Source organism: Typha angustifolia, chromosome 7, assembly GCF_048772165.1.
Source record: "Typha angustifolia cultivar Huaian chromosome 7, ASM4877216v1, whole genome shotgun sequence".
NCBI lineage: Eukaryota > Viridiplantae > Streptophyta > Magnoliopsida > Poales > Typhaceae > Typha > Typha angustifolia.
The window spans coordinates 9,076,134-9,148,222 of record NC_133245.1 but is presented as its reverse complement, the minus strand read 5'-3'; the positions used below and the strand labels follow the sequence as shown (position 1 = coordinate 9,148,222).

The following is a 72,089-nucleotide window of genomic DNA, read 5'->3' as shown; positions in this document are numbered from 1 at the left end:
TAACTTAAAAGAGAGATAATTGGCGAACCATTTCGCAGTGATGACATGCTCTGGGTTGCTCTGGCACAGTGAAAAGTAAAATGGGAAAACAGAGGGCTGTGGGGTGAGGGAGGGAAGCAAAGAGAGAAAAGAAGAAGGAAAAATAGATAAGGCAATGCATGTGCCTAGCATATTCGCTTGATTTTAAATTTCTTTTTTCCAAGATGTTAAGTAACTAAAACCTGCATCCAAGACTAGAGAAGGGAACCAAAAATAGTTCTTGATGGAGAAAGAAGAGATTATGCTTCTTACCTTCACCTCACTATATTTGGTTTTGGCATAGAAGATTATTTTGCCTCTAGTGTTGTGGAGGAAGCTAGCGAGATTTTAGACTATCAAGGAACCTTCACATCTTCGATGGTTCCAAGACAAGATTTTTATTGGAGCCTACATTATGCATTTGGCTTAGCTATTGCAAACGTCGAAGAGGAGTGAACATCCTTAGACTTTGAGGAACCAAATGGGGGAGTAAGGCATTTTGGTATTGGAGTAAGTGTATTGGTGGCCTTTCTTTTGCCTGGCGAGATGATGTCAGAAAGGAGAGGATTAGGGGAAGCTTTAAGAGCTAGACTATCAAACAAGGAGAGGGAGCTCAAGGAGGGGGGATCTAGGTGACTGGGAAAGATAAGAGAGTGATTGGGAAAGATGGGAGGGATGTAGCTTCTTGCATGGGAAGTGTTTAGGGACGTTGGTACATGGAGGGGGTTATTCTCATGCAAAGTGGAGGGGGTAAGGAGGTAATTTAGAATTTTTTACTTTGGTGTGTGAGATGTCAAAAGTTATCCTTAGAGGACAATTGGGTGGAACATTGACAAGGCTATTGGTTAGCGCCATACTTTTTGTTAGATTTAGAGTTCGAGAGAAATAAACATAAGAAGTGAAGGATGGCATGTTAGGTTTACGGACTGATAGGACTTTTGACCCATTGAAGTTTGAGTGATTGACAATGGGAGGGGTTGCATTAATGACATTGAATGAAACAATATGGGTGAAATACACAAGGATAACTAAGGGCGACACATTTAGGGCCACGATAGGGATGGTACAGTTGAGTGTGACATGTATAGAGGCTATTGTAAAGAAAAATCTATCGAGGGCAATACGTGGCAGAAGTTGGGCTATAACAGGGAAAGATCTACCAATTGCGTCAACTATCTTCTAGCTACCAAGAGGCTCCCTTCTTTATCTCATGATGACTGCTCTAACAAGGAGTGGATGGCTACTACATTTAAGTACCTTAGTTGGAGTTCTCCTACTTTGTGACAGATGTGAAGGGGAAACTTACTTTTAATCTTAGTTTCTAATTCGCTCTTCATCGCACACTTCGTAAAGTTATAGCCTATTTTGCTAAAGAAGCATATGTGAGAACCTTATTATTCTTGATAGAGACATCAACCATAGCTCCATTAATAAAGGACATTAAGAGTGAACCAACGAGCAGTTTAAAGAGGTTGACTTTGACCCTAACACACATGAATCTAGTCCATTTGGCCACCTCATGATCGTCAAACATTATCAGTTCACCAATATGAGTAGCCAGCTAAAGGGCTATTCTTTGAAATAGGTATTCCAATAGCAAGCCATGGATTTACACCCAAAACTCACAAATGTTGAAGGGACGATTTATCAAATGGTGCTTTCAGTTGGAAGTGGACAAGCCCAAAATGATAGTTGAAAGACCATGGAGAGCTAAACTACACCCTATTCTTATTGCTCTCCTTCTCAAAGGAGAGGAGAAAAACATACTTGCTTTCTTCAACGATGTCAAGAGAACTCGCAGGACTCCATGCTTTTAAAAGGTTAGATTTGAGACTAGCACAGCTAAAGGGCTTTTCAGTGACAAACTTTCCATCCAATCAGAGCTTAGGTTTAATCTATTTTCCTCTAGCAAAGGAATGACCACCTCCATGCTATTCTCTGAGAGGAGGGAGGAGAAGCACTTAACCAGCACATCGTCTAATCCTGTGAGTAAGAATGAGAGGAGTGGTGATAGATTTATTAAGGTAATATGAGCAAGGAGGAAAGATGTAGAAAACGAGGACAGAATAAGGGCCACAAAGAAATCCTAATGGAGGGGAGAGAGATGGTTCACATGAGAAAAAAAGGCTTTCCCTCTTTTCCTTAGTAAATATAAACAATGAAGGTTTGTGTTGGGAATTTGAAAATTTTAATTTAAATTAGGAGGTTTAGGTAGAAGAGTTGACATGGATTTGTTAAGTATTAAGATGTATTAGGTGAGTTTACTAAGTTAGTTAAACCTAGTTAGTTAGTCGTCAAACCCAAAATAGTTATAACAAACTCTCAAAGTTATATATATAGCTCATCTATTGCTGCAAGATGAGTTCAATAAATGCACACAAAACTAAATTCCAACCTCGAGCTAAAGTTTGTGTATTCGTTGGTTATCAACCTAGTATGAAAGTATATAAATTATATGATGTGGTTTCTAAATAAGTATTCGTCTCTCGAGATGTTATCTTTCATGAAGAAGTTTTTTCCTTTTACATAGTGCCAACTTCATATCAACTTATTGATCCTTTTTCGCATTTAGTATTGCCACATTCCTCTTTGCATTCTCATGATACTAAAAATATGTAGTGGCTCATGATTCTGCTACTGTACATCTTTCTAATTTTTCAAATCCTTCTCCAATTGATGATCCTTCTCTAAATGATCAACATCATAATCTCATTGATCTGGAACCTCTTGTCCAAAAATTAGAGTTGCTAAGCCATCTTCTTATTTAAGAGATTACTATTATAATCTTCTTACTAGTTCAGCAACTTCTACTTCTAGTATCAAATATCCACTCTCTAACTATATCTCGTATAATGGCTTTCCAACTCTCATCGAAATTTGGTTATGAATATGTCATCTCAATTTGAACCATAGTTTAATCATCAGGCAGTGAAATATCCTCAATGGAGATCTTCTATGAAGACTGCATTGGACACTATGGAGGATAATTAGACTTGGACTGTATTTTCTTTACCTATTGGGAAACATACTATTGGTTGCAAATGGATTTACAAACTAAAATACAAATCTAATTAATCACTTGAAAGGCATAAGGCTCGATTAGTGGCTAAAGGCTATTCACAATGAGAAGGATTGGATTTTGTTGAGAATTTTTCTCGAGTTGCAAAACTAGTAACTATTCAAGTTTTACTTGTTGCTGCTTCTCAAAATTTATAGCTTGCTCAACTCCATATCAATAATACTTTCTCAATGGTGATCTCTTTAAGAAAGTTTATATGGATCTTCCTCTTAGTTATACTAGTAGGGGGAGTCTTCTAAATAGAGGGAGAAGCTAGTTTGCAAGCTTTATAAAATTATATATGGTCTTAAACAAGCTTCAAGACAATGGTACTCTAAATTTTCTCAAGTTTTGCTAACTTTTGGTTTTGTGCAATTCAAGTCAAACTATTCTCTATTTACCAAAGATAATGGTTTTTCATTTATTGCTCTCCTTGTATATGTGTATGATATAATCATCACTAGTCCTAATACTCATGCTATTTTTTGCTCTAAAGTAATTTCTTCACACTAAGCTCATGCTGAAGGACTTAGGTTGTCTTAAGAACTTTCTAGGTCTTGGAATTGCAGCATCTCAGCAAGGCACTGTGCTATCTTAGCACCACTACACTTTGCAATTACTTGAAAATACTAAGTACTTAGCTTGTAAACCTACTGTTGTTCCTATAGATTCTAAAGTGCAGCTAAGTGCCACTGATGGAGATCCACTCACTGACATATCTCACTACAGAAGACAAGTTGGTCGTTTTCTCTATTTGACCTTGTCCAGAACAAATATAAATTTTGTTGTTCACAAATTGACTCAATTCATATTTTAGCCTAGATTACATCATCTTCAAGTTGTTCATCATCTCCTCCGATACTTGAAGAACAATCCTAGTCAAGGGCTTTTCTTCTCATCTTCCTCGTCATCACAACTTCGAGCATTTTATGATACTAATTAGGGCTCCTATCTTGATACTTGAAGATTTGTCACCGGTTTTGTTATATTCATTAGAGATTCTTTAATTTCCTAGAAGGCTAAGTAGCAAACAGTGTTATCTTGCTCTTCAACAAAAGTTGAGTATAGATCTTTGTCTTCCACTGCTAGTGAAATATTTGGCTTCAACAGTTAATTAACGATTTTGAAGTGAAAGTGCCTTCCCCAACTTTTTTATTTTGTGATAATCAGGCTGCCATTCATATTGCTTCTAATCCCATATTCCATGAGACGACAAAGAGAATAGAGATTGATTGTCATTTTATTTGTGATAAAGTTTCTTCTAGTTTCATAAAACTCTTGCCAATTCGGTCTCAAAATCAACTTAATGATATCTTTACTAAACCTCTTCCCCTAATATGTTCTTTCCTTTCTTGTCCAAGATGATTGTTAAAGATATTTACAAGCCACCTTGAGGGGGAGTATTAAAATGTATTAAGTGAGTTTTCAATTAATTAAGCTTAGTTAGTTAGACGTCAGATCCAAGTTAGTTGTAACAAACTCTCGAAGCTGTATATCTACTCATTTGTTGTTGCAAGATGAGCTCGATAAAATAAAAAGTTAATTTCCACTCTCTCTCTCTCTCTCTCTCTATATATATATATGTATATATATCTTCATCTCTTTTGAGCTCAATAGTAAGTTACAAGAACCGAAAGTGAAAAGCAGTTCAACTTGCATATTAGTGGTGTAGGCAAAGTGTTGAGGGGAGGCTCTACGAAAGTCTAAGTTTAAATTTGAGTAGAAAGTTAGTTACTGGTTCACTGCAAATGCACTTGAAGCATTTCTATAAGCAGCAAAAAAGGCTTAATTAAAAGCCACAAGACAATAAGAATCAATAAGTATTTAGTTTATCCTTGTCATATTAGCTTTGAATAGTCCAAGGATGAGTACTACGTCTTACCATTATTGTCCTTATTTTGAATTTAGATGTACTCATACACGTGACGATAATGTTTTCTTGGATCAAATCACACTAGCATAGAGTCCGATTATTCCGATTATACTAAGAGTAACCTTGACAACACTTAAAAATAAAAAATAAAAATATCTCGACTTAATTTGTTGATGATAACTAGATAAACAAATTGAGGCAAATTTGCTGCCCTGAGGAAGTCGGTAACAATCTCGGAATCGGAAAAAGAAAGATAAACTAAACCTTTAAGAAGGTAATGAAGATTGATTGCATTATAACCCTTAAATGAGATGAATGACATTTTCTGTCCAGCATAAGAACATGTGAAGTGGCATATAAACTAATTTAATTAATGGTTCCATATTTACTTCTCTACAATTAATTTAGCTCTAGCATGGCCTTCTTCTATCCTGTATTGCTCCCCTATTCCAAGATGAGCCATCAGGAACCATACCAATGTAAGTAGCTCTCCTCCAGCAGTGAGTTGTTTTGCATGGTAGTATCCTCTGCAATGAGTTGCAGCATAACATAACATCTCTACCCAAACAGCACTCATTACCTTCCATCTCTTCTCTACCTTTAACTCTAGCAAATCTTTTGCAAGTATGCATGCATCAAATAACACTGATTTGCTTCTATCCCCTTTAACTTGAATTGGTGGAACTTTAGTCTCAACCCAGAGAAGCATCTCACATGCCTGCGTCTCATCTGGATTTGTTTCCACACGTTGAAAGAAGTTCTTAGTCTCTGCGCAGGTGTCTCCGTATCGAATCTGTCCAATCCCAGCAGTAAGCATAAATGGGTGAACTACAAGAAGATACAACATGTAATTTGACACTACTTTGCTAATCCTACGATCCAAAGTGTTGCTCTCCGGATGATTTGTGCAATCATAGTAGTAACACAGATCGGATGCGATATGCCAGAGAAGAATGCTTTCATCAAACTCCACCTCGACACTCCAGCCAAGTTCCTTAAGGTATCCCTTCTTCTGAAGAGACCACTTCCCTCTGCAAGAGCTAAAACGCTTATAACCTTTGGAATCGTCTGCACTGCTAGACTTGCCCTTGAGGTCCTCAAAGATGAATTCTTTCAGCTCATCAGTGACAGGAGAACTCTTGGTGTGCCAAAATTTATCCCAGAGATCTTTGATAGAAATTAAGTCCATGAAACTTTTGTACGCAGACGGTTGATCTTCAAGGCAAAAGGTTATCAAATTGTATTGTGCCATGGAATTAGACCATCTTGGTCTATTCTGTGGATGGAAGAAAGACATTATTGAGAATATCATGTTCGATAGCCGGAATGTTTTGAGATCTTTAAGCCGGAGAAAGGTCCAGTCAGAGAAGACAAGTAGACCAACAGAGTAGGCCTCAAGAGAAAGAGCCCCTCCCAACAACAGATACGTAATGACTACATCGAGCTCCACGTAGCTATGTTTCCTGGTGATCCAGAAGAGAATGAGGGAAGACAGGGTCGAAGAGAAAGTGATGCAGCGAAGAAAAGGTCCTAGAGTGGTGTGAATAGCGGTCGATTTAGTGTAAAGCATTTCATAAACAAAAGAAAGTTCTATCTCGATAACCTTGAAAGCTTGGAAAGCAGAGCACTTGAGGAAGAAGGACTGGCTCTCGTTGCGGTCGTGGAAGCTAAGGATGAGATCCACGATAAGGCGCTTGAAGGTCTGAAAGAATTGATGAGATTTCGTCAGGACTGTCACCATACTAACATCCTCCACGACTGTGTCCAGAGAGCGTGGTTGGGATTCAGGTTCCTTCTCCACTTCTATCTCTGCTTGTAGTCCTGCAGTCGACATCGACGCATACTCCTCCATGAATTTGGCATAGTTGGGACCAGGGTCGGGAGGAGTGACCATGGAGTTTCTCAAGAAGTCCATGCTTGCAGACATGAGAGCCCAAGACTTTTCAGCATACTTAGTAATGCCAGCGACAAACATCAGAAGTGCAGGGGCCAGGAGCTTAGTGTTGGGCAAAGATCCAACGAAGACATAGAAGGCTACTGCAACCTGAAAAACTAGCCCAAGTAGGTGCCTCATCCATAGCTCATTGTCCTCTAGAGAGAAGGCAGTGATGGTGTCGGGGCCGCCGAGATGTAAGAGAAGAAACGGTGCCCAAAAAGCTTGGAGATCGCCATTTTCTTTGTGAGGACCAGAGGAAGTATTGTCTTGGTTATTTGAGAGGATGCCGAGCGCAAATGTGGCGACCCAGTCGGCGAGTAAGTAGGCCGACCAAAGTGTCAGGCTAACCCACCGAGAAGTGTTGCGCTTCCTAAGGTTCCCGGAGAAGATGAGGATGATCTGCAAGAATAAGCTGCACAAAATGAATGCTCGGATATCCCAATCACTCCATACTTTCCTTATTCTATAAGGAAAGAGTTCCATTTTTCTCTTTTGCGCTTTTTGTTGCGTCTTTCTTCTGCAGTACTACACATGGCATAAGAACTTAAATCAGGTTGGTCATCATCCATCATCTTATTGAAGGAACGACGAAGGAGCATTTGTCGAATTGATGGACAGAGGGACTTTGTCGCATGCAGATTCTTGGCATTTGAAACTTCAGCGGAATTTGACTGGGATGGCAATAACACATAATTAGTTTGATTGCTTCATAGAAGAGGGAAAAAAAATAAAGAGAAAAAGACGAAAGGAGAAGGAAGAGAAGAGGAAAGTTGCTGAGAAACAGAGTCAGAGTGTGAACGCCACCAAGAAAGCGGCTTCAATAGGAAGACGAAAGATCAATTGGACGACTTGGAGTCTTCTACGCCACGTAGACTACGCGCTCCCTGAGTGATCAGTGAGCCCAAAAAAGTAAACCGAAAGTGACTTCCTTGACGTTAGTGAACAAGCCATTTAAGATATGGTGTATTTTGTCCTCAAAATTAAGACTGACGGTGATTACCTTCCAAAAGCTGTCTTGCTAAAAACAAATGGCTGCCTTTCTAGGAGATTTCCAGCACAACAAAGGCAACTTGCTAAAACAGAACACCAAAACTTGTCCTACATATTCTACTGGGAATCTAGCCATTCTCCAGCTAAATCATTGCATCCTCGATCTCGTTACCGGAGTCAGCGTACCAACGAGAATGGCAGAGGAAGGCATAGCTGACGTTGTTTCTCCATTCATGAAGCAGTTAACAAAAGCAAAGGACCTGGCTCTCCATTTCAAGGACGATGCTGCCTTCTGTGAGATCAATCCATTGTTTCAGGCAATTGAGAAAAACGTCCGGGTTGTTGAAGACGTCTTACTAAGAGCAACGAGATGGGAGAAGGGTGTGATCAATGATTTCGGCATTCTCGCTCGAAACGTGGAAGACATCCTGGAGGAAAACTGCAATCTTCAAACTATCAATTTACAACTTCAAACCATCGACAAGGAGATTACAAGCTTAAAAGATTGCATGACTTTGCCACTCAATCTGCCACGTATTGAACCGGTCATGCCAATATCATTATCTATTCCTCCATCGTCTGTGGTGTTACAGCCATCGGATGAGTGGAGGAAGCTTGAGATCGAGAATGTTAGGTTTTTTATTTGTTGGCAATTTTGTACAAAATATTCTAAGTGTATTTTTTCATATATATAAGCTTTACACAAGTCTAGAATATCACTGGTGTGAAGAATTGCAAGATCATTGGAGAAAAGCCGTCGAGTTCTCACCGCGTTCGCAAACGCGTTCGAACGCGAAATCTGCGTTCACACAGACAGAGAACCGCGTTCACAAGCACGTTCGAATGCGGGCACTGCGTTCACACAGACAGAGAGCCACGTTCACAAACGCGTTCGAACGCGGGTACTGCGTTCACACAGACCGAGAGTAGCGTTCACAAACGCGTTCGAACGCAACCTGAAGAATTCAAGATGTCGCGTTCGAACGCACTTGGGCCCGTTCGAACGCACCTGAGATTAAGTTAGGCCGTTCGAACGCACTCGGGCTGTGTTCGAACGCACCTATGAAGTTTGCAATTTATTAGATTTTCGTGAGTACGAATATGACTTGGATTTGACTCTATCTTGGAGATCATATATAAGGATAGTGTTGCCCTAACCTATCCTTATGTTGAAGAAGATTATTCAAAGAGACTTTTTGGAGGCTATATCGGTTCTTCAACAAACAAGGCCCTTCGCATATACAAATCTTAATCTTTCGTCTTAAGGGCTATCTAGACGAAAAATCAATCTCGAGGGTTACTGAGATTGGACTTCAATCACAAGAAGCAGTGAATTGTGGGTTCTAGCGATCAAGACTGAGAGGAACAAAGTCGTTTGGATCGATGGGTTGTTTTGTGAGTCAGTCTTGTAACTGCTACTATCATAGTGATTGGTTTTGATCCGAGTTTGGATCCGTGGTTTTTTTCCGTTTGGATTTTCCACGTTAAAATCTTGGCGTTCATCTCTACTTTCGTTTTTAATATTTCTTCCGACTTGTACTTAAGTGAACGAACGATATCATTGCCTAAAGGTTAGATACATACGTGTGTCTAGGGGTTTTTTCAATTGGTATCAGAGTAGGTTCTCTCACCCTTTGAGAGAGATCAAATAGGCATGGAATTTTATAGAGATGGACCCTCATCTATTAGACCTCCTATTCTAGATGGATCAAATTATGGATATTGGAAAGCTAGGATGAGAGCTTATTTTAAGTCTATAGATGAGAAAGTATGGATGGCCATTATGAACAATTGGAGTCCACCAATGTACATGGTGAATGATGAGTTAGTTGAGAAACCGATTGAGTCATGGGATAAAACAGATTATGAAAAAGTTGGCTGGAATAGCAAAGCAATAAATGCAATTTTTAGTTGTGTTTCCTCAGAAGAATTTAGAAGAATATCTACTTGTGAAATAGCAAAAGAAGCTTGGATGATCTTAGAAACAACTCATGAAGGTACTATGGCTGTAAAACTTTCGAAACTTCAGAGGTTGACTACTAATTTTGAAACCCTACGTATGGAGGAGAATGAAACATTTGATGAGTTCTATGCAAAGTTGAGTGATATAGTCAACTTCAGTTTCAACTTAGGAGAGAAAATTCCTAAAAATAGAATTGTCCGTAAGATCCTTAAGTCTCTTCCAGAAAGGTTTCAGGCGAAAGTTACAGCTATTGAGGAAAGTAAGGACATCGACTCTATGAAAGTTGAACAATTGGTAGGAAATCTACAAACATTTGAGTCCAGTCTTTCAAAACCGAGGAAGTCCAAAGGGATAGCTCTATCCACTGTTAAACAAAATTTAGAAGAGTATGGAGATGAAGGTGATTTAGATGTTGAGATGTTGGCTATGTTTGTCAAAAAGTTCAATAAATTCTTTCGAAAGCCAAACAAATTGAATACTGAAAAGTTTGAAAAAAGCAAAGCTTTTGTGAAAAAGAAAAATACTGTGACTTCGAATACAGGTGGTAGCAACAACAATGTCAAACAGAAAAATAATAATTCTGAGAATAAAGTTCAATGTTTTGAATGTTCTGGTTTTGGACACATCGCACAAGAATGCCCTAATCGTCTTAAGAGAAAGAGCAAAGCTATGAAAGTTACTTGGGATGATTCAGATGAATCTAATGATGATTCTGAAAAAGATGAAGAAAACTTTGTAGCCTTTGCCTCTTCTCTGCTTAATACTGACTCTGTTGATGATACTGATAGTACAGATGATCTTGATATGCTACCAGCTGACGAAGATTAATATGAAATTCAAAAGGCATATAATGACTTGTATCTGGAGTCGTTTAAACTCAAGAAAATCAATCTTAGACTACTTCAACGACTCAAGGAAATTGAACCAGAAAGAATTCAATTTGAGGAGAAGTACAAATTGGAGCTTGAACGTGTTAAAGACCTTTCTGAAACAACTTGACAATGCGAAAAATAAAATGAAGGCTGATGAAATTGAACTAGAGCGATTGCATAAGGAACTTACATTTCTAAAAGGAAAGAACAAACTGGACGAGATTCTAAAAGGTCAGATCTCTAGAAAAGACAGGTATGGTGTTGGATATACTGGTAATTCAAATAATAATAAAACTATTTTTGTTTCTGCAGGTATACAAAATGTAGAATACCTGAAGCCATCAATCGTATTTTCAAAGCAATCCTGGATGTATCCTTCAAAATTGAAGTTGAATCTACAAACTGGTGAATCTTTGACGGCACCAAAGGTAAACTTTAGTCACACTCCTGGACAAAAGGTGAGTAGAAAAGGGTTTGTTCCGACATGCTATCATTGCGGCATTCTAGGGCATATTCGACCTCATTGTAAATTTTTACAAAAACCTAGAACTGCTTTCATTTATGGGATGAAAACAAAAACCATATGGGTCAAGAAAAGTGATTTGAAATGTTATGTTGTGCATACAGCCTTGAAAGCTTTAAATTCTGATTTATGGTATTTAGACAGTGGCTGTTCAAGACATATGTCGGGTGACAAGTCGTTATTTTCTAATCTTGAAAAACATGAAGGGGGAGTTGTGACATTCGGAGATGGTAATTCATCAAAGGTAATAGGTAAAGGAAAGGCAAGTACTCTAGGGATTCCTAGTCTCGAAAATGTTCTTTATGTTAAGGGCTTGAAAGCTAATCTACTGAGCATCAGTCAATTTTGTGATGAAGATTATAAGGTAAAATTCTCCAAAAATAATTGTACTATTGTAGATCATGATAGTAATGTTATATGTTATAGATCTAGAACATCTAATAATTGCTATATCGTTGGAACTTCACATAAACTGAAATGTAACAGTGCGTTTTTCGACATTGCAGATCTTTGGCATCAACGTCTTGGACATGTGAATCACAAGGAATTATTTACTCTGTCCAAATATGAAGTGGTAAGAGGAATACCTAAGATAAAAGAAATGTCAAAAAGAGTGTGCGGTTCGTGTCAAATTGGAAAACAAATTCGTATCTCACACAAGAAGGTAAATACAGCTACCACTGACCGTGTGCTACAATTAGTTCACATAGACTTGATGGGTCCAACAAAAACCGAAAGTCTTGGAGGTAAATGCTATATATTCTTAATGGTCGATGATTACTCCAGATATACCTGGGTTGCCTTTCTACGTGAGAAGTCTGAAACCTTTGAAGTTTTTAAATCACTATGCTTAAAATTGCAGAATGAAAAATCTACAACCCTAGTTAGGATTCGTTCTGATCATGGTAGAGAATTTGAAATATGAAAATTTTTCTATATTTTGCGATTCTCTTGGTATTCAACATGAGTTTTCAGCTCCTATAACTCCACAACAGAACGGGATTGTTGAAAGAAAAAATCGAGTTGTGCAGGAAATGGCTAGGGTTATGCTTCATGCTAAAAAGGTTACTCAAAGGTTTTGGGCAGAGGCGGTCAATACAGCGGTACATGTGATAAATCGTATTTATCTAAGACCAGGTACAAATATGACTTCTTATGAAATCTGAAAAGGTAAGAAACCTAGTGTTAAATATTTTCGAGTTTTTGGTAGTAAATGTTATATCTTGCGTGATCGAGAATATTTGACTAAATTTGACACTAGAAGTAGCGAAGGCATCTTCTTGGGGTACTCGAATAATAGTAGAGCCTATAGAGTATTTAATCTTGAAACTTCTACTGTTATGGAATCTGCTAATGTTATGATAGATGAATCCTCGATTGACTTAACTAAAGCTACTTCTATTTCTGTTTCGGTAGATACATATTACAAAGAAATAGGAAAGGAGCTTAATCTGGAAATTGAGAATCAGGACGAGGACAAAGTTGAAATGAACAAAATTGACTGCAACGTACCGGAACCATCTGCTAGAGTGAAATCAAATCATCCACTATCACAAGTGATCGGAGACATGAATGGACCAATTAAGACAAGACGACAAATCCAAAGTGAGGTATCATTTACTTGTTATACATCTTCTTTTGAATCTAAAAATGTGAAGGAAGCATTGTTAGACGATTCTTGGGTTAATGCTATGCATAAGAAATTAGAGTAATTTTCTAGGAATGATGTTTGGTATTTAGTTCCTAGACCTAAGAATGTGAACGTTATTGGAACAAAATGGATTTACAAGAATAAAAGTGATGAACATGGCAATATAGTTCGAAATAAAGCCAGACTAGTAGCACAGGGATACACTCAGGTTGAGGGTATAGATTTTGATGAGACATTTGCTCCTGTTGCTAGATTATAGTCTATTCGTATACTGCTTGTCATTGCTTGTCATTTAAAATTTAAACTGTTTCAAATGGATGTTAAAAGTGCTTTCTTGAATGGTATCCTGAATGAAGATGTTTATGTGGAACAACCTAAGGGTTTCGAAGATCAAAAATTTCCTTCTCATGTTTTTAAATTGAAAAAGGCTTTTTATGGGCTAAAACAAGCTCCAAGAGCTTGGTATGAGAAGTTGACCACCTTTTTAGTGGATGCGAGGTTCACTCGAGGGGGAGTGGACAAGACATTATTCATTAGACGTGAAAACAAGAGTTTAGTTGTGACACAAATATATGTGGATGACATTGTCTTCGGGGCGACGAGTCAATTATTAGCTAAGGAGTTTGCAGATCTCATGCACAGTCATTTTGAGATGAGTATGATGGGTGAGTTGAAGTTCTTTTTAGGGCTTCAAATTACTCAATTGGAGAAAGGGATTTTTATCGCTCAAACCAAGTATGCTAAGGATCTTGTGACTAAATTTGGTTTAGAAAATGCAAAACATGCTAGAACTCCTATGAGTACAACTACCAAACTAGGTAAGGACATGTCAGGAAAAAGTGTTGATCAGACAGTGTATAGGAGAATGATTGGTAGCCTTTTGTACTTAACTGCTAGTAGACCTAACATTTCATTTAGTGTCGGTGTGTGTGCTAGGTTTCAGTCTGAACCTAAGGAGTCACATTTGTTTGCTGTGAAACGTATCATAAAATATGTCAGTGGCACAGTTGATTTAGGTATCTGGTTTACTTATGACTCGGGTGCTATCATATCGACATACACGGATTCTGATTGGGCAGGTTCATGTGATGATAGAAAAAGTACTTCAGGTGGATGTTTTTATGTTGGAAACAATCTGGTTGCTTGGCACAGTAAGAAACAAAACTCGATATCTTTATCTACTACGGAGGCCGAGTACATTGCAGTAGGGAGTTGTTGTTCTCAGTTACTATGGATGAAACAAATGGTCAAGGATTATGGCATTGAACAAGATACTATAGTGCTTTATTGTGATAACATGAGTGCTATTAATATATCGAAAAATCCTGTTCAACACTCGCGTACAAAACATATTGATATCCGACATCATTTTATACGCGAGTTAGTTGAAGACAAAACAATAGCACTAGAACATGTTGAGACCGAGAAACAGTTGGGTGACTTGTTTACAAAACCTTTGGATTTACAGAGATTTGAGTATCTTCGTACTTCTTTAGGTATTTGTGCTTTGGACTGATTTTATTGGGATTTGTGTTCCTTTTAGTTTGCGAGTTTCTTTCGTTTTTTTTTTAGGTTCTCTTTTAGTCTGAAATTTTCTTTGGTTTTAGTTTCAGTTTTGTCGAGAGTTTTTGTCATATAAAAAAATAAAAAAATAAAAAAAATTGATGCACTCCTAGATTCAAATTATTATTTTGGTTTGTTGGCTAGCCTCTATAAAGGTGTGGATGGCAGCCAAAATCATTATGCTTAATGAATATTAGTTTCTACCCTCCTCTATCCTCTCTCTAGTCTCTCTACCCTAATCTCCCTCCTCCCTCTTCACCAACCAGTCACCTCTACCGTTGGCAAGGTCTCTTCTAACTTTTAATCTCCATCATCTATCAAGTCCTCCCTCCTCCTTCGGATCTCGACCACTTCTTCTTCTTTGTCTTTTTCCTTTCACCTACTTCAACAATCCACCCTCATCTCCATCATCATCCATAACCCTAACATCCACTCTACCCGTCACCACCACCTTCATCTCCACTATATCATGATTTCTTCCCAGTTGTAGTTCAAATCCGTGAAGGGCATAAATATAAAAAATGTGGATTGGAGAGTTATGGATCGATCAAACTTGGTTTAGTAATTTTCTGACTACGAGAGAATTTTAGTGAATATTTTTCCTCGATTGCATGGATTGTTTCCTATAATAAATTTAGATCTTGAAGGGATCGTTCTGGAACCTATCACACATCAAATACAATTGATCTCAACTAAAGAAGTCAAGTAAGCAGGACAAGAAAAAGGCCATGGTAGCAGCATTGGGTTAAAGTGATTAAAGTAGCTCCAATGAAGAAAATGACAAAGAGCTTGCAAATATTTGTTTCATAGTTACAGAAAATAATGAGGTATTTGAATCAATTAGTAAATATGATACGATTCTGTTACACTGAGCACTATTCGAGTATGAAATAGTTCCTCAATTAATCATTTCTCTTACTTTTGGGTTGAGGTAGTTATTTGCTTGTTTGCTAAAGAATAAGATTTCCTATCAGTCAACAGATCTAATCTTGGGCTTTGGCATTCAAACACAAATACCCGAGAGTAGGAAAGGGATTTGGCATTTGAACGCCCAAGGGAGAAACCATGATTTGAGTAATTATCTTTTTAGTCTTTTGTTAAGTGAGTTAATTAGACGTGGGATAATTGGACTTGATTATGTTCGATCTAGCTAATCAAGTCAGGGGGCCACCTATAAATAGATGTGGTGCGCCCATACGCTACGAGGAGCGGACATTGTTCTTGGCATTTAGTGGTTATAAAGCTTGGAACCCGTCACTTTTGATTTTCGAAGCATGTGGATGAAATTTAAGCAAGAAAAAAAAGATGTGCAGCTTGATGGCATTCGATCTCCACCGATTCCTATGTTGTAGTCGATAGTTGGGCTGCCATGTGCGAGTGATTTGGCCTATCTTCTTCAGTTAGGACCAGTAGGAGACGAGCCTCAAATGAGTCCAGATCATAAACTTGCTTCATCGGGTTGTGAGAAGTTTTGTCCATACTTGCGAAGTCTGTCAAAGGGCTAAGGCAACTATATTGAAACTAACCAGATTACTACAGCCTTTACCTATACCGGACTGTGTTTGGGAAGACATTTCTATGGATTTCATAGATGGCCTTCTACCGGTACGTGGTTATTCTGTTATCTTTGTGGTGGTTAATAGATTGAGCAAGTATGTGCACTTTTTAGTATTTTCACATCCATTTTCAGCCAAGTCAGTGGTTGAAATTTTTGTTAGAGATGTTGCTCAATTACATGGCATGCCATGCACGATTGTCTCATATTGTGATTATATATTTATAAGCAACTTTTGGATGGAGTTTTTAAGATTGTAGGGGACTCGATTGAACTTTAGTTCGGCCTACCATCTATAAACGGACGGTCAAACCGAGGTGGTCAATCGATACATTGAGCAGTACTTGAGGTACTTTGTTGAAGAGATGTCGCGACGCTGGTTGGAGTTCTTACCGTGGGTGGAGTGGTCTTACAACACCGCCTACTATAGTAGTATTGGCATGACTCCATTTGAGGTGGTGTATGGACGCACGGTTTTGACATTACGCGCTTATGATCCAATGGCATCTATAGATCCGACGGAGGTGGACTTAGCTTTGATTGATAGAGACCCACATTGAGGAGGTTGTATGCTCATCTTAAACTTGCTCAAAATTGCATGAAGCAAGTTTTTTAATGCAGCCATAGGGAGCAGAAATTCGACATCAGTTGTTGGGTGTTTGTGAGGGTGCAACCGTATCGACAGGTGACCTTGCGTCCGATGCGTAACCAAAAGTTAGCTTATCGCTATTTTGGTCTGTTTCGGGTGTTGGAGCGTATTAGAGCAGTTGCATATCGTTTGGAGCTACCGAAGGGGTTGAGAGTGTATCTTGTCTTCCATGTTTCATTTATGAGTGAGCAGATTGGAGACCATGAATCCATTCCTACACATCATCCCCTACCTCTGATACACAACCCAAGACCGACGATGGTGGAACCCCAGAGGTGTACAAAATCGGTGTGTTTCACTGATGAAGAGGATTGGGACATAGAGGATGATGTTGATCCCTTTGGAGATGGTGATGGACATGCTCAAAGATTTAGAGAAGGAGATCAACAAGCACAAAGGTTCACACTTGAACCAAGGATCCTTCGCGAACCCGACAATGCTATCCGAGGGAGAACCGTATGCTTAAACTTCCCAAAACTCCAAGGCGGTGATCCGATGGATTGGGTGTTTCAAGTGGAACAATACTTTGATTGTTAAGGGACAGCGGAGGACGTAAAGATTCAGATGGTAAATTTTCACCTCCAAGGAACGGCATTGCATTGGTATCAATCGGTTATTCGTGGTGGAGAATTTACCGATTGGGCTGATTTTTATAGGAGGATTACATGCAGATTTAGGACAGCGACATACGAAGATTTTGTTGCCACTTTAAGCAAGATGGTTCAGAAGATGACCATTTTGGAGTATCAAGCTGAATTTGAAAGAGTTGTAGTCGTTGTGAGCCACTTTGACCCGAACCGACATTGATGAGCACATTCATTTAAGTGCCGCGGGTTGAGATACAAGCAGATTTTCATGCACTTTGTCCTACCACTCTTGAGGAAACCTTTGAGAAGGCCGTAAGGATGGAGCAAAAGTATAAGGCTCTCAAGATGGCAGCAAAAACAAGTTGGGGCAACCAAGATGGGCAGTTTGCACCTAGAACACTGGCTAGAAATTCTGTAGGTTCAAAGACAGCGACTGCTAGTACTAGACTATGACCACCTTTGAGACCTTCTTCCGATATTAAAGGAGGCACAAGACTCCCCGTTCAAACTCTCATACCTGCCCAAGTAGAGTAGTGAAGAGCAAAGGGCCTTTGCTTTCGATGTGATGAACGTTTTAGTCCCGGTCATCAGTGTTCCAAACCGATCGGGAGTGTGATGCTTATCGATGATCTCGAGTAGGATGATGAGGTTGTTGATGATGGAGAGTATTCAGAGGAGGCCCATTGAAAAGAGCGCGGAGAAAGATATCCAAGCTAAAATATCAATGCATGTATATTCGGGTATTTCCGCGCCAAAGACATTATGGGTAGACGAACTCTTTAGAAAGCATTGTATGCACATCCTTATCGATTTAGGAAGTACACACAACTTTCTAGATGAGAGGTTAGTGAGGAGATTGGGCTTGGATGCTAAACTGACCATGGGGTTTAACGTTGCTATTGGAGATGGCACGAAGCATAAGGTAGAGAGCTTGTGTTACTAGGTCGATATACGGGCGCAAGGACACAACATCAATATGGACTTGTATCCATTGGCGCTGCGAGGAGCAGACATTGTCCTTGGCACTCAGCGGTTACAAAGCTTGGGACCTGTCACTTTTGATTTTTGGAGCATGTGGATGAAATTTAAGCAAGGAAACAAAGATGTGCAGCTTGATGGCGTTCGATTTCCGTCGATTCTTGCGATGCAGTCGATGGTGGGGCTACCATGTGTGAGTGATTTGGCCTATCTTTTTCAATTAGGACTAGTAGGAGACGAGCCTCAAATGAGTCTAAATACTACCATTGAGTTGTCTAATTTATTAGACAAATTTGCTGGACTGTTTGAGAAACCAAAAGAGTTGCAACCAAGGAGAACGGTAGACCATCGCATAGAGATTGTGTTCGGGTTTGCACCGGCGAATGTGAGGCCATATCGGTATCCACATAGGCAAAAGGAAGTTATCTCTAAGATAGTAGCCAAGATGTTGGAGCAAGACCTCATTCAACCAAGTCATAGCTCTTATTCATCGTCCGTTCTATTGGTGAGAAAGAAGGACGGGACATGGCATTTTTGTATCGATTATCGGGCACTAAATGCCATTACCATCAATGACCAGTATCCCATTCTGGTTATAGAGAAGCTACTCAACGAGCTTGTAGGGGCGACCATATTCAACAAGCTTGACTTGAGGGCCGAGTGTTATCAAATTAGAGTTCATCCGGCGTATGTGCACAAAACTGTATTGCGGACTCTGGAAGGGCATTACGAGTTCCGGAGGATGCCTTTTGGTCTCATCAATGCTCTAGCTACTTTTCAAGGCCTCATGAATAATATTTTTTGGCTTTGAGGGTATGTCTTAGTATTTTTTGATGACATCTTGGTGTATAGCAGGACTTAATTGGAGCATTGGCGACATTTGAAAGATGAGCTGAATTTGTTGAAGCAAAACCAGATGAAGATCAAGGAGTCCAAGTGCCTATGGAGAGTACCACAAGTGGAGTATTTAGACCACATCATCTCAGCAGAAAGTGTAGTGGCGGACCCTCAAAAGGTAGCACCATAGGATTGCGAGGATTTTTGGGGCTGATTGGATATTATAGCCGCTTCATCGCTGAGTATGGCAAGATCGCTGCTACTCTCATTTCTTTGTTGAAGGACTCTTTTAGATGGACGGATGAAGCCACTACAGCCTTTGAAAAACTAAAAGTGGCAATGACGGCGACGCCCGTTCTAGCGCTACCGGACTTTACCAAAGAGTTTATTATGGAATGTGATGTGTTGGGAGTTGACACAGGAGCTATACTAATGCAAGGAGGACGTCCCATAGCTTTTTTTAGTAAGGCTTTATCGCAAAACTCTCAACAAATATTGACTTACAAGAGAGAGATGTTGGTAATTATGCATGCAGTGACAAAGTGGAGACCTTATTTGACCGGTAGGCGATTCATTATCCGAACCGATCAAAGGAGCCTTCCATACTTTATGGTACAGCGTATTCACACTCCGGCATAGTAGAGATGGGTCACAAAATTACTGGGATATGATTATGAAATTCAATACAAGAAGGGAACGAAAAATAGAGCGGCAGATGCACTATCACGCCAACTCAATACTGCCGAGCTTGCAGTCTATTCTTCTCCTACTTTTCCTTTTCTTGATGACCTAAGATATGCATGTACATCTGATCCAGATGTTTTAAGATTATTATAAGAGGTGATAAATAATCTGTAGCATCATCCAGAGTTGGAGAATCGAGGCAGTTTGCTACTGGACCGTGGATGCATTTAGGTGCCTGCAAATGATGGATTGCGATAGAAATTATTGGAGCATTTCTACCAAACTCTAGAGGCTGGTCATGAATGTGTCTTAAGGACTTATGGGAGGATATCTCAGAGTTGCACGTGGCCAGGATTGAGGCAGGATGTGAGGAGTTTTGTCTGTGCTTGCGAAGTCTATTAAAGGGCTAAGGCAACCACATTGAAACCAGTCTGATTACTACAACCTTTACCTATATCGAATCATGTTTGGGAAGACATTTCTATGGATTTTATAGAGGGTCTTCCGCTGGTACATGGATATTCAATTATTTTTGTGGTTGTTGATAGGTTGAGTAAGTATGCGCACTTTTCGGCATTATCACATCCATTTTCAACCAAGTCAGTGGCTGAAATTTTTATGAGAGATGTTGCTCGATTACATGGCATGCCACACACGATTGTCTCGAATCATGATCGTGTATTTCTGAGCGATTTTTGGACGGTGTTTTTCAGATTGTAGGAGACTCGATTGAACTTTAGTTCGACCTACCATCCACAGGCGAACGGCCAAATTGAGGTGGTCAATCCAGGCATTGAGTAGTACTTGAGGTGTTTTGTGGAAGAGATCCCTTAATGATGGACAAAGTTCTTACCGTGAGCGGAGTGGTCTTACAACACCGCCTACCACAGTAGCATTGACATGACTCTATTCGAGGTAGTGTATGAGCGCACGGCTTCGACATTACGTGCTTATGACCCAGTGGCATCTGTAGATCAGACGGAGTGGACTTAGCTTTGATGGATAGAGACGCCATATTGAGGAGGTTGCGTGCCCATCTTAAACTTGCTCAAAACCACATGAAGCAAGTTTATGATCGCAGCCATAGGAAGCAGGAGTTCGACATCGGTAGTTGGGTGTTTGTGAGAGTACAACCGTATCAATAGGTGACCTTGCGTTCGATGCGAAATCAGAAATTAGCACATTGCTACTTTGGTCTGTTTCAGGTGTTAAAGCAGATTGGTTCGGTTGCATATCATTTGGAGCTACCGGAGGAGCCAAGAGTGTATCTTATCTTTCATGTTTTATTGCTAAGGAAGTAGATTGGAGATCATAAGGTCATTGGATTAGTTCTACCAAAGCCATTGGAGGAGACAAAGATCGTAGAGACAGTTCGTGTACTTGCTAGGTGCCGATGACATCATAGTACTAGATTAGATATGGAGATTCTAGTCAAGTGGCTTGGCAAGCTATCTGATAAGGCAACATGGGAGTTGGAGACAGATATTTTGGAGCGTTTTGATATGATCTCCCCTTGGGCTAAGGTTTGATCTATCCCCTTTTTCAGATCTAGACAAGATATGGCACAGAACTTTGGAAATAGATCTCAAAAGATGCAACTGTCAGATTGATATGAAATTTTGATGCTTTGTAGACTTGAAAAAGAGCTTTCCAATGAATCTAGTTTTAGGGAAATCTGACGGTGGGACCTATAGATATCGTTAGATAAGTAGACGAACGTCAGAGGAGTCCGTCAATAAATCCGTAGATGGAGGCACAAGATCCTAGGCAGATTGTGGAGGATTAAGGATGAATGATGGAGGTGGAATGGCTATGAATAGTAGATGAAATATGATGGAAGGGAATAGGAAAGATATGGAAGGATATTTAAGAAAATATAGGAAAGAATTCGAAATAGATGATGATTGAGGTCTAATTAGGATCTAAAGATAGCCGTATCTTCCAAGCTGATTTACCGATGATCCAGTTGTTGGAAGATAGATCTCTAAGTCAGCTTTCCGAAATGGGGTCGTGAGATCTGGGGTGATATGTGGATTTCTAGATATCAAAGTTTTACCAAATACTCCGCTGGATCAAAATAGATCTAGAGGTGTATATTTTGAGATAAATTTTGATCGATCTAACCATCAAAAAGACTTGATATTCTAGTAAGTTGTTCCCCTGGAAGTCAGGGATCCAACGAAATTGAAATCAGGTCAATTGGATGAGTAGATCAAGAGTTATGGTGAAAATATTGACCAAAGATCAGATAGTTGCGAGATGGACGTGAAAGGTGGAATCTACAGATCAATGAGATGGAGATCGTCAATGGATGGTGGAAGGCCTATGGGCGTGGCGAAGACCTTAGGATGTGGAGGAGATAAATGAGATGGTGTGGGCTAGATTGGAGTGCTACACAAGGTAGAGAATATGAGGGAGAAGGGAGTTGTCTCTTAGGGTCGAGAGGGAACGACTAGCCAAATATGGGGGAGAGGGACATAACCATGATGAGTCACGTCCTAGACTGATAGAAGGGGGAGAAGTGGACTCAAGCTAGAAGTTTCATAATAATTCATCTAGGATTCTCAAGTGAAGATCAACCCTTTTATTTATAAGAGGGAGATACAAGTGGGCTTAGCCCATTACCCAATATGGGACTAAACTAAAGCAAATGCATTAAGTAAATAAGCAAATAGAGTGGATAACTGTATTGAGCCCAGGCCAATACCCTTTGAGTGGACCAATTGGCCTGAAGCCCATCTTCTAAATGGACCCAGCTCACCCGGATCATATCATGTTTCCGTGACTTTTCACCTTGAGGAGAAGGTAGGGGAAGAGTGGTGGGCTGGGCTGATACACTTAGTTAGAGTTTTTTTCCTATTGCATTAGTTTCTTATTTTCATTAAAATAAATTTCCTGTATATCTTATTCGAACGCGAAAAGGGGTTGCGTTCGAACAGCTTTTTGAATGCCTACATCAGGTTCGCAAAAACAGAGAACGTGAAGCACGCGTTCAAACGCTGTCGGGCGCGTTCAAATGCGATTGGGTACGTTTGAACACGATTGGTGGGAATCTTCTAGAATTAGGGTTAGTAATTATTATTTTGGCTTGTTGGGTAGTCTCTATAAATGTGTGGACGGTAGCCAAAATCATAATGCTATTGGATTATTAGTTTCTTGCCTCCTATTTTCACTTTATTCTCTCTACCCTAATCTCCCTCGTCCCTCTTCACCAACCTACCACCTCTACCGTTGACAAGATCTTTCCTAACTTCTAATCTCTCTCGTCTCTTAAGTCCTCTCTCTTCCTTGGGATCTTGGCCACTTATTCCCCTTCGTCTTTATCCCTTAATCTACATCGACAATCCACCCTCATCTCTATTATCATTCACACAATATCATATTTTTGTCCTAGTTGCAGTTTGAATCTACGAAAGGCATAATATGAAAATCGTAGATTAGGGAGTTACGAATCGATTCCACTTGGTTCGTAATTTTCTAACTATGGGAGAATATTTGGTGAATATTTTTCCTCGGTTGCGCGGATTGCTTCCTATAATAAATCTAGATCTTAAAGGAATCGTTCCATAACAATTGGTATCAGAGCATGTCTTTCTCGGACCAGATGCTGACCACATGAAAGACCACACTCGGACCAAATGCTGACCATAAGAAAGACCACACCCAAACATCATGAAGGCAATTTCAAGGTTACTAAAGAGATGTGTCTTTTCATAGACGGGGATTACTTCTCACCTTGAGGACAAAGTGAATAGAAGTGTAGTGGAATGATGTGATTTGGACTAGATTGGATCACCTCAAAAGACATTGGGCTTGATAGATTAAGTCTAGATATCTTATTTATTATTTTTATGTGGTTTAGTCAAAGTCATAGTATGTGAGGATTTTATTTAATTAGTTAAATCCAACTCTACGCTATTTTGTGAAAATATTCGCAGAATATTCTTCATATATCTAAATAATATCAAACTAGTTGGATAAGATCACTAATCTTCAGATCTGCAACTTTGGTATTCATAACTTCTCCAGATTTCAAATCTATCTGCGGAAATATGAAGGGTTATTCCGAGAAGATAAGGAAGACTGGTTTAGTTAAATTTGTTTGACATTTTGATTTAATCTCTATAAACAGGGCCTTATAGCTTGTATCATAGATATGCTTAGAATGAAAGATTAATTGGCTTTTTCCCTGGCATCTCTCTCAACTAGGCCGCAGGCCTCTACATCTCCCTCCTCCCTTTTCACCAACCAGCGCCACCTCTTTCGTTAACACGATCTCATCTACCTTCTAATCTCCCTCTACCATCGATCCCCCCAGTCCCATAGGGCAGGTCTACCTCTCCCCCTTCATCTCTTTATCTTAACTGTCTCTACCTCCTGTACGATTTTAACCACAGTTGTAGGCCAATCATAGCCTTCAACTATCTATTGTATCTGTATCCGCAAACCATTACCACCATCATTTATTGCCAAGCCACCTCCATCAACTACTCAGCCTTCACTCCATCATCACCTCCATCCTATACCTAGGAATTTGTGCACTCACTCGCGAATCCCAAATCCCGTGCAAAATCTCTACGAATCGGGTCAAGCCAGTTCGTAACACATCGTCTACTTCGTTCAACACCATCACCGCGATCGTAGGTCAGGCATAATTATCCCCGAGAGTGAATCATTCATCACAATAAAAGCATAGCCCTTTAGGTCTTCTTTCTTCAACTTGGGATTGAGTAAGTCTTCTCATGGTAGCTCGAAGAGGTCCCCTCACCTCTAGTTGTTGCTATGGAAGCAGTCTTTTATATGTTGTCATCGGTGGAGCCGTCAGCACATGATTTTAGCCATAGTTTGCCAAGGCACTCCTCTAACTCTGTGGTGCTCCAACCCCCTTCTGTTGCCAACAGAGGCTCCCTAGGCTTCTCTTCCATCAATTGAGCTGTGGCAAAAGCCTCAAGCAATGTGGTTAGCTGAGTAGCCGTCATTTCGGCTTAAATGTCCCACTGAAGGCTGCTAATGAATGCGATTTTGAGTTAGAAATCTGACCGATCCCGAACTCGATGCTAACATGCTCAAACTCCTCTTGATATGCTCTCACCGTAGTCTTTTGGGTTAGCTTGGTGAGAGTAGCTTAGAAATCTTCATAATTGGAGGGTCCAAACCGAACGCAAATAGGGTTGAGCTCAGTTCGTTGCTTGGTTGATACGATCTCACCTCGGGCTATGGAGCTCCGATACCAAGCTTGATACAATCTAGAAATGGTGGCTCTAATACCAGCTTGATATGATCTAGAAATGGTGGCTCTAATACCAAGCTTGATACGATCTCCCCTTTAGGCTAAGGTTCGATATCTTCCAATTTCCTGATCTGGACTAGATTTGGCATGGAACTTTGAAATAAGATCCCAAAATATTCCGCTGTCGGATCAACATAAAATTTTGATATGTTGTAGCCCCAGAAAAGAGCTTTCCAACGAATCTAGTTTCAGGCGAATCAAATGTGGGAATCTTGAGATATCGTCTAATTACTAGACGATGGTCAGGGTGGTCTGTTTTGAATTCGTGGATGGAGGCACGTGATCCTAGGTGATGGTGGTTGGAGGTGGACCGGCATTAATGGGGTGGCACCGGTGAAAAGTGGTGGTGGAGGGGTTATGGTTGATGGAAGGGTTAGAGCAAGTGTCGGATAGATTGGAAGAAGGGGAGGAGAGGGCCACCCCTAAGGGTCTAAGGTGATTGGCCGTCGAGGGAGGTTAGAAGTGGCGTCGCTAGGGATTGAAAGAACGGGAGCGACGAAGACGAAGGAGGCAAGGCAAAACTCAATTCTCAATTCAATAATGACTTTGGTTGGCATCAACATCCTTTTAGAGGCTAACCACAACTCAAAATTAACCCTAACAATACAATTTTCACCGACCGCGTTCAAACGCACCGAGTTTGCTCCTCTCTGGATTTGCGAACACGATCCAGGCGTTCACAGTGCGTTCGAACGAGGCGTTCGAACACATAGTGCACTCTCTTCACCCATGTTCACAACCCCGTTCACAAACTGCATTCGAACTCACTCCACCCGCGTTCGAGCGTGACTTACAGAAAACTTATTTTAAAGGAAATTGAACACTAAAACATGAAACAAAAATACTCCTAAAGTGAATCCAAGCTCAAGACGACATCGGTGAAGTCTGAATCGTATCATTGGTACCATCGGATGGCAGTGTCTTTGAGATGGAAGGATACTAGCAACACCTTTTGTGCATTGGGTGTTCGTTGGTACTCGAAGAATTGCTCCACTCGATAGACCCAATCGAGTAGATCACCTCCGTTGAAGGGTGAAAAGTTGAGACAAACGATCCCTGCATAGACTTCACATTCTTCTTCTTTATGTCGGTTGGCCTTCCTTCTCTTGGATTGAGTTTAGCATTCCTAGGATGATATTGAGAAGTCGGTTTTTCATAATCTGCCCATTCATCATCATCCTCATGATGAGGCGGATCAAATGCTCGGTTGTGGTGAAAAGTCAGCGGTGGTACATTATGCCTTTCTAGTAGTATAGGCTCCCTGGCTTGGCCACCCATGAATTCCTCATGGTCTTCCTCCTGTCTAGCATGAAATGGTGGAGGTGGTGTCCTTTGACGAAGGGTGATTCTATCGGTGGTGCAATCCTGGTGCGAGCGGGAAGCTTCATTCCATACTCCTTGGTGCGCCCAAGGGGACCTGAGTTATCAATCTTATGGATAAACATGGCTTGCTGCATCTCCATCATGTCGGCAAACATCTTAATTAGATCTGAGTTGATGGAAGAAGTCATTGGAGAAGTCCCGAATGCTGAGTTTGGGTTCGTCTCAGATTTGACCATATTCGTGGCCTCTCCTTCGATAGAGGTACCTTCATTGGGTCTTGACACCATGGATCTAGTTGTTGATATGGTGTCCAAGGAACAGTGGCTTTGATGCCACTTGCTATGGATCAAGTCTCAGCTACCTGATCAAGCTCAGATGTAAGGAGGTGGTCCAAGCAGTCGGATGAATTATTCTTTTGTAGTTAGAAAATTACAAAACTAGTGGGATCATTCTATGTCTTCTTAGTCTACATTTTTGGTGTTCACGCCTTTTGTAGATTCTAATTGCAGCTACAGCAAAAATAGAAAATGTTACTATGGAGGTGGAGATGATGTGTGATGGTGATGATGGTGGTGATGGTGGTGATAAATTGGTTGTACATGCTGTTGGGTAAAGGAAGAAGGGGGAGAAGGTGGTTGAGATCCCAAAGAGGAGGGAGGACTCGATAGTTTAAGGGGGTTCGGAGTAACTAGCGTCAAGGTGGCATGTGGCTAGGGCTTGAGCAGGGAAGGAGAAGATTTAGAATAAAGGAAGAAAGAAGGAAAACATAATATTTATTGATTATCCCAAATAGGTTGTCTTCCACATATTAAGAGACTAACCTAACAAGCAAAACTAATAAATAATAAACCTAAAAATTGTACATTCTCACTAAGCGTGTTTGAACGCGCAATGCTCATTCTTTGTATGTGTGAACGTATGTAGGCATTCAAATGGGGGCGTTCGAATGCGACCTCCACTTGTTTGAATAGACAATTTGCGTTCTTAGTATGCACGAATGTATATAGATGTTCGAACGAGGGTTTGAATGTGACCTCCCCGTGTTTGAACGGAACAACTCTAATTCTTCTTTGAAAAACCCCTAGACACACGTATGTATCTAACCTCTAGGCAATGATATTTCTCGTTCACTTAAGTAAAAGTCGGAAGAAATATTAAAAACGAAAGTAGAGATGAACGCCAAGATTTTAATGTGGAAAACCCAAACGGGAAAAAAACCACAGATCCAAACTCGGATCAAAACCAATCACTATGATAGTAGCAGTTACAAGACTGACTCACAAAACAACCCGTCGATCTAAACGACTTTGTTCCTCTCAGTCTTGATCGCTAGAACCCACGATTCACTGCTTCTTGTGATTGAAGTCCAATCTCAGTAGCCCTCGAGATTGATCTTTCGTCTAGATCACCCTTAAGGCGAAAGATTAAATTCTTGTAGATGAGCGGAACATTGTTAGTTGAAGAATCGATGTAGCCTCAAGAAGTCTCCTTCAATCATATTTCTTCAACTCCCTTGAGATAGGGTTTCACAATCCTTATATATGATCTTCAAGATAGAGACAAATCCGAGTCTTATCCGTACTCATGAAAATCCAATAAATTGCAAACTTCATAGGTGCGTTCGAACGCGGCCCGAGTGCGTTCGAACGGCCTAACTTAATCTCAGGTGCGTTCGAACGGGCCCAAGTGCGTTCGAACGCGACAGCTTGAATTCTTCAGGTTGTGTTCGAACGCGTTTGTGAACGCTGCTCTCAGTCTGTGTGAACGCAGTACCCGCGTTCGAACGCGTTTGTGAACGCGACTCTCTGTCTGTGTGAACGCAGTGCCCGCGTTCGAATGCGCTTGTGAACGCGGCTCTCTGTCTGTGTGAACGCAGTGCCCGCGTTCGAACGCGCTTGTGAACGCGGCTCTCTGTCTGTGTGAACGCAGATTTCGCGTTCGAACGCGTTTGTGAACGCGGTGAGAACGCGACGGCTTTTCTCCAATGATCTTGCAATTCTTCACACCAGTGATATTCTAGACTTGTGTAAAGCTCAAATACATGAAAAAATACACTTAGAATATTTTGTACAAAATTGCCAACAAATAAAAAACCTAACATTCTTTTTTGAAGAAAACTAAGAAATCAAAATAAGAAGAGGGCCCATATGTCATATCCAAGCATGAGATAATTCAGTGTGGTTCAAATAACATCATAAAATTGGCATTAGTTATGATTATTCCCAAAAGCAAAAGTTTTATAAACATTTCTTTATTAAGGCAACGTCTTCAAGCTATCATAATTCTATTTATCATTATTATACGAATAATGGTTATATATCTTATTCATATCCTATTAGAAGTGATAGTTATGTACTAAGTTCTTAAGAACCTTATTTATGTTGGAACCAAAATGGTTTGGTTTCCAAAATAGAAAACTTGTGTAGCTTTTGTTTAAGCTAACCTAATTGGACTCAAGAGAGATTGGGTACCAAATTTCAATGTGTATTTTTAATTTTTATAGGTATGTTTAAAATCTAAAGACATATATAATAGATGGTTCTTAGATCTTGCTTGTTCAAGAAATATGACTAGAGATAAATCAAAGTTCGTAACATTAGCACCCAAAGATGAGAAAAATTATTGGTATTAGTAGTTTCATTAAAATTCCTTCTCTTATCATTAATAATATCTTACTTGTTGAAGGATTGAATCATAATCTTTTGAGTATTAGTCAATTATGTGATAAAAAAAATAAAATTATATTTGAGAAATCTTATTATACATTAGAAAGTATTAAATATAATGAGACTATATGTGTTGCATATAAACATGAAATTATTTACATTGTTGTTCTTAAAGATATTTCTTCTTTTAATGTTAAATATTTTTTGACTATAGATGATAATGGTTTCAAATATCATAAAAGATTTGGTCACGCTAGTATGGATTTGATTACAAAAATTTTAAAATAAGTGTTAGTTATTGGTCTTCCAAAAATTAAACTTTAAAAAAATAAGTTTTGTGATGCATGACAAAAAAGAAAACAAATAAGATTATCTTTCAAAACTAAATTTATTGTTCTACTTAAAACTTTTACAATTATTGCATGTGGACGTATTTGGCCCTACAAGGACTCTTAGCCTTGGAGGTAGATACGGGCCTCTTATTATTGATAAGTTTTCTAGATTTATTTGGGTTCTTTTTCTTTCTTATAAAGATGAAGGTTTCAATCCTTCTACAAAACTTTGTAGAAAAAATAAAAAATCAAAATGATTTCTCATTTCTAAAATTAGAAAATGAATATGGATAGATTATCACTTTGCGACTACTAGAACCCCTTAACCAAATGGTCTAGTTGCGAGAAAAAATATGACTCTTGAAAAAATAGCTAGAACTATACTTTGTAAAATAAATTACTATTATATTTTTAGGCCAAAGTGGTTGACTGATACACTTAGTTAGGATCTTTTCTTATTGCATTAGGTGTTTATTTTCATTAAAATAAAATTCCTATAGGTCGCGTTCAAACGCAGGTGGAGTCGCGTTCGAACGCCCTCTTCTTGGGGATCTCGACCACTTTGTTCCTTTCGTCTACTTCTCTTAATCACTTCCACAATCCACCCTCATCTCCATACCCATCCATAACCCTAACATCCACTCCACACGTCACCACCACCATCACCCACGTTATTCTGTATTTTTGTCCCTGGTACAGTTCGCATCTGTGAAGGGCGTAAATACGAAAGTTGTAGAATAGAACGTTATGGATCCAACCCAATTGGTTTTGTAATTTTATGACTTTCGAATAATATCTAACAAATATTTTCCCACGGTTGCATGGACTACTTCCTACAATAAATTGAGATCTTAAGGAATTGTTCCGTACCCGATCTTTTGGTTCCAGATCCCATCAAAATTGGTATCAGAGCCTATCATTGGTATCAAAGTCTATCAATTGGTATCAGAGCCTATCAATTTCATATCAGAGCCCATCAAGTGGTATCAGAGCAGGTGAACTTCAGACCTCTATTAATAGTTGAAACAAGGAAGATGATATCAACAAGGAGACCTATAGAGAGCACATCGATAAGGGAGGACTCAATACACGATGATCCTAACTGTAAGGCCGATTCCTTTGGAGCGACCACGATAGGACCGAGTCAACCAACATCCATGGGTTCGAATATGGATGAACTAAGGGGCATGTTCCAAATATTGTTGCATAGAGTTGACAACATACAAAAGGATCACAATGAATTCAAGGAATATGTCGTGAATCTATTATGTTCGTCATCTTCTCGATGACAAACGGAGTTTCAAGAAGGACCAGCAGTGGGACCCCATTAGAGAAGGAGATTAACATGCACAAAGGTTTAGACCTGAGCCAAGAATCTTTCGCAAACCTAACAATGGGGGAGAATCGCACGTTTGGACATTCTAAAATTCCAAGGTGGTAATCCAACGGATTGGGTGTTTCAACTTGAATAATATTTTGATTGTCAAGGTACAGCGGAAGATGCAAAAGTCCAGATGGTAAGCTTTCACCTCCAAGGAACGGCATTGCATTGGTATAGATCGATAATTCATGGTGGTAGATTTATCGGATGGGCTAATTTTTGTAGGAGGATTACACGTAGATTTGAGACAGCGGCCTATGAAGATTTTGTTGCCACATTAAGCAAGATGGTTCAAAGGACTACCGTATTAGAGTACCAAGCTAAGTTTGAAAGTGTTAGTAGTCGTTGTGAGCCACCGTGGCCTAAATGTACATTCATGAGTACATTTATTTCAGGGCTGCGAGAGGAGACACAAGTGGATGTTCATGCTCTATGTCCTACTACACTTGAGAAGGCCTTTGAGAAAGCCATGAGGATGAAACAAAGAATAGGGCTCTAAAGATGGCAGCGAAAACCAATTGGGGCAACCGAGATGGGCGGTTTGCACCTAGAACGTTGGCTAGAAATTCTGCAGTTTCAAAAACAGCGGCTACGACTACTAGACCACGACCACCTTTGAGACCTTCTGACGTTAGAGGAGGCACTGGACCCCCCGTTCGAACTCTCACACCTGCCTAGGTGAAGGAGCGAAGAGCGAAGGGCCTTTGCTTTCGATGTGATGAGCGTTTCACTCCCAATCATCGGTGTTCTAAACCGATCGGGAGTGTGATGCTTATCGATGGTCTTGAGGAGATTGATGAGGTTGTTGATGATGGAGAGTGTCTAGAGGAGATCCATGAGGAGATCGTTGAGAAAGGCCTGGAGGAAGATATCCAAGCTGAAATATCGATGCATGCATATTCGGGTACTTCCGCGCCGAGGACATTACGGGTAGATGGACTCGTTAGAAAGCATTGTGTGCATATACTCATCGATTCGGGGAGTACACATAACTTTCTAAATGAGAGGCTAATGAGGAGATTGGGTTTGGATGCCGAATCGGCTACGAGGTTTGACGTTGCTATTAGAGACGGCATGAAGCTTAGGACAGAGAGCTTGTATCGTCGAGTCGGTATACGACATCATTGTGGACTTGTATCCGTTGGCGTTGTGAGAAGTAGACATTGTCTTTGGTGCTCAGTGATTACAAAGTTTGGGACTCGTCACATTTGATTTCTGGAGCATGTGGATGAAATATAAATAGGGAAACAAAGATGTGCGGCTTGATGGTGTTCGGACTTCGCCGATTCCTGTGATGCAACCTATGGCGGGGCTGCTTGGTGCGTATGACTTGGCCTATCTTCTTCAGTTAGGACCAGCAGGAGATGAGCCACAAACGAGTTCAGGTACTACCAGCGAATTGTCTAATTTATTAGATAACTTTTCTAGACTGTTTGAGGAGCAACAGGAGTTACCACGGAGGAGAGCAGCGGACCATCATATAGAGATTGTACCTGAGACTGCACCAGCGAACTTGAGGCCATATCGGTATCCACATGTGCAAAAAGAAGTTATCTCAAAAATGGTAGCTGAGATGTTGGAACAAGGCTTCATACAACCAAATTATAGCTTATACTTATCCTGCAACAACCCAATCCCAAACAAAAAAAAACTAATTACATGGCACGACGTGGCCGACCATAGTGTAGCCGGCCTCGTGCCATGTAGTGGCAGGAGGGGAGCGCGCCACGCACCCCAGGCGCCGGCCCGGCTAACCTAGCCGGGCCAGCTGGTGCGGTGGGCCCCGCACAGCCGCTGCAACCTCCCTCCCACCGCCTCTCTTTCTCCCTCTATATCTTTCTCTCTCTCGCTCTCCCTCTCTCTCGGTTCTCTCTCTCTCTCTCTCGTCGAGGCCGGTCTATCGTCGTCGCCACCGTCCTTGGAAACCGCTGTCGCCATCTCCGCGAGCGCTAGTGAGCTCTTTCTCCTTCTCTCTCTTCTTCTCTCTTCTTCTCTCTTCTTTTCTCTCTCTCGCTCTCTCTAACTCTCTCTCTTTTCCTTCGTGCCACCGTCGGCCTGCCACCACCGGGGTAAGCCTCTCTCTCTCTCTCTCTCTCTCTCTCTCTCTCTCTCTCTCTCTCTCCCTTTCTCTTGGGCTCAGACTCGCCGAAGCTGTGCCGTCGACGAGAGGCCGACCGCTGGAGGGCGACCAACGGTCGGTGCCCTCCCCGCCGGCCTGGGTCCGCAAACCCCTCCTCTCTTTTTTCTTCTCTTCTCTTCTCTTCTCTTCTCTTCTTCTTCTTCCATCTTCTTTCTTCTTCCTTTCTTCTTCCTTTCTTCTACTTCTTCCTCAGCTGCTTCTTCTCTTCTAGTTGTAGCAGGTTAGTGCTGGACCGAGCTCAGCACTAGTACTAGTTATCCTTATTTTTATTTTATTATTTATTTGTTTAGGTATTTCTATGTTAATTAATACAAATAAATTTAGACATTATTTATTTTAATAATAATATATATTCAACAATATGATTATTGTTAATTATAATTAATTAATGATTAATTAGGTTATAAACTATTACACATGAATATAGGTAATACTTATATTTATGTATTTATTTATTATTTTATAAAGTAATGATTATATAGTTCTAATTAATCAAGATATAATTATAATTAGGTTTTTTTATCTATATTTATAGTTTTATTTTTAAAATCTAGCTAGTTATAAAGATAAGTAAAAATTCTAAAACCTACTAAATCATCTTATATTACATGAATGGATTTTAATTAGATGAACCGCTAACTTCATGCTATTTAAATATTTTCAAACCCCGAACCCCTTATGTGAAACCCCGTGGACCCTGACGTTGAGTTGATGTCTAACTAACCGACGTGAGAGTTGTGTGATTCGTATCTTCTGATCAAGGGTGAGTAGTCTTATCCCCTAGATCCCTTTATCAAATTAGGTTATATTATATATTATGTACATATATGTTTTGGCCTCCAGCATGATTATATAACTTTATCTAGAGATGATTACAGTCGAGCATATTTTTATCATGCATATAATTAGGCTAATCTTGGATATGAGTATGATGATGATAAATAAAGATGATGAGAGATGATTATACTATGGTAAGATTATGTCCAGTTGATCTGTAGCATGGGTATGCATATAATAGATTGGCATGAGTATGCATGTGCTGACTATATAGTTGGAAACTACATTGCATCATTTTTCTCTTGATTCTTATTCCACCTAAATTCCTATTATGCATTGACTTGTTATCATACTGGATATATGCATATGATCTGTCATTTAGAAGGAAAGTATAAAATGTGATTGATAGGATAGTTGATAGAAAGCGTGAGGATACCCGAATAGGTGCCAGGGTTAGGGCGTGCTTGGAGATGATTGATCGCTCGACATAGTCGTGATCCTGTTGTCCTTACATCTAAGATCGTTAGTCTGTGTGCGCAACAGAAATTCAGACACATGCCATTCGTCAGAGCATATATGGCGAGTTATCCTCACGAGGTTTCTATCAACTATGTGGGTGCCCGGTCTAGATAAATGTTGATACTCTAGTGGGTGGTAGGGTATGGTTATATTTGAGGTACTCTTGCGGGTGGCAGAGTATGCTCTGAGTATTCGAACATGATGTTGAGACCGGGTACCGGGTGTTGACTGTACACAGTGGTCTAGTATGATGATAACATATATAAATGACATTGATAACTAAGATGTTGAGAAATACATATGATTTCATTATCATCTGATTACCTGATTATCGAGTGGTCAATATACATCATATATGGTTGCATTTGATATCATAACATAGTCATGGTTGGCATACATCATGTGTCATATTTGAGAGAAAGTTATGATGATAGTATGATATAGAGATTTGTTTACTCATTGTCGAGGATTATATACTTTTATCTGTTATGACATGTTATCTACTTTTCATTTATATATTATTGAGGATACATTCATATACTCATTCATAACATGATGCTCTTTCTGATTCGTATTATCCAGTACATGATTTACTCTCTGTTTATCATCACTGATTCGGGGTAAGGTCTATTCACCTAGCATTTTGCTTATAACTCTCTTTATTTCTTTTCTAACCCTCTCAGATTTGTGGTACGTGATAGCAACTTGAGATATCCCGAGAAGATATGTTAGTTGGATGAGGTGAGCTATAAGTGCGAGACGGTATAGATGATAGTTGTATAGAAATTGAGTTGTATCGTTGTTTGTTATATTTGTACTTTATTGTATTAGACGATGATTTGTATAGTACATGTGAGATTATAGTGCACTCGGGTATTAGTTGTTTAGTTGTATCTTAGTGGTTTGTTGTGGCCTATGTGGGTCCTGCCAGATTAGGTAGTGATATAGTGTATATTATTATAGACTTGGATATTTATATGTTAACAGATTTATTTGGTTGATAATATGATCTATTTGGTGTTGGATTATGTGAGTATAAATATGTTAACAGGTATTATTTGATGATTATATATGCACAAGAGTGTATCTGTGCATGACGGGCCCCGCCCGACCTGTCGCGGGCGCCGCGCGTGCCGTGTGGGCGCGTGGGCGTGCATGTGCTTATGCCAGGCAGGGGCGTTACACATCCCCCGTGCTTTTGGTGCGAAAAAAGGATAGGACATGTGTAACAACCCAATCCCAAAAAAAAAGAAAAAATTTACATGGGCACGACGTAGCCGGCCATAGTGTGGCCGGCCTCGTGCCCATGCAGTGGGGCAGCGTGGGGGAGGAGCCACGCAACCCCCTCTTGCGTTGCCGCAGCCAATCGGCGGCGGCCAGCTGGCTGCGACGGGCGTTGGGCCCGCCGCAGCCACCGCCAACCCCCCAACGCCCGCCGCAGCCACCGCCAACACCCCCACCCACCGCCTTCTCTCTCTTTCTTTAAATCTCTCTTTCTCTCTCTCGTTCGGTCTCTCTCTTTTCTTCTTCCCTCGGACTCTCTCTTTCTCTCTCTCTCTCTCTCTCCCCCATTACCGAACCGCCGCCGCTATCGTCGTGCTGCCGTAAATCCCGAACCCCTTATTTGAGACCCCGTGGACTTTGCTAGCGATGAATGTCACTCGGTTAACTGACAGGCGTGAGAGATGCGTGGTTTCTGTCTTCTGATCAGATTGTGAGTAGTCTTATCCTCTAGACGTCTTTCTCAAATTAGGTTATATTATATGTTATGTACATGCATGTTTTGGCCTCTAGCATGATTATATGACTTTATCTAGGGATGATTACAATCGAGCATATTTTTATCATGCATAGAATTAGGCTGATCTGGGCTATGAATACATTGGTGATATATAGAGATGATTGGAGATGATTATACTGTTCTGATTTTATACCGAGATGATCTCTAGCATGAGTGTGCATGTGATAGAATAGCAGGAGTATGCATGTGTTGACTATATAGTTGGACACTACATTGCATTATTTTTCTCTTGATTCCTATTCCACCTAAATTTCTGTTATGCATTGACTTGTTATCGTACTGGATATATGCATATGATCTGTCATTTAGAAGGAAAGCATGAAATATGATTGATAGGATAGTTGATAGAAAGTGTGAGGATACCCGAGTAGGCGCCAGGGTTAGGGGTGCTTGGAGTGATGATTATGGTCGCTGATATGCGATATGTCGTGGCCCATGTCCGATGTCAGTTGAGTCTGTGCGCACAGACAATCGGACACATGTCATTCACGAGGGCATATGTGGCGAGTTATCCTCTCGAGGTTTCTATCAACTATGTGGGGTGCCCGGTCTGGATGAATGTTGATACCCTTAGCGGATGGTAGGGTATGATTATATTTGAGATACTCCTTGCGGATGGCAGAGTATGCTCGGAGCCTTTTGGTATGATGTTGAGACCAGGTACCGGGTGTTGACTATGCACAGTGGTCTAGTATGATGATATTATACCAAGATGTCGGTGATGATTATGATGTTGAGAAATGCATATGATTTCATTATCATTTGGTTACCTGATTAACGAGTGGTCAATATACATCATATATAATTGCATTTGATATCATAACGTGGTCATGGTCGGCATGCATCATGTGTCATATTTGAGAGAGAGTTATGATAATAGTATGATATGGAGTTTTGTTTACTCATGGTCGAGGATTATATACTTTTATCAGTTATGACATGTTATCTACTTTTCATTTATATATTATTGAGGATACATTCATATACTCATTCATGACATGATATTCTTTCTGATTCATATTATCTAGTACATGATTTATTCTCTGTTTGGCATCACTGATTCGGGGTAAGGTCTATTCACTGAGCCTTTTGCTCATGACTCTCTTTATTTCTTTTCTAACCCCCTAGATATATGGTACGTGATAGCAACCTGAGATATCTTGAGAAGATATTCTAGAGTAATGATGAGGTGAGCTATTGATGCGAGACGGTATAGAAGATAGTTTAACCAGACATTGAGTTGTATCGTTGTTTGTTATATTTGTACCTTATTGTATCAGATGATGATTTTTATAGTATATGTCAGATTTTGTAGCACTCGTGTATCAGTTGTTTAGTTGTATCTTGATGGTTTGTTGTGGTCTGTGTGGGCCCTGCCAGATTATATAGTGGTCTATTGTATATTATTATGGACGTGGATATTCATATGTTAACAAATTTATTTGGTTGGTGGTATGATTTATTTGGCGACGGATTATGTGATCATGGATATGTTAGCAGGTGTTATTTGATGATGTCATGATTGTATGTGCACAGGAGTGTATCTGTACGTGACGGGCCCCGCCCGACTTGTCGCTTGCGCCGTGTGGGCGCGTGTGCGTACACGTGCCCGTGCCGGGCGGGGGCGTTACAACATGTCATTTTTGTGTCGACTATTGAGTACTAAACGCTATTACTATCAAGGACTGGTATCCTATTCCGGTTATCGAGGAGTTGCTGGATGAGCTTGTAAGGGTGACTATATTTAGAAAGCTTGACTTGAGGGCTGGGTATCATCAAATTAGAATTCACCCGGCGGATGTGCACAAAACTGCATTTCTTACTCTGGACGGGCATTACGAATTCTGCGTGATGCCTTTTGATCTCACCAATGCTCCAGCTACCTTTCTTAAGCCTCATGAATGATATATTTCGGCCTTTATTGCGAAGGTATATCTTGATATTTTTTGGCGATATTTTGATGTATAGCAAGACTGAATTGGAGCATTGGTGACATTTGGAGGATATGTTGAATTTGTTGGAGCAAAACTAATTAAAGATCAAGAAGTCCAAGTGTCTATGGGGAGTACCAAAGGTGGAGTATTTAGGCCACATCATTTCAGTGGATGGTGTAGCGGTGGATCCTCAAAAGGTTACACGTATGACCACTTGGCCTATTCCTACTACTACTATCGGATTGAGAGGATTTTTGGGGCTGACTAGTTATTATCATCGATTCATCGCTGGATATGGCAAGATTGCTGCTTCTCTCACTTCTTTGTTGAAGAATGCTTCTTTTAGATGGACAGATGAAGCCACTTCAGCCTTTGAAAAATTGAAAACAACAATGACGACAGCACCTATTCTAATGCTACCAGACTTCACCAAAGAATTCATTGTTGAATGTGATGCATCGGGTGTTGGCATAGAAGCTGTACTAATGCAAGAAGGACGTCCCATTGTCTATCTTAGCAAGGTTTTATCGCAAAAATCTCAGCAATTATCGACTTATGAGAGAGAGAGATTGGCAATTCTACATGCGGTGACAAAGTGGAGGCCTTATTTGATCGGTACACGATTTATTATCCGAATTGATCAAAGGACTCTTCCATACTTTATGGGACAGCGCATACACACTCTGGCATAGCAGCTGTAACAACCAAAAAAATATAAAAAATAAAAATAAAAATAATTCTTCACTACATGGCACAACAGCTTTGTGCCATGCTGTGGCAGCTAGGAAGGGCGCCACTCACCCGAAGTGCTAGCCCGACGAACCTAGCTAGGCCAGCTGGCGCGGTGGCCCCCCCCCCCGCCGCCGCCGCAGCTTCCCTCCCCACCACCTCTCTCCCTTTTCTTCCTCTCTCTCTCTCTTTCTCTTTCGGGCTCTCTCTCTCACCATTCTCTCTTTCTCTCTCTCTCAAACACCCTTCTCTCTCTCTCTACCCGCTACCGTCATCACTCCATCGGCCTGCCGCTGCTGCTGCCGCCGCCACCTCCACTAACACCGGTGAGCCTCCCTACTTCTCTTTCTCTTTCTTTCTCTCTCTCTCTCTCTCTCTTTATCTCTCTCTTTCTCTCTTTGTCGTCTTCCTCTCGTGACCGCCGAAGGATTGAGCCGTCGAGGAGAGGCTAGCCGCTGAGTGAACACCAGTGGCCACACCCCTCCCCCACAGCCCAACCCTGTTCTTCCTTCCTCTTTCTCCTCCTCCTCCTTCTTCTTCTTCTTCTTCTTCTTCTTCTTCTTCTTCTTCTTCTTCTTCTTCTTCTTCTACTCCTCCTTCTTCCCTTCTTTCATCTTAGACTGCACCCTGCAAGTGGTGTTGGGCTCGGCCCAATGCCCTTGTAGCACATGGCACTGGGCTCGGCCTAGCGCCCTGCTATGCATGGCGCTGGGCTAAGCCCAGCACTATGTATAGTTTATATAAATATAAATATAAATATATATATATGCATATTTTTTATTTCTAATTATATTTGATTATGTTATTAATTATTCAATTAGTTTAGTTAATTTAATGTAATTAATTTGTATAAATTAAATATAATTATATCATAGTTATTAAATAATTCTAATTATATCATGTTTAGCAAAACACCTGCAATATAAATTACTATTTTAATCCTAGGTAGGTAATAGTAATTATTAGGGTTATGTACGTATATTCTTACGTAATTATTTGCAGTAACTTAATTCTTATTTTCTTCAGTATCAAGGAGAATAATAGGCAGATAATTATGTTTTAAATACACTATTAAATAATATAATTATGGTTAATAAATAAAAAAACAAATATAGAAATAAAGAGTACATAATTACAATAAGAAACTATCTTTCTATCGGGTTAATTTTAATTAATAGAAAGACTGACATATTTGTTATAAATAATTTCAGATCCCGACCCCCCTATTCAAGACCCTACGAACTTAGCTATCGAGGCTTGATCGTTATCGTAGTAGCATCACATCATCAAGAGCTTTTCACAACTACATATACACAACGGTGGTATATACATAATTATATAAGTACAAAGTCACCTGCTAAAATATAAGATAAGGATATAGATAAATTTTGGAGGATGTCCACTAATACATCATAAGATAACTCATCTGGCATATAGCACTAACCACACTTTACTCCTCACTCACCAACAAAACCTCTAAGGGAGTATCTTGCTCCTTTTGTTCACCTGGGTTTTTGGAAAGGAGAAAGCAAAGAGAGTCATGAGCTAAAGACCTAGTGAATAGACCTTACCTCGAATCAGTGAAGCCAAACAGAGAATAAATCAAGTACTAGATAATATAAATCAGAAAGAGTATTTTGTCATGAATGAGTATATGAATGTTTCTCAATAATACATAATTGAAAAGTATATAACATGTCATAACTGATAGAAGTATATAATCCTCAACAATAAATAAATAGATCTCTATATCATACTACCATCATAACTCTCTCTCAAATATGACACATGATGCAAGCCAACTATGTCATGATGTCAAATACAATGGTGTATAAATTATGATAATTACTCAATAATCAAATGAAATTCTCTGTATCACAATCAGTACCGGCATTTCGGTATACCATCATCACACTAGACCACTATGCATAGTCAACACCCGGTACCCGGTCTCAACATTATGTTCGAAGGCTCAGAGCATACTTTGCGACCCGCAAGAGTATCTCAAATATTATCATACCCCACCACTCACTAGGGTATCAACATCCATCCAGACCGGGCACACATATAGTTGATAGAAACCTCGTAAGGATAACTCGCCACATATATTTTCTGGCGATCGGCATGTGTCCGATTCTCTGTGCGCATAGACTCAACTGACCTTAGACATGGGCCACGAGATATCGCATATCAACGACCATAATCATCACTCCAGGCACCCCTAACCCTGGCACCTACTCGGGTATCCTCACGCTTTCTATCAACTATCCTATCAATTACATTTCATGCTTTCCTTCTAAATGTCAGATCACATTTATATATATCCAGTACGATAATAAGTCAATGCATAACAGAAATTTAGGTGGAATAGGAATCAAGAGAAAAATGATGTAATGTAGACTCCAACCATGTATCTAACACATGGATATTCCTGCTAGTCTATCACATACACACTCATACTAGAAGATCATCTTCATATAAAAATCATAACAGTATAATCATCTCTAATCATCTCTATTTATCATCATCATACTCATATCGAAGATTAGCCTAATCAATTGCATGATAAAATATGCTTGATTATAATCATCTCTAGATAAAGTCATATAATCATATTGGAGGCCAAAACATGCATGTACATAATACATAATATATCCTAATTTGAGAAAGGCGTCCAGGGGATAAGACTACTCACTCCACTGCAAATACCAAACCATCGATGATGCAAGATGTCATTTTATGCTATGTGCGCTAACTAGAAAGGTGTGTAGTGATATATGAGATATGAGTATTGGGCTTATGATTAGGTCTTTAATCTAATAATTGCAGATAGTCGGTCATGCAACATCATCAAGCATGTGTCAGCAACATTACTACTAATTATTTGTCCATTCTCTGATTTGTGATGCTCTAGGAGTGCATGCAATCTTGAAGCTTTGTGAGTATATGATATGATATATGGCATGACTTCGAAAGTTATGTGAATCATTTGCAATATGTGGAAAAGCAATCATCTTTTGATTATTGAACTTGTTTTACATCTAGGCTTGAGTCAGTCTTCTCCCTCTTCATGCCTCCCTCTCGGTATCCAACTCGAGTTTTCGTCTATAGTCGAAGTAATCCTTTATCGCTTCTCTTTCCTCACTTTAGTGACTAGCCATACTTAGAAGCTCCCTTCTCCCACTTTATCTTGTTCAAGATACTAATTCATTCACTATAGCCATTATCACCTTCCAAAACCCTAATCACATCAGCCATGCCCATCCCACCATCCCTTGACCTTTGGTTAATATTTCCATCATAACTTTTGATCTACCTACCTAATTGATGAGATTCTAGTTGTGTTGGATTCCTAACTTCTAGAGGAGCAACATATCCGAACCTCAGATCATTCCAACGATTGAATTAATCACTATTTCCTTCGAAATTTTTATATTGAGATCTGTCTAGGTTAGCAACTTGGATAGATAATCATCATCCTTGAGGTCAACCATAACACTATCAGAGCCAACTTTCCTTGTGCACCACCTGATGACACAAACCACTAGACCCATAGTAGCATGAAGGAGAGAAAAAGAATAAGAGACATCCACGTGTAGGGGAGGAACTCTACATCTCCACCCTTAGACACCCAAGGGCAAGAGGACTATGCACACACACCGCTACCTCCTCTACTCTCCATCACAGACCAAAACATGGAGATACTATCAAGGTCCATTGATGTTTTGGGACAGACTTTCTCCAATATCCTTGCCGAAACCATCAAAACCTTGAGTCAAATGATCCCACAACAAAACATTGGTTTATTATAGGCAATCCAAGAAGGTCCCATTTGAGGACAAAAGGTACCTCGATCTTTCGCACCTAAACCTCCAATGATGGTCTCATCAGTCAGCAAAGGACAAGAGAAAGAGAGAGAGAGAGACCACTCCCGGGTAGAGGCTAGGTGGGCCTCGCTAATACATCTACTGGCGTACCGTTCGGTTGAGGTTTCCCAAATTCTGAGGTGGAGATTCGATTGAACAACTTTTCATCTTCCAAGTCATGGATGAAGACCAAAAGGTTCTCCTTTCATCCTTCCACCTTGAGGATGTGGAGTTACGCCCTCTACCGCATTCGAACGGCTAAAAACAAGGCTCTAGATATGCGAAAGCGATTTAGATGTTCGAATGTGCCCGCCAGAAGTCATCTTATTATTTTTAAAATAAAGATAGAAAATGATATAATTCGAAGCAATTTGGACATGTCAAATCTGTATCTTAATCAAAAACCGCAATAACCCATCATGCTTCCCTCACCTTGTTCTCAAGGTGTAAAGTAAGAAAAATGATCCATCAAGTTATCTTTCATCTCCCATGTTGCCTCATCGGTGATCCACCCAAGCTACTCCACTAGAACCTACTTTTTGATGCTCCGATGGTAATCCCTTTGGCTCCTCAAAGAGGACCGAAAGCTCTTGCAATAGATGAACCAAATCATCAGCTACACTTGCCTAGTGTGTCTCCTCAAACTTGGTAGGATCCAATTGCATCAAATAGGCCTAGTCAGTGATGCTCAATAAGCCTTGAAGTGGTTGTAAGGCTGCTCCCTAATGCGGTCAAATGCCATCAAGCCACACTCTCCTACTGTTGTGCTTGAAGGTAAGGCACATCTCACCAAAATCAAAAGTGGCTAGCCCCAAGTGCTACAACCATTGTGTTCCCAAGATAATGTTTGCTCTTGAAAATGCAATTGGATACAAGTCCATGACAAGGGAATGCCCTTGGATTTGCAGCTGAATATCACTACAAATATTGTTAGCTCGGAGCGTCGTCCTATCTCTAGTGGTGACATCCAATCCTACCATCAGTTTGGAAGTGAGCCCAATCTTTCTGTGAAAATAGTCAAATTCATCAACTGATTAGTGATCAAGCAAAATTCTAAAATTTATCTCTTGCGTAACCCTAAGACCATAGCATTTCCCTAGACTCCAGGTGACAGGTACAAAAGCTCTTGTTGATATGTCGGATACTTAACAAACCTAAGCTCTGATACCACTCTAAAATATAACACCCAAACCCTAAACACGTACATGGCACGAGCCCACACGGCACGTGCATAGCACCTGACCATTTGGTTAGTTATTGACAATCAAATAAACCTGTAGCAATATCATAATTTTATCCACAACATCTGAACTAAGAATAACTCAAGTCTAACTGTCAACAGCATACAGATAACCCTACTTGGACCCTACACAAACCACATTCATTAGAGGTATAATCTCTACCTCATAATTATGATTTCTAAGATCATCAAGTATCTAATAGATCTTCTACTTGGCAGCATTTATGCTTACTCATTCTTGACGCATCAACGTTATTATAAAGATCCTTAATTAGCAAGCTCTTGCTGCGATCCATTTTTGAAGTGATCCACAATTATAGGCCTAACATACTCGTACAGTTACTATTATACAGTATGCGACCATTGTTAAGTGTTTGGGGCGTGCCAAGAGTGGTTAGGTAGAGAATTGTTGGGTGAGCTTCACTGCAATAGAGAGTTTTTGCGGATTAAATAAGCCTCTTTGTAGAAGAGCTTATGCGGACCGATCTCAAGAAGCAAATAAAGATATTATGCAGGCTATCTCAAGAAAAAGAAGAAATCTTATCAAATCAGTTCATTCGCAATTAGGTTTCTCATTATTTTCTCATCTTCTCTAGCTTTGCCTAGGGAAGAAATTTATTAAGCTAGTTAATTTTCTTCAATGTATGGTTTAATTTCCAAATTAATATATACTTTCGTCTCTTGATTATGGTTCATTTTGTATGGTTAATTCTTGTTTCCATGTTATTCTACTCACACAAAGAAGAGGAAGTTGTTTGTATCTCCTTCTAGTTGAGAAAGGCTCCTTCCTACCACTAAGATATTGCTTAGAATTCACGAGGAAATAGGCCATGGTGCTCTTGTGCACACGGCACTCAATTTCTGAAAGCGTGGTCAATAATATAGTAAGCCCAACCAGCGTAACGTAAGGTAGCATTTAAGCGATGGTTCAAACTTCCAATCCCCACACAGCAAGGCCTATTTGTTTTCAAGAGAATGGATATAGTTATTCCCCATGCACATCCAAGTTCCAAAGCAGCCCATCTTTCCCAGTGGAAAAATCTGACAAAGTTTAAATGCTCACCAGTCCTAGAAGCACAACCAATTAAGTACGAGCTGCCGCACTTGAAAATCCCTATTCTTAGTTTCCAGATCTACAAACCCATTAGTTACTGTTCTTGGACACAACATTGCTTGTAAGTTCTTGAGGGATGAGAGGCCCACCCCTTGAGGTTCTTATGTTGTGGTTGGTACTGCTGCTTTGGGTGCAAATCGTCTTGCACCCTATTGTCTATTCATCATATTCTTATGGTATGCCCTTCATGCTCATCTCTATAGCTATCAATTTGTTTCACTTAATAGAGTTTGTATTGTTGTCGGACTAAGTATTTGTAGTTGCAGAGGGACCCCACTACGACTATACTGCTTACACAGAGGTACTTTTTTTCTTTTCTTTTCTTTTCTTTTCTTTTCTTTCCACTGCTTGTCAGTGAACGTGCTGTTAGTATTTTCTACCTTGTTTGGATCTTATAATAAATAGCATTTTTGGTTAAGATATATATATATATTAGATTTCATGCTGTCAATGCACTGATACCTTCTTAACTTCAGTGTAAATCTCAACCTGAAGCACCTCTCAATGGTGGGGGAATTCTAACGAGGAATTCTGAAGATACTCAACTGACATACCATAAGACAGAGACAGGAGTTTACTCGCCAGCATTTGTACTATACAACCTCACAGAGACAACTAGATACAGTTTTTCCTGTAACTCCTTCGTTTTAAGCCTTTCCTTCTTCCTTAAAGCTTATTGATGCTCAGTTTGTTACACTTGTTTATGATTTATTCTTATACAAAGAAAGGGAGAGCAAGAGATGCATGCCTGAACCTTAAGGATCACTAAAGAATTACATGCCAAGATTGTTTCCTTGTGGGTGTTCTGAAAAGTAGGCATATTAAATTACTTCTAGAACCGAGGATTAAAATGAACAAAAATCAAAATTTCAAAGTCCAATTTACAAAGAGGAAACATGAAGATCTTTGATGAAAATCAGGGATGTAATGTTTGAGTGAGTGGAATCAAGAGTAATTTTTTGACAATTAGTCATTTAACTTTTATTAGCCTAATTTGAGCCGTATTTGACAGGTTGGGTGAAAATTAAAGGAACAAAGTCAGCTGTTCTGAAGGCGAGGCTATCTACTGACATAACAACATTGACATGCATAGGAACATCATTGGCCAGAAGTGGCTGCTGGTCCTTTCTCAAGGGAGGTTTTGTCCTTGACTCATCTTCGAGGACCTCTGTCATATACTTTCAGGTGCTTCAAAATTAATTAAACATTAATTGCATCTTTTTACCGAGAACAAAACCTTCTAAAACCTATGCTCTCTCTCGCTCGCTCTCTCTCTCTCTCTCTCTCTCTCTCTCTCTCTCTCTCTCTCTCAGGTCTTTTTCCTTTTTTCCAGTTGTCATACTCTAGTCTGTCAGGTATAACAGACATGCTTCCTACCATAAAGGATCAACGGTCTACAATGCTTACAATAATATATACTCAGTTAAAGCCTTAGTTGTTATAAAATAGTAATTCATTTGAATTTGCAATTCTCAATCTATTATTGATACTCATTGCACCTCAGTAGCCAAAATTATATCAGAACTTAGCAAAAGAAGCCTCAAATAAATCCACTATGTAATAAAGGTTGAGCACAAACTATATATTAACCGTGTATGTTAAATTTCATGCAGAGTGACAACCAAAATGCGACCATAATCTCAGTGAAAAGTGCTAATCTGCAGCCATTTTCAGCAGAACAATGGAATCTACAGCAGGAAAACAGTATCCATCTTGTTGTCCTCACATACTCCCTAGAATTTAAACTAGCATCTACAGAATCTACTTCTTCTTCTTACAAATCAATACATCTAATACTATTTGTGCTTCCTTCACAGAACAGAAAGCGATCTGTCACAGTTCACGTGTCCGACACTCGAGGGAGCCGCATCACGGGAGCAAACGTCTCAGTCTTCCAGCTCTCAAAGAATTTTCCATTTGGTTCTGCAATAAGCAAAACCATCCTAGGAAACAAGACTTATCAGGTTTTGTAGTCTCTTGTAGCCAACTCTTCTCACTTCTATTTCATATGATTGTGCTAAAACTAAACTTTGCGTACTCCACTGCAGGCATGGTTCAGAGAGCGATTCAATGCAGCAGTGTTTGAGAACGAGCTCAAGTGGTATGCAACAGAACCTAAGCCTGGAATTCTAAATTACAGCATACCTGATGAGATGCTGGAATTCATCCGGGCCAACCAGATCATGGCCCGAGGCCACAACATCTTCTGGGAGGATCCCAGGTATACACCGTCTTGGGTTCGCAATCTCACGGGCGACGAGCTACGAGCAGCAGTTAACTCGCGTATTGATAGCCTCTTGACGAGGTACAAGGGAGATTTCGCGCATTGGGACGTAAGCAACGAGATGCTCCATTTCGACTTCTATGAGGAACGCCTGGGGACTAATGCTTCTTTAGTATTCTTCAACACTGCCCAGAGATCTGACCCACTTGCCACTTTGTTCATGAATGACTTCAACGTGGTGGAGTCGTGCGACGACGTGAGTTCGAATGTCGATTCTTATGCATCGAGATTAAAGGAACTCACAGAAGGTTGGGGTATGTTAGAAGGGATTGGACTAGAGGGGCATTTCAGCAAACCAAACATCCCATTGATGAGAGCAGTGCTAGATAAGTTAGCAACTCTGGAGCTTCCCATAAGCAAGAATTTTGATCAGCAAACACAGGTCAAATTTTTTGATATCTTGTCTATAATTGAAAGTCTCTGAACTTCATAATATTTCAATCTTTCTTTAGGCTAAATATCTGGAGGAGGTGCTGAGAGAAGGATTTTCCCACCCATCTGTGAATGGGATAATGATTTGGAGTGCACTCGATGCAAATGGGTGCTATCAAATGTGCCTCACAGACGGAGATTTTCACAATCTTCCTGCAGGAGACGTGGTGGATAGGCTCTTACAAGAATTGGGAGTAACAGATGACCATGGATCATATAGCTTCAATGGATTCTTAGGCGAGTACAAGGTATTTATAGGTTATCGAAATATATCTATGGAGACAACATTTTCTTTGGATCGTGGGATAGAGACCAAGCAAATTAACATTCAAATTTGAGTATGAAAACACTTTTATTAAGTTTTATATTGTTGAAGGAAAGAATATTCTAAGGTATGAATAAATATTCTTCTACAATTGCTTAACTGTAGGACGAGTAAAGATGGAAAGCACCATTCAATCAATTTTGCGAATACTTCCCTACATGATTATCATCTCATAATTTTTCCTAGTGCTATGTAATTTATTATTGCTCGTTTATGTTGTCTCGTAGTAAACTCGTACAAATATAATACAAGTGCCTCGTGCCAAAGCTATGAGCTGAGGTGATATTTCAGTCCAAAACTCTCTTGCAACTCTATCATGTTATTAGATACTTTAGCATAAGAAATTTGGAAAGGTATTTGCATAGGTGAGGAATGACTATACACGTGTTTAGGAACAGCAAGGACTAAGTAAGCTCTAATATAGGAGGATCAAGAGGACCAATTCAAAGCCTGGTCTGCATAGACTAAGAGATACTAGACTACTGTGGACTTATTTGGAATTTGGATATATTGATATGTGATATTGTTGAGTACAAGCCTAAAGTTCTAAAGTATCTTCTTACGATTTAGGCATCCTCAATGAAGACAATATCCGTGTGTTAGGAGTTTATGACCAAACTAGTTGTCTTCCAAATTTTATTATAGAAATAAATTACACCTCAATCTTAATACCAAAGGTAGTTTGTCTTATTATAGCTGCTAGTAAAATGTTGAGCTTACCATTTTACCTTTATATGAGTATAATATCTTATCTTGATATCATCCGACCACGTGAGTCGAGTGAGTTAAACGAATCTAGTTAGTCTAATTTGCTTGTTGTCTTTAATTTTGAATTAAAGTGGATAATCCGTATGTGGATCCCATTCGCTAGGAATTTACTCCTATGAAATAGAAGTGGTCATGGGTTGATCATTATTTTGGAATAAGTATTGAGTTTAACTATTTTATATATGAACATTTATCGTTTTATCATTGTTGTTAGATCATATTTATCTTCGTAGCAGATCTTAAACCTAGATCCTTCCAAACTTCTAAACTTTTAAACCTTAGCCATCATTTTCCTCCACAAGCCATCTTACCTTATGATCTCGTCTACCATCACCCTTGGTCGTCGGCCACCTTTTGATGACTACCGTAACTTCGGATAACTACCAATCTGTCCAATTTCGATCTTCTTTCACTATTTCCATTTAAAATTTTCACTTAGACTTTGAAATCATGTGAAACAAAAGCTAATAAAACTGTAACTCATGAAGCTACCACTCATTAAAATATCATAATTTTCATACATCTAGATTGGCCTAGATCTAGTTCATAATAGTGGTACCAAAGCCAATATCCCGGATGATGGTGAACACATAATCCAAGGTTAACCTACGGGAGATCGCGGCTATGGAAGACTAAGAACTCATCTTTGTTCCTATGGGAGTTTCTTCGACACCACCACCACCACTAGCACTCGTTGGTAATGAGCCACCAGCATGGACCCAATGACTCACTCTAAGCATTGACAAAGGCTCTATTAGCTGCTCACCACCTCCCAACATCGCCAATACCGTCGACACAATAGAATAAGCCCTCCCACGGCAAGAAAACCCAACCCAAGTGGATCCCAATTTGGGGATTCCATCTGCTAGGACTTTACTCCTATAAATATGAGTGGTCATGGGTTGATTATTATTGTGGAATAAGTATTGAGTTTAACTATTTTATATATGAACATTTATCGTTTTATCATAGTTGTTAGATCATATTTAATTTCGTAACAGTAGATCTTAACTTTAGATCCTTTCTAAACTTCCAAACCTTAGCCATCATCTTCTTCCACAAGTCACCCTACCTTATGATCATCCACCACCACCCTTAGTCGTCCGCCACCTTTCGATGACTACCGCAACTTCGGATAACTACCAACCTATCCAATTTCAACATTCCTTCACTATTTCCATTTAAAATTTTCACTTAGATTTTGAAATCACGTGAAACAAAAGCCATTAAAACTGTAACTCATGAAGCTACCACCCATTAAAATATCATAATTTTCTTACATCCAAATTAGCCCAGATCTGGTTCATAACAGTGGTACCAAAGCCAATATCCCAGATGATGGTGAACACGCAATCCAAGATTAACCTAGAGGAGATCGCGGCTATAAAGGACTAGGAACTCATCTCTATTCCTATGGGAGTTTCTTCGGTGCCACCACCACCACTAGCACTCATTGGCAATGAGCCACCAACATGGACCAAAACATTATGTAAAGAATTTTCAAATGAGTTAAAAGAGATGCAAACATCCCCCTCTCCCCACCCCCCACCCCAAATGACTCGCTCTAAGCATTGGAAAAGGCTCTACTTGCCCACCACTGCTCAACATCACCAACACCGTAGATCACAGTAGAATAAGCCCTCCAACGGCAAGAAAACCCAACCCATGTGGGAGGAGAGGTGCTGGCCTAAACTGTAGACTTGACCCTCCTTCGGTTGCAATAGAGGCCCCCCTCCACTATGGACCTAGGTCGCTGCCATAGCAACATTGGAGGCAGGTTTGGGGTTGTCTTTACCACCCCAAGTGGAAATTAGGACCGAAAACCCTAATTTTCCACCGACGACAATCCAAGCGCTCTAGCTCAGTTCTTCACGTCCACTCTCTTCCTTCGACCACCCGCACTCGAGCCATGACCATCGTTCATGCCAGCACCAACTAAAAGATTGCCATCAATGGTGATTATTACTATAGCAAACCTGTAGCTGGAGGCCATAGATTTGACAATTCCACGGCACATGTTCACACGTGATAAGATGGATAGGACTGCCATGCGCAAATACGCCTGTACTTTACATAATATATCACAAAATAAATCATGTCATCATTAAGTTAAACTTATTAACATGTCCATATTTAAATCCACAACAACTATACTAGACAACTACATAATCTAGCATGACCTATACATGTCATGGCAAACCATTAAAATACAATAAATACAATATCGTCCAATCTATACAACATTCCTTATTATACAAAACACAATCTAATATAGTAGAATACAAAAATATACACCATCGGTATAACTCAATTTCTATATAAGCTATCTTTTATACCATCTCATGTGTAGCTCGTCTCATCTTCGTTTGAAAATATCTTTTTAGAATATCTCAAGTTGCTATTCAATACTACATATCTAAGGGGTTAAAAAAGAAATAGAGTTATGAGCTAAAAGCTTAGTGAATAGACCATACCCTAAATTAGTGATGTCAAATAGAAAGTAAATCATGTATTGAATAATATGAATTAGAAAGAAGTAACATGCTATGAATGAGCATATAAATATATCCTCAATAATAAGAAAATATATAGTATATATCATGTCATCTAAACAAGTATATAACTCTCAATAATGTATAAGTAAATCTCTAGTTAGATCATCATTATAATACTCTCAAATAGAGCAAATATTATGCATATATATCATGACTATGCTATAAAATCAAATAGATATGATCTGGCCTTCATAGGAAATCTAGAGGTGTCTTCTTACTCTACGATCGATGCAAGTTTGAACCCAATCTCTGATTCACGATCTGACCTCCATTTTGGAAGTTAGGTCTATTATGAATCTTCAAGGTTAGGAGGGTCCTTAAGATTCAACAGTTGGATCATAATGATATTTTGGATTTTAATAGATTCAAGATGGAGGATCAAATCTATCTGAATGGATAGGCAAAAGGGTGGCCAAGTAGTTGTGGTGCTGAAACTCGGCTAGGATTGGTGAAGGTGAATTAATGGGGGCGTAAGGTAGATCAGGGTGCTGCGTAAGGCAGAGAAGAAGAGGGAAAAGTGGGTCGTTTCTCAAGAACTAGCAAGGGCAACCAAATGGAATGGGGAGGAGCTTGGCTAATAATAGTGGTTGGCTAGGTTGAGGGAGATTAAGGGAGAAGATAGTTGAGATAAGAAGAAGGTCTGATCAATCACCAAAGTGACTAATCAGGTACACACTGATACGATTCGGACTTCACCAATGTCGTTTCGAGCATGGATATACTTTAGGGATGTCTTTGTCTTTTGTTTTAGTATTTAATTCTTAAAAAGATAAGTCTTCTGTATGTCGTGTTCGAACGCATTCGAACGCGGGTGGAGTGCGTTCGAACACAGTTGTGAATGCCTGCATCAGGTTCGCACATCCAGAGAGTACAAATTGTGCGTTCGAACACCACTTTCGAATGCACCTATGAACGCCTGCATCGCGTTTGTAAATCAAGAAAACTGCCAAAAATGTGAGTTCGAATGCAGTCAGCAAAAATATACTGTTTAGGGTTATTTTTGAATTGTTTGGTTAGCCTCTAAAGGTGTGGATGGCAACCATGGAGTCATTATTAATGAATTGAGTTTTTGCCTTGTCTCCTTCGTCTTCTTCTCTCCCATTCTCTCGATCCCCAACGACGCTGCTTCTAGCCTCCCTCGACCGGCCAATCACCCTAGTCCCTTGGGGACGGCCTATTCCTCCCCCTTCTTCCAATCTATCCAACACTAGCCCTAACCCTTCCATCACTCATAACACTTCCACCACCACTTATTCACCAGTGCTACCCAAAGAACGCCTGTCCACTACCATCCACCAACATCTAGGATCTTGTGCCTCCATCCACGGATCCTAAGACAGACCTCCGGATGTTCGTCCACTAATCGAACGATATCTCGAGATCCCTATATCTGATTCGCTTGAAATTTAATTTGTTGGAAAACTCTTTTTTGGGGCTACAATATATCCAAATCTCACGCCCATCCGATGACGAAATATTTAGAGATCTATTTTCAAAGTTCCGTATAGATCTAGTTCAGATCTAGAAATCAGAAGAGATCGAACCTTAGCCTAAAGGGGAGATCGTACCAAGCTGGTATTAGAGCCACCGTTTCTCGAACACGCGCTTCCTATGACGACAACCAGAGCCATGGCTGCACGTCGAGATAAGGAAGAAGAGATTCTCCCAATAGAGGAGGGGGAGGCGGTTGCGGGGACTTCCAACCGTGGAACCGTCCGATCAAATCGAAATACAAAAGAACCTAGTGTTCAAGCCGTGTTGGGATCTCTTTTTCAATAAATTGCCATCAACAACTAGATGATCATGGAGATGATACAGGAATTACAAGCAACAAGGGAAGCCATGATGAATGGGATCGCACCATCGACCCCACGACGCGAGTCCACTCCCATGAACCCGCCGCCACTGGTTCAGAATTTACAACCACAAGAGCTACTACTGCCACCACCCTATAGGCAGAGACAAGCAAGGATGTGATACACTTAGTTAGGATCTTGTCTTATTGCATTAGGTGTTTATTTTTATTAAAATAAAATTCCTGTAGGTCGCGTTCGAACGCCCTTATGAACGCCTGTGTTCAAACGCGGTCGGGCGAGTTCAAACGCTCGCATTCGAACACCTGTGTCGTGTTCGCAAATCCAGAGAAGGGACTTTTTTGAGTGCGTTCGAAAGCGATTGGGTGCGTTCGAACGCAATCGACGGGAATCCTCTAGAATTAGGGTTTCATATCATTTTAGGACTTGTTAGCTAGCCTCTATAAATATGTGGATGGTAGCCAACTTCATTATGCTATTGAATTCTTAATTTCTTGCCTCCTATCTTTTCTCTAGACTCCTCCCTCCTCCCTCTTCACCATCCTTCCACCTCTACTATTAGCAAGGTTTCTCCTCGTTTCTAATCTTCCTGGTTTGTTGAGCCACCCCTCTTCTTTGGAATTTCGACCACTTCGTTCCCCTCGTCTATTTTCATTAATCACTTCCACAATCCACCATCATCTCCATACCCATCCCTAACCCTAACATCCACTTCACCCATCACCACCACCATCACCCACGTTATTCTGTATTTTTGTCTCTGCTACATTTCTAATCTGTAAAGTGCATAAATATGAAAGTTGTAGATTAGGAAGTTACAAATCCAACCCAATTGGTTTCGTAATTTTCTAACTACTGAAAAATATCTGACAAATATTTTTCCACGGTTGTACGGACTGATTCCTATAATAAATTCAAATCTTGAAGAAATCTTAGCGTAGCCTATCTTTGGTTCCAGATCCCATCAATTTAGTATCAGAGCTCATCATTTCGTATTAGAGCCTATCAATTGATATCAGAGCCTATCAGGATGGTTCCACCAAGCCTAGTTGCAGGTGAGCCCATTCGACGAGCGAACCATTATGGAGATCACTTTAGAGATCTAGATCCATGGGCGAGGCAATACGAATCAGAACCACGCTGAGTTAATCAAAATCGAAGGAGGGATCATCAACCATTCATGGTACATCCTTCTCCGATTAGACAAGGACTTGGACATGATCCGGATCGAGACAACGACATCCGTGGGCAAATTGTGCGTCTTGAATTCTCTAAGTTCAAAGGTGGCGATCCAATCGATTGGTTGTATAGGGCAGAGCAATTCTTCACATACCATGGTATGGCGGAAGAATACAAGGTGACGCTTGTGAGCTTCCACCTTGAAGATGCGGCGTTTCATTGGTTTTGAGCAACCAACGCCAATGAGGCTATTGAAATTTGGGCTGACTTTTGTGCCGATATCATGCGGCGATTTGGAGCATCGGGGTATGAAGACTTCAATGCTCTCCTCTCAAAGACGGTGCAAAAGACCACGGTTGAGGCATACTAAGAAAAATTTGAGAGGATAAGTACCCGATGTCAACCCCCATGGACGGATCAATAACTTCGCAGCATCTTCATCTCTGGGCTGCGAGGAGCATACAAGCCAACATGAGGGCTTTAAGGCCTAGAACTTTAAACGAGGCCTTCAAAGATGCGGTGCTCATGGAAGACAAACACAGGGCCATGAAATTACACCTGAAACAGAATTGGACGAGCCAAAGAAGCCGCAATTTGGTGGGTCGATGCCCTTTTGTGCCAACCGAACACAAAGTGAGCTTGCCTCTTTTTCAGCACCAACTTTTCCTCTATTTTTAGATATGTTGGCAACCAATGCAGAGGATCAAATCATGGAGGAGCTTGAGTCAAGATCGCTTCCCTAATTTCAAACGTTGAGGACAAGGTTGCGGAAGCGTGGTGGATTGATATGATTCGGACTTCACCGATGTCGTCTCGAGCATGGATACACTTTAGGGAAGTCTTTATCTTTTATTTTAGTGTTTAATTCTTTAAAAAAAATAAGTTTCCTGTATGTCGCGTTCGAACGCGGGTGGAGTGCGTTTAAACGCGATTGTGAACGTCTGCATCAGGTTCGTACATCTAGAGAGTGCGAGTTCAAACGCGCATACGAATGCCTGTATCGCGTTCGCAAATCTAAAGAAGTGCGAAACATGTGTGTTCAAACGCGGTCGGCGAAAATGTACTATTTAGGGTTATTTTTTAATTGTTTGGTTAGCCTCTAAAGGTGTGGATGGCAACCATGAAGTCATTATTGATGAATTGAGTTTTTGCCTTGTCTCCTTCGTCTTCTTCTCTCCCATTCTTTCGATTCCCGGTGACGTCGCTTCTAACCTCCCTCGACTGGCCCTTAGGGGCAACCTACTCCTCCCCTTTCTTCCAATTTATCCAACACTAGCTCTAACCCTTCCATCACCCATAACCTTTCCACCCCATTAACGCCTGTCCACCACCATCTACCAACATCTAGGGTCTCGTGCCTCCATCCACGGATCCTAAGATAGACCCTCTGACGTTCGTCTACTAATTAGACAATATCTCAAGATCTCTACATCCAATTCGCCGACTTGATTTGTTGGAAGTTCTTGACTGATTGAGCAACTTGTTTTCTCTTGCGGATGCCCACTGCAATGTATTGCTTTTGAACCACTGCAATGTATTGCTTTTGAATGTTTCACTAGTGCAAAGGTTGTTTGTCTTTGTTCAGATATATTGAAGCTTTAGGAAATGGTGCTTTAAAATTCTTTGTAGATCAGATGACTTTGACTTAGAAGGGAATTCCATTATTTCATACATGTTTGAAATGGAATATTTGAGAAGGTAAGTGTAGATATAGGATTGACGAGGTATGTCACAACCTGAAATCGAAATCATGATCGGCCATGTATATCCATACGCTTGAGGTATACGAAGCTTTAACTAATATTTTCATAGTTCACAATAATAAAAATTAATGTAAAAATCTGACTTCGATAAACCCAATTCAATAATAATGAAAATGATCAATGTCATTACTAATGTGCCTCTAATCAAAATTGAATTAAAAGATAATTTAAAACATAAAGACCAAAAAAACTGAAAAGTAAAAAGAGATAAATTTTAAGTGGAGATGGAGTCTTAGTGTATTTCGCTTAATCGCCATGCTGATTAGTACCTAAAATATTAGAAGGGGAATCGCATGAGCCAACAACTATAGCTCAGTGAGCAGAATCCACTTAAAAGCCAAATAAATCTAAATTTATAAACATAACTTAAACTAAATCCAACTCCAACGATATAAAATGATAATTTCACTAAGCATGAGTATAGGAACAATAATAATTGCACAAATAATAATAGAGTAAGTCATCTCATAATATGTTTAGTTCTAATATATTGAATTTTTCACAATAATAATAATGCTATTTGTCTTAATTGTGTTAATGTCCTATGGATTTATATTAATTAGAAGTCACCTTAAGATGATGCTCAAGTCAGTTTTTCATAGCTGATTCGGTTAGGGTTACCGGGAGGTATCACTATCTTGTCTCTTCCACTAACTGTTGAGAGAGATTAGAGCCACCTAAATAAGTCTTTCGATCTAACCTGGGAATGTTCTCTAACTTTGCCAGAGTAACTTAAGAAAGTCACCTTAGTCTAAAATAGGATTTTCCTCAAGATTTTTAGGTAGACTTGAGTTAGCACGGATAGTCATAAGCGATTTATATCGAGACTATTCTCTCAGTCATATTAAATATCAGTTATGTTTTTCTACTAATATTCTTGTTTATTAAAAATTTCTATTTATACGAAGTATAACAATGCACCGAATCATATATTTTGCACACAAAAATATATGCACATAGAAATATAATAATAAATTTGCATACAAAGAAATACGTGGTCTGATAAAAAGCACAAAATATAATAAATAAATATATGAGTAAACCCACTCATTTGAGTCTAGATAAATAACTGAAATCTCTAATATCTAGTTCACGTGCTAAAAATCATCACCTTTAAATAATAAAGAGATAAACATAAATTTTAATTTAATTCCTAATATAGTTTTTGAATTTTTAAAACTAAAATTAATGGCTAAAATGGATTGATATAAACCCATTGAATTAGATTGGGTTGCGACTAGCCCGTAGCCCACTCAATTCGATTAAACGGGTTAGGCCAAGGCCCAACCAAATAATAGAGAATGAACTGGGCTGTGGGTTAGCCTGTAGCCCACCATTTGTTAATTTAGTTCGAGTCGGGTTTTTGGATCTGAAATCCAAACCCGAATGCACAAACTAATAATCTCTTTTCCGAGACTACAACATATCAAAATCTCACGTCCATCCAATGGAGAAATCTTTAGGGATCTATTTTTAATGTTTCATATCAGATTTGGTCCAGATCTAGAAATCAAGAGAGATCGAACCTTAGCCTAAAGAGGAGATCGCACCAAGCTGGTATCAGAGCCACTGTTCCTCAAACACGCGCTTCCTATTACGACAACCAGAGCCATGGCTGCACGTCGAGATGAGGAAGAAGAGATTCTCCCAATAGAGGAGGGAAAAATGGTTGCGGGGACTTCCACCTACGGAACTGCCCGATCAAATCGGAATACGGAAGAACCTAGTGTTCAAGCCGGGTTGGGGTCTCTTTCCGAACAAATGGCCATCAACAACTAGATGATGATGGAAATGATGCGGGATTACGGGCGACAAGGGAAGCCATGATGAATGAGAACGAACCATTAACCCCATGACGCGAGTCCACACCCATGAACCTGCCACCACCACTTCAGAATTTGCAACCACAAGAGCCGTTGTTGCCACCACCCTATGGGCAGAGACAAGCAAGGATGGTTCCACCAGGCCCAATTGCAGGTGAGCCAATTCGATGAGCGAACCACTATGGAGATCACCTTGGAGATCTAGATCCATGGGCAATGCAATATGAACCGGAACCATGTCGAGTTAATCAAAATTGAAAGAAGGATCATCAACCATTCATAGTATATCCTCCTTTGGTTAGACAAGGACTTGGACATGATCCGGATCGAGACAACGGCATCTGCGGGCAAATCGTGCGTCTTGAATTCCCTAAGTTCAAAGGTGGCGATCCAATTGATTGGTTATATAGGGCGGAGCAATTCTTCGCATACCAAGGTATGGCGGAAGAATACAAGATGACACTTGTGAGCTTCCACCTTGAAGATGTGGTGCTTCATTGGTTTCGAGCAGCCAATGCCAATGAGGCTATTGAAACTTTGGCTGACCTTTGCACCGATAACACGCGGCGATTTGGAGGCGTCGCAGTATGAAGACTTCGATGCTCTCCTCTCAAAGACGGTGCAAAAGACCACGGTTGGGGCATACCAAGAAGAATTTGAGAGGATAAATACCTGATGTCAACCCCCATGGACGGATCAACAACTTCGCAGCACCTTCATCTCTGAGCTGTGAGGAGACATACAAGCCGACATGAGGGCTTTAAGGCCTAGAACTTTAAAGGAGGCCTTCGAAGATGCGGTGCTCATGGAAGATAAACACAGGGCCATGAAGTTACACCTGAAACAGAATTGGACGAGCCAAGAAAGGCGCAATTCGATGGGCCGATGCCCTTTCGCGTCAACCGAACATAATTGAGCTCGCCTCTTTTTCAGCACCAACCTTTCCTCTATTTTCAGATATGTGGGGAACCAATGCAAAGGATCAAATCATTGAGGAGCTTGAGTCAGAGTTCAAAGATCGCTTCCCTAATTTCAAACCTTGAGGACAAGGTTGCGGAAGTGTGGTGGATTGATACGATTCGAACTTCACCGATGTCATCTCGAGCATGGATACACTTTAGGGATGTCTTTTGTCTTAGTGTTTAATTCTAAAAAAAATAAGTTTTCTATATGTCGCGTTCGAATGCGGGTGGAGTGCGTTCGAACGCGGTTGGGAACGCCTATATCAGGTTCGCACATCCAGAGAGGGTGAATTATGCGTTCGAGCGTGCCTGCGAACGCTTGCATCACGTTTGCAAATCTAGAGAAATGCGAAAAATGTGCATTTGAACACGATTGGGCACGTTCAAACGCAGTCGACGAAAATGTACTATTTAGGGTTATTTTTGTATTGTTTGGTTAGCCTTTAAAGGTGTGGATGGCAACTATGGAGTCATTATTGATTAATTGAGTTTTTGCCTTATCTCCTTCATCTTCTTCTCTTCCATTCTCTCAATCCCCGGCGACGCCGCTTCTAGCCTCCCTCGACCGGCCAATCACCCTAGTCCCTTAGGGGCGGCCCACTCCTCCCTTTTCTTCCAATCTATCCAACAGTAGCCTTAACCCTTCCATCACCCGTAACCCTTCCACCACCACTTATTCACTGGTGCCACTTCATTAATGTCAGTCCACCACCATCCACCAACATCTAGGATCTCGTGCCTCCATCCACGGATCCTAAGATAGACCCCCCGATGTTCATCCACTAATCGGACGATATCATGAGATCCCTACGTCCGATTTGCCTAAAACTTGATTTGTTAGAAAGCTCTTTTTCAGAGTTACAACATATCAAAATCTCATATCGATCCGATGACGGAATCTTTAGGGATCTATTTTCAAAGTTCCATGCCAGATCTAGTCTAGATTTGAAAATCGGGAGAGATCGAACCTTAGTCTAAAGGGGAGATTGTACCACACACCTGCAACTATTTATAAGTGGCTACCTGTGACTCGATCAGCTTAACACAGGCCATTTGGTCCAGCTCCACTAACTAATGACTCATAAGCAAATAACATAATAGAAGATTTGAAAATAAACACTTCACGCGAGTCTTCTTCCGTCGAGATTTGTTGGAGATGGCAAGAACACCGTGGGTAGGAGTTCAAATGCCATCACAAAGCTATTCGAACGGCCAAAACATACTCTTAGAATTTGCGAACGCTTGTAGGCATTCAAACGTCTCAGCTAGAATTCTTTTCTTTAGCAAATAAACAAATACTACTACCAAACCAAAGCATAAGGCCAATGTGTAACGCCCTCGCCCAGCATGGGCGCGCGCACGCCCACGCGCCCACACGGCACATTTTATGTTCTCTATATGTGCGAACGTGATGCAGACGTTCGTAGGCACGTTTGAATGCGGCTTTCGAACGCACATTTCACACTCTTTGTATGTGCGAACCTGATGCAGACGTTCACAAGCGCGTTCGAACGCACTCCACCCACGTTCGAACGCGATATACAGAGAACTTATTTTTCTCTGAATTAAACACTAAAACAAGAATAAATGTCATCCCTAAAGTGTATCCATGCTTGAGACAATATCGATGAAGCCCGAATCGTATCAATCCACCATGCTTCCGCAACTTTGTCCTCAAGGTGTGAAATCGTATCCATGCTCAAACTCTTGCTCACGTCGGTCTTTGTCGTGAGTTTGCTTCATGCAATTTTGGACTGTTGCTAAGTGAATCTTGAGCCGTCTCAAGGTTTCATCTCGATCAGCAAGTTCCAAGTCGAGCTCGGTCCTATTCCAAGTACAAGGATGTGAGAGACTAGTTACATTAAGGACAAGGTATTGGAAGTGTGGTGAATTGATATGACCTAACCATGTGAGTCGAGTCAATCGAGTTAAGTCTAGTTAATCTAATTTGATTATTATGTTTAATTTTGAACTAAAGCGGGTAATTCGCATGTGGATCCCATCCGCTAGGATTTTACTTCTATAAATAGAAATGATCATGAGTTGATTATTATTGTGAAATAAATATTGAGTTTAGCTATTTTATATTTGAACATTTACCGTTTTATTATAGTCGTTAGATTGTATCTATCTTCGTAGGAGTAGATTCTTAATCTTAGATCCCTTCCAAATCGTAGCCACCATCTTCATCCACGAGCCACATTACCTTTATAGCCATCCACTACTACCCTTAGTTGTCCGTCACCCTTCGACGACCACCACAACATTGAATAATTATCAATTTGTCCAATTTTGACTTTTGTTCACTATTTTAAGTTTAGCTTTTTACCCTAACCTTAGAATCATGTAAAACAAAAGCCATTAGAATCTTATTTCATGAGGCTATTATTATAATTTTCTTACGTTCATATTGGTCGATATCTGGTTCGTAACATAAATCCGAATTTTATCTGACATTTTTATTAACTAAAAAAATCCTAAAAAATTAGCACTTTAACCCGACAAAGATGATTCTATCTATTTCATATAAAATGCTAAACGGCTAAGCGTCTTACTTTGAAAAAAAAAAAAAACTTTTGAGTGTCTTATTAAGAAGTTGAACTACTCAATTTCAAAAGTTACAACTTTCTAAACCAAAGCCTATTTTATACATATAATATGTCATTTCGAAGATAAAAGAGAAACAAATGTAATAATTTTGATTGACACTGTCAAATCTCAAACGAGAATATATATATATATATATAAAAGTACATAAAAAATATTTAAAGGATTGTAACTTTTTGCTTAGTTATTAGTTTTGGTGGTACAATATATTGTTGTAAAGATATAGAAAAGATTTATGGGTTGAAAAGGCGTTGATATTTCTCACAGCAAACTATGCTAAGAATCACACAAAAAAAGATAATAGCTCCTCCAAATTTTAATTTTAAATTTTATCTAATTTTTTTATGATAAATCACTGAACTTTTTAGAATTTTATAAAAACTAAAATGTTGAACAATTCAAAGTTTTCTAAAATAAATTTTTTTGGAGTTCCCATCTAAATGTAAAACATTGATAAATTTAGTGTTTCATCAATGTCTACCGTAAACCATATTTGGGTTTAATCCATTTCTGTAAACAAAGTTGGAAAAAGGACTAGTTTGGTCAAAAACTGTGAGTCCAGCTCTTGAAGCATCTCCTAGATTAATTTGGAGCTTTTTGATTTTCATTATGTTTTACTTTTATACAACGAGAAAAATCTAGTTTAACTCTAAAATTCTCCGCTTGCAATCTTTTCTATTTGACAGAAAATGCACAAAAAAAAAAAAAAAAGAAAGAAAGTAAACGAGCCAAAATCTCTATTTTCCACCACTGGTTTATTTGCAATATTTTTGCACGTATGCCTTTAGAAATCTTAAATTAATATATTACCTGTATACCATCATAATATATGTTTATTTGCATATATATATACACTCCCTTCCTCCGTTATTTTTCAATTAAGTATCAATAATTTACTTGAAGAAAGATAAAAAATACAATTAATTGAGAGAAATATTTAAAACTAGAATAAAAATATTTTGGTCTTTTTTGTTTAAATTATTCTAATTTTAGTGGTTATTTAAATTGAAACCTTGCGGTAACTTTAAAAAAAGAAATTTATTGAATAAGAGAAATTCAATAAAATTCATCTCAAGGAAAATCCTCCTAAAAGTACCGCAAATATATTTTACCTTGTGATAAAGCCAAAATTTAAGAGTCTCTATTGATTTTTTTGATGTCATTTAATCTCCTTTTGAACATCTGTTCTTTATATTATCTCTTACACTCAAACACTTCAAACTGAGGAAGATTGAGATGAATTCTTATCAAAAAATTAAATTGTCTATTTCCTATTTTTTATTTTAAAATAGATTTATATAAGTTATTTTATTGCAAATAGTACTACATGAACCATGAACATCCGCAATATATGTCGTACCACTATTTTCGTCTCCTCCAAATAGTCTTCTACTTCTATTGAAAAATAATGTTTTTGAACACTATTTTCTAAATCAACAATAAGAAGGCGCCAATGTAAGGATGTATTCAATGGAATCATCCAATACGCATACTTTTATACTCTTCCATTTTCAAGAGCACCACATAAACAAAATTCAATCATTGAATCTAACTTCATGCTCAAAGACCTCTTTAAAAAATATTGTAAAGTTCAAATATATTATAAAAAGTAAAAATGATAAAAAAAAAACTTATATGTAAGTTTGTATATATAAAACAACATTGAGCAAATTCTTCGAAAATTTAGGCATGGTTCTGATACATCTTTTGTCATGCACAAATAATATTATCGAAAACCATATAACCCTTTAGTAGATTCATCACATATTTTCTTGTGCAATGCATGACTTTATCATTCCAAATGTAATCCAAATTGTGAAACAATAAAGATAACATCAAAAACATCCTTAAAAATACAAATATAGCTCCTTGCATAATTTGATTCCTTAGTTTTAGTCTCTTTAATATTATTCATAAAAGTTGTATCGTATTTGGATGTTTTTATTTTCTAAAGACAACCGGCGATATGAAACTCAAGCACCTATTTTTCTCGTGTGAAATCCCAAAATGTTTTAAATGCTTGAAATTATAGAACTACAAAATAAAAACAAAAACAAAAAAGTTAATCCACAGTACTGAAACAGAAACAACATCCAAAATATAAATCAAACTACCAAGTTTTCAAATTAAGGATTCAAATATACAAAGCAAGATAATAAGATAGGCAAGAGCTAGAATAGAAAGCCACCCACCTTCTATATAACAAAACTCTAAGATTGAATTCTCTTTTCTTCTCTCACTTTCAATTTTGGTCCAGAACAATGAAGTAGAAAACTTAAGGTGTTTGCATTCAAGAGTGACTTTGCAATTGATTAGTTAGACATGAGTAAACATGTCTACTATTAAGAATATAGAAGCTCTTCCTAACGTGCCTTTAATAAGCATGGGAAATACCAAAAATTACCTTTGTAGTAAAACATCAAATAAGAGGAATATCATAACAAAATATTAGAATGTGAAGCATTAATTTTCAAAATTTTCTGACTTTTATAGACTTCAACATCTATTGGTGTACTCTAGATTTAGTTAGTAATGTTTAAAATGAAAATCAAAACCATTTTGTTCTCCAAAACAAGGTCCATCTTGTGTGCAAGATCATTAAGACTTGTTCAGATCAAAATACTGTGTTTTGAGTGGTTATTGTGGGACTGCAAGCACTTGAATAAAATGGCTTCTATCATACTGTATGATTGCCACTGTAAATTACTGTGTTAAGTCGTTAATGTGGGACTGGCACTGTAAAACTGCCACTGTCGGCATAGGAATCATTGGTATAGGTTGATTATATTGTCGACAATAATGATTCCAGTCTCAAGGTAAGCCTAGCTAGCATAAGATATACAGGAACGACAAATAATACAAATCAGTAGAGGCATACAATTAATTATTCTTAATTATATAATTTATTCTCAATGAATAATTAGGCAGAGGTGTTTGTCCCAAGAAAAATAATAATAAGTAATTAAATACATAGTGAAGTGCCGACTCTGTAAAAGGAGTTGTAAGTACTCTCAAGGTTTCATCAAATAGGATTATGGTTGACTCTATGACAGAGTATTTGTACATGGAGGTCTGAATATACCGTAAAAGTGTCGAGAGAAAAGCACATCATCCATATTATGGAATTGATGCAAAACGTAGTGGAGGAAAATAAAATAGAGAAATAAGAAGAGAAGGAATGGGGTTTCACATCTCCACCCTAAAAAAATGGTTTCACACCAAAATCCTATGGAGAATAAATCATATAAATTTTCCTTAAGCTTCAAAAGAAATATAACGGGTCTATATATAGACCTACAATGGAATTAAGCAAAAAACATCCTATATAGAAAATAAACAAAAGACACCATAAATAAATAAAAATCAGAACCAGATCCCTATAGAAGGGATCATCAACTGTCGGCGCCTCCTGCGCTGGTACACACGCCATCGCGTCCTATCAGTGATGTCCGCATCAGCAATTCTACTGTATCAAACTGTATTGTTATAAGATGTATCTACGATGACAACTTTAAAAGGGCTAACTTTGATATCAGAGCAATCACCAACAGTAAGAAAAATGAAGGAATCCATAAGTTGGAATGCTATCGTATTCTCTCAAAGTTGGTTAGTCTGTACCTTTCATAGATCCGTCAGCAGCCTTAAGCGGCAGAAAGCTACAAAGACACCGAGTAGTCGCCTAGTTCAGCGTGCAATTCTATTCCCATCCTGTAATGGTCCAAATTCTATAATATTATAGAGGCAGGACGCACTAGCTTAGATTTCCCCCATTTCCTCCGCACCTCAAAAAGATAATCTTCAGGTAGTGGTGGTGTCTACATTCCCTCCTGCACTCCATCACCATCATCACCCAGCTCACCCCTTCTCTTCTTTGCTCCAACTATTCACTCCAATGGTTACATTTTGCTCTTCCCTTCTCAAACTTTGGCTTCAGTTCTTGTTCTTCTTCCTTCTCAGAGGTAATATATCAAACACCTTTCTTACATTCATATGTCGCCAAAAGTGGTGATTAAACATCACAACATCTCTTCATTTACGCACGCGCAGAGAAAGGTGTGGAGTGCTCAAAATTCACGTTCATCAACCATTGCAGCAGCACCGTGTGGCCCGGAGTCCTCTCCAACGCGGGCAGCTCCCAACTACCGACCACGGGTTTTGAGCTTTCCCCGGGAGCTTCACAATCCTTCCAAGCCCCCTCCGGCTGGTCCGGCCGCTTCTGGGCGCGCACCGGCTGCGTCACTGAGGCAGACAATCGCCTCTCCTGCGCTTCCGGAGACTGTGGATCGGGTCAGGTAGTGCTCCAACTCTACGGACTTCAAAAACTAATACATTTTAACCATATTAAAATAACTCACCGTTACCGTCGCCGTCTTTTACCAGGTTGAGTGCAAAGGCTCGGGTGCGACGCCGCCCGCGACGCTCGCGGAATTCACCCTCGCTTCGCCTTCGTCTCCTTCCTCCCAAGATTTCTACGATGTGAGCTTAGTAGATGGATACAACCTACCACTAATTGTGCAGGCCAATGGCGGCGCTGGTAATTGCCCGACGACGGGTTGCTTGGTGGATCTAAAGGCGAGGTGTCCGGCGGAGTTGAGGGCCGGAGACGGGTGCAAAAGCGCGTGCGAGGCGTTCGGGAAGCCGGAGTTTTGCTGCAGTGGAGCATATGCGAATCCAACAACATGCAAGCCGTCGACTTACTCGCAACTGTTCAAGTCGGCTTGCCCAAAATCGTATAGCTATGCGTTTGATGATCCCACCAGTACTTTCACTTGCAGCGGTGGGGCGGATTATAGCATTATCTTCTGCCCGACGCTATCGCCAAGCCAAAGGTATCGATAGAGTAGTCTTCAACTCTAGTTTGGCGTTTACTTGATCAATCCCAAGTTGATTTAATTAGGGTCTCTTGGGATAGTCTTTGATTTAATTAAAAAGTAGAACTAACCATCGTTTTTCTTCATCTTCTATCAACTACCAAACCAGTCATCAGAAATCGTTCGACAGTGATCCTCCTCCTATTCCTAAACCAGCAACAGATGCGGTAAGCTTAGCGGATAATTATTGGCTTGCAAATCTTGCCTCGGATGCAATCTCAACCAAAGAAAGGGTCCCTTTCCTTCACCAGCTATCACTCATGCTCGCCAGTACTTCTTCCCTTGTCCTATTATTGTAGTGTTATTAATCCATTCATGAGTCATGACTTTGATTGCTCGCCCACTTTACTTCGATAGAAAAGGACAAAGTGGCCACCTCAGCCCCAAGAAGAATGAAGGATGCTGTGGTGGGATTTCCAACGGTCAGTAATTCTTTCACCCTTCCCAAGGAGTAAGCAAAGTTGACCAACCGCCTCATCGCTGTTACTTTAGTTAACTTTAGATTAGCAGAAAAGTTTAATACACGAGAGAAGGCAGTGTTTTCTTGCTTTTAAGGAATAGTACGATGATTGATAAGAATGAGTTTGGTATTTGCAATCACTTTGCTGCAGTTCAAAGCTAGCTTAAGATCTTTCGATGTGATGATTTGTTTGGTGGGGATCCCCCATGCATTTCTTTTTTTCTCTTTCTCGTTATTCTGGCTTTCTATGACTTTTATTTATCTGAATCATACGATAGCCCTATATATACCACATGTTTGCAAAAAGGTTCGTTCGTTACACAGCTCGGTCTCAAATTGTTTTATTTAAAGAAAATTATGAATAACACCTAATATGTTGACTATAGTTTGAGCAAATTTCTTTTTTTAATTTATTAATTAGGCCTCTTGTTTATTAACCAAAATGTCAAACCACAGTTAGATTTTAATCTTAACAACCACCTCATGGAATAAAATAGAAAATCTTATATCCTAAATGGGTTTTTTTCTTACCAAAATATTATTTGGTTTTCGTTTTTTGAGTCAAACTTGTTTTCTTTCAAATTTATCTTTTTGTAGTGTTCATTAAATATTAACGAGACAATTTAATAGAAAATAATTTGTACCATCTTTTCTTTTCTAATTCCTTTTCTTATGCTATTGTTGGGTTTATTTTTTCTTCCTCTTTTTTTTGTTCTTTTTTCTTCTTTTATTGCTGCTATTCTTTATTAAAGTCTCTCTAGTCTTTATTTAATTATAGTAAAAAACTAATTAAATATAATTTAAATAATAAAACTTTTTTAATCATATATTTCAAAAAAATAATTTAATCTGTTTTTCAAGTAAATTACAGTATCTATCTAAAAAGTATAAATTATTGTTAGTATTTCATAATTAAATTATAAATTTTGTATTTAAAATATGAATTATTTGTTCCGAAGCAAATATATTTTGGATCTGAAAAAATTTGAATATAAAAGTTCTAAATCATAGTGTCAAAAATTTATCCAATTGTTTCATAATTTTTGAACGTCAGATTATTAACTTTTAAATATTTTTTTTGAAACTGTATAGAATTAAAATTTCATAATTTAAGTATGAAAATTATACTTAAACTATAAAATTCTAATTATGTATTGTTTTGAAAAAATATTCAAAAGATATTTATTTGACGTTAAATAATATGAAATCAATTAAATAAAATTGGTGACATCATAATCTATAATTTTATTATTTAGTGTTTCTTAAGATTAGGAATCTAGCGAAAGGGTACCAAAAGAACAAGAATAAGAAAAAGAATAAAAGGACATGGGTCAGATAGTTTTTATAATTAAACTACGAAATTGCAGTTAAGCACAGTTTCAAAAAATATTCTAAAGATAATCATACTGAAATTCAAATATTATAAAATTAATTGGATAAAATTTGCGATATCATAATCTAGAAATTTTGTATTCAAATTTTCATTCTAAATGAATTTTTCTACGGCAAAATGAATAATTTCTAGTTTAAGTATGAAATTCTATGTTTAAGTATAAAATTCTAACTAAAATTTATAATACTTTTTAAATAAAACTTTGATTTATTTGCAACATAGATTAAGTTCTCTTTTTGAAACATTGATTAAAGAGTTTTTATTTATTTAATTTATCCTAATTATCTCACAACCGTCTCTTATTAGTCTGTTATTGTATTAATTAAAAAGAAGAAGAAGAAAAAGCAGCATAAAAAGAAGAAGAAAAATAATAAGAAAAAAGAAGAAAATAGTACAGATCACATAGTTTTCATACTTAAATTATAAAATTCTAATTTAGCGAAATTTTGAAAAGATTTTCTAAAGATAATCATAACGTCCAAATATTATGAACCTAATTGGGTAAAATTGGTGATATTAGGATATATAACTTTTGTATTCAAAATTTCTTCATATTAGGAATGTGTTTGCGGCAAAATGATAATTACTAGTTTAAGTATGAAACTCTAACCGTAATTCATAAGTTTTTTTAAGTAGATGTTGTAATTTATTTATAACATTTATTAAGTTCTCTTTCTAAAACATTGATGAAAGAGTATTTGTTTATTTAATTTACCGTAATTATCTCACAAGCATCTATAATTATTTTTTTGTTATATTAATTAAGGAGCGACTAAAAAGAATTGCATAGAAGAAAAATAAGAGAATGATTAAAAGATAGAAGAACAAGAATAAGCAACAATAAAAAAGAATGAGAAGAAATAGAGGAAGTAGCATAAAAAGAAGAAGAGAAAAAAGAAAGGGATATAAAAAGTATATATTTCGTACTTAAACTATAAATTTATAAAACTAATTGGATAAAATCGATGACATTATGATCTACACATTTTGTATTTAGAGTTTCTTCAAATTGGGAATTTATCTACGGTAGAACGAATAATTCATAGTTTAAGTACGAAATATACGTTTATATACAAAATTCTATTAGTTCATAATTTTTTTTAAGTTGATACTGTAATTTATTTGCAACATAAATTAAGTTCTTTTTTATAAAATATTGATTTAAAAAGTTTTTGCTTATTTGATTTATTTTGATTATCTCATCATTATCTCTAATTAGTCTCTTACTATATTGACTACAAAGTGATTTGAGAGACTAAAGAAAAAGAAATAACTAAGATATAGAAGAAAAACGAAAAGAAGCAACAATAAAGGTTGGATTGCACCAAGCCCAAACTTAACATGGGCCCTACCAACTTGTGTTGAGCCACAGTCCAACCCACCCCCACCTTGGGCTGGGCTACACTTAGCCCAAGCCAACTTGGATTGGGCTCAACCCAAACCTAAGCTCCACAAGGACTAGGCTACAACCCACCCCCAAGCAACCCAAAGGCCTAGACAACCCCCATGCCCTCCTTCCTCAACCTAGCCTAGGTGAGGAGGGAAGGGGATATCGGCGAGCATTGTCGCTGCCGATAACCGGCTGACACCCTATACACCCTATTGGTCGACAAAGGCACCCACGGTGCTGAGACTACCATGATAATTTAACATAGACATTGGGCTCCTACCATTGTGTAACTTGAGTCTTGGTATTCAAGAAAAAGAGGTACCCGATCTAATTGTTGATCAAGGCCTTCTAAGGCTTTGGCAAGTTCGAATCGATTGATGCGTATCTCAAGCCATTTGGATAAGTCAATGTCCTTGACCTTAAGGTTGCCATTAATGGTGGCCCAGGCTTGACCTGCTCTGATACCACTTGTTTTGACCCAATTTTGGGTGTAGGAAAACAATTCGCATAGTTGGAGAAAAATATTCTCTAGGTATTTGCTAGTTTTGTAACTTTCTGATCTATATTTTAAATATTTACGTCCTTTACTGATTTGGACCGTAGCTAGGACAAAATATGGTGGAGTTATGGTGGTGGTGCTGGTGATGAATGATGGTGATACTGTGATACACTTAATTATGATCTTTTCTTATTGCACTAGTTGTTTATTTTCACTAAAATAAAATTCCTATATGTCGCGTTCGAACGTAGGAGGGGTCGCGTTCGAACGCTCTTGTGAACGCCTATATCAGATTCGCAAATACAAAGAACGTATATTATGCGTTCGAATACGGTCAGATGAGTTCGAACGTCCGCGTTGGCGTTCGAACGCCTGTATCGCATTTGCACATCCAGAGATGGAGTTTTTTGAGTGTATTCGAACGCGATCGGGCGCATTCGAACGTGATCGACGGGAATCTTCTAGAATTAGGGTTTCATATTATTTTAGAACTTGTTGACTAGCCTCTATAAATATGTGGATGGCAGCCAACTTTATTATGGAATTGGATTATTGATTTTTTACCTCCTATTTTCTCTCTAGACTTCTCCCTCCTCCCACTTCACCATCCTTCCACATCTACCGTTGGCAAGGATTCTTCTAACTTCTAATCTCGCTCGGCTGTCGAGCTACCCCTCTTCTTTAAGATCTCGACCACTTCGTTCCCTTTGTCTACTTCCCTTAATCATATCCACCATCCACCTTCACCTCCATACCCATCCATAACCCTAACATCCACTCCACCCATCACCACCACTATCACCCACGTTATTTTATGTTTTTGTCCCTACAACAGTTCGAATCTAAGAAGGGTGTAAATATAAAAGTTGTAGATCAGGAAGTTATGGATGTAACTCAATTAGTTTAGTAATTTTCTGACTATTAGAGAATATCTGATGAATTATTTTTTCACGATTGCGCGGACTGACTCCTATAATACATTCAAATCTTGAAGGAATTATTGCGTAGCCGATCTTTTGGTACAAGTACCCGTCAATTGGTAACAAAACTTATCAATTTGGTATCAGAGCTTATCAATTTGGTATCAGAGTCAGGCGAACCTCAGATCTTCATTAATAGTTGAAACAAGGAAGATGACATCAACAAGGAGATCTATGGAGAGCACACCGACAAGGTAAGACTTAATGCACGATGATCCTAACCATGAGGCTGATTCCTTTGGAGCGACCACGGTAGGACCGAGTCAACCAACGTCTATGGGTTTGAATATGGATGAACTTAGGGGCATGCTCCAAACATTGTTCCATAAAGTTGACAACATGCAAAAAGATCACAACGAATTCAAGGAATATATCGTGAATCGATTAGGTTCATCATCTTCTTGACGACGATCAGAGTTTCAAGAAAGACCAACGGTGGGACCACATCGAATTGATACCCCATAGGTCCAGGTGCATCCTATGAGTGTCAATGATCCCCTTTTACCTTTGGCTTCACATCATCTCCCACCTTCGTTACAAAATCTAAGACCGGTAGTGGTGGAACTCGCGAGGCGTGCAGCACCGGTGTGCTTCGTCGATGAGGACGATTGGCACTATGAGGATGAGGTTGATCCCTATAGAGATAGTAATAGACATGCTCGAGGATTTAGAGTAGGTGATCAACCTACACAAAGGTTTATACTTGAACCAATCATCTTTCGCAAACCCGACAATGCTATTCGGGGGAGAACCGTATACTTGGACTTCCCAAAATTCTAAGGCGATGATCCAATGGATTGGGTGTTTCAAGTTGAACAATATTTGATTATCAAGGTACAACAGAAGATGAAAAGGTCTAGATGGCAAGCTTTCACCTCCAAGGAACAGTATTGCATTGGTATAGATCAGTTATTCGTGGTGGTGGATTTACCGAATGGGCTGATTTTTGTAGGAAGATTACACGCAGATTTGGGACAGCGGTATATAAAGATTTTGCTGCCACATTAAGCAAGATGATTCAAATGATGACCATATTGAAATACCAAGCTGAGTTTAAAAGAGTTAGTAGTCGTTGTGAGCCATCATGGTCTGAATGGACATTGATGAGTACATTTATTTTAGGGTTGCGGGATGA

General features: G+C 39.2%; 3 protein-coding genes and 1 long non-coding RNA gene across 4 annotated transcripts; 2 read left to right on the top strand and 2 right to left on the bottom strand.

Moving 5' to 3' along the window:
• Window positions 1-5,130: 5,130 nt before the first annotated feature.
• On the bottom strand, window positions 5,131-7,577 carry LOC140762672 (uncharacterized). The gene has a single exon (XM_073100566.1). The coding sequence runs from the start codon at window positions 7,366-7,368 to the stop codon at window positions 5,335-5,337; it is 2,034 nt and encodes a 677-aa protein (XP_072956667.1). The 5' UTR covers window positions 7,369-7,577; the 3' UTR covers window positions 5,131-5,334.
• Window positions 7,578-44,753: 37,176 nt separating this feature from the next.
• Window positions 44,754-47,924, top strand: LOC140763567 (endo-1,4-beta-xylanase 5-like). Its single transcript, XM_073101814.1, has 8 exons — window positions 44,754-45,025; window positions 45,116-45,150; window positions 45,326-45,482; window positions 45,862-46,034; window positions 46,463-46,564; window positions 46,667-46,813; window positions 46,898-47,515; window positions 47,586-47,924. Exons 1-8 carry the CDS (start codon window positions 44,926-44,928, stop codon window positions 47,901-47,903), a joined length of 1,650 nt encoding a protein of 549 aa, XP_072957915.1. The 5' UTR covers window positions 44,754-44,925; the 3' UTR covers window positions 47,904-47,924.
• A 16,898-nt stretch (window positions 47,925-64,822) lies between these two features.
• Window positions 64,823-65,858, bottom strand: LOC140764002 (uncharacterized). Its single transcript, XR_012104932.1, has 2 exons — window positions 65,717-65,858; window positions 64,823-65,637 (listed from the first exon to the last, which is right to left on the bottom strand). It is a non-coding gene; the product is annotated as an uncharacterized lncRNA (long non-coding RNA).
• On the top strand, window positions 65,186-66,957 carry LOC140764001 (thaumatin-like protein 1). Its single transcript, XM_073102406.1, has 4 exons — window positions 65,186-65,320; window positions 65,409-65,653; window positions 65,742-66,190; window positions 66,342-66,957. Exons 1-4 carry the CDS (start codon window positions 65,254-65,256, stop codon window positions 66,529-66,531), a joined length of 951 nt encoding a protein of 316 aa, XP_072958507.1. The 5' UTR covers window positions 65,186-65,253; the 3' UTR covers window positions 66,532-66,957.
• Window positions 66,958-72,089: the final 5,132 nt, after the last annotated feature.

Excerpts from the sequence above, each read along its gene's own strand:
- LOC140762672 (XM_073100566.1), bottom strand. The coding sequence starts at position 7,368 with ATGGAACTCTTTCCTTATAGAATAAGGAAAGTATGGAGTGATTGGGAT.
- LOC140763567 (XM_073101814.1), top strand. The coding sequence starts at position 44,926 with ATGAGAGGCCCACCCCTTGAGGTTCTTATGTTGTGGTTGGTACTGCTG. Across the intron at positions 45,026-45,115 it reads CTATTCATCATATTCTTATG|AGGGACCCCACTACGACTAT; the intron begins GTATGCCCTTCA and ends TTGTAGTTGCAG. Across the intron at positions 47,516-47,585 it reads ATTTTGATCAGCAAACACAG|GCTAAATATCTGGAGGAGGT; the intron begins GTCAAATTTTTT and ends ATCTTTCTTTAG.
- LOC140764001 (XM_073102406.1), top strand. The coding sequence starts at position 65,254 with ATGGTTACATTTTGCTCTTCCCTTCTCAAACTTTGGCTTCAGTTCTTG. Across the intron at positions 65,321-65,408 it reads GTTCTTCTTCCTTCTCAGAG|AGAAAGGTGTGGAGTGCTCA; the intron begins GTAATATATCAA and ends ACGCACGCGCAG. Across the intron at positions 65,654-65,741 it reads GAGACTGTGGATCGGGTCAG|GTTGAGTGCAAAGGCTCGGG; the intron begins GTAGTGCTCCAA and ends GTCTTTTACCAG.